Source organism: Anguilla anguilla, chromosome 13 (assembly GCF_013347855.1).
Source record: "Anguilla anguilla isolate fAngAng1 chromosome 13, fAngAng1.pri, whole genome shotgun sequence".
Lineage (NCBI taxonomy): Eukaryota > Metazoa > Chordata > Actinopteri > Anguilliformes > Anguillidae > Anguilla > Anguilla anguilla.
This window is the reverse complement of record NC_049213.1, coordinates 29,322,975-29,395,063: the sequence shown is the minus strand read 5'-3', so window position 1 is coordinate 29,395,063 and position 72,089 is coordinate 29,322,975. Positions and strand designations below refer to the sequence as shown.

Genomic DNA, 72,089 nt, shown 5'->3' with positions numbered 1-72,089 from the left:
AACAAAACATAGACACACACACACACACATATATAAGGGTACATGAATAGCACAGCATGATACAAGTTTTGGGAAGGGATGGCCTGGTTATGTAATATTTAAATTTGTGAGGGTGTGTGTGTGTGTGTGTGTGTGTGTAAATATATACATTCTTGAAAATGACCAGTGTTCCCTTGAGCAGTGTAATATTTTTCATGTTCAAGCAAGGAAAATATTCATTTGATAGTAAATGTCAGTGGTCAGAGAAAGAGTGAGAAATAAGAAAGCAGGAAATCCTGACAATATCAATTCAGGGGGAATATAAAGAAGAAAATATAAGGGTTAAAAGAAGGGATCTATAAAGACTCTCCTTATTCAGGCAACTCCTCCAAGGGGTGAGACTAGCTGGAGCATTCAAATGTCTTTATGCTCTAAGATTTAATAAAAGTGATTGTGACACTTGGTAAGTATTTTGTAGCAAAAAATGCCAGTTGTCACACTTGGTGAGTTTTGTAGCAGGCATGTAAATTATGGTCAAAAGTTTTACACCTGAAAACCTATTTATGGAATTAAACTGTGTGCAATTTATATTTCATAAGCTTGATTTACATTAAGCCATGGGCATGATTTATATCTCGTATGCATGATTTACATTAAGTTAATTTATATTTATATTTTGTGTGCACAAAGGAAAAAAAAACTCTTTCAGTGTCACCTGCTGCTCTGTACGATTGAGAAATTCCTGTAATCTTTCTTTCTTGTAAACAGTTGTTAGACTTACTCCTGGAGCATAGAATGCTGGCAGTTGAATGTAGATTCTACAACAAAATAAATATGAACAGAATTCAGCTGTTTCTGGACCTCTTGATATGATAAGCCAACATACAGTAGCTTGAGCTAACATGGCAGCCAACCTACCTTTGAAGCTGCCTATATAGCTAACAGAAGTCAGGCAAACTGGTGTGGTTAACATTAGCTAGCCATTGAAAGCTGGATCTGAAATTAAATAAAAATGAGTAAGAACAATAGTTTATGTTTTCTGGACATCTTGGCTGGGCACATTCATTTAGTTCAGCTGGTTGTTAATTTCCTGCACCATCAGAAAATCCTGTTTGATGGGGTAGGATGATCAATAATTAATGCTGTCTGATGAGATTTGCCCTGGGTGCTCTAGTGGATAAATTAAAAATTATATGATGGTGCTCTTTGGAAATTGTAACAAAAGATCAAACATCAAAAAAGGAAGAAAGCTCAAAAGTATTCTGATGCTTAAGGAGTTTATGGAGTTTAAGTTTTTTTTTCTTCTAGTAGGACAACAGCTTGGTGTCATTCACAAGCACAAAAGTTCAATGTCTAAAACATTCCTCTTCTATCTGCTATTTAAAGTGTGGAAACAACCCTAAAACAGAAGCTTAAATTGAATGAGTGCCAATATTTTTGCCAAACAGCAGAAATGACTGATACAGGCATTTTTTTAGAAGACCCAAATAAAGATTTTGGGATCACGTGTGCCCTTTTCAGTCAGGTGACAGGGTCTGAAGCCATTGTGTTGTTTTACAGGAATGCATGCATGCCCTGGGAGGGACACATAGACGAGGTATTCACCACATGGGTTTTTTTCTGGGTTATTTTGCGTGTGCCTCTGACATCTTCGGAGTTTAAACCAAAACATACCCCCCCACACCCCCACCTCCTGGCCACACCTTTGGTGCTTGATGCTTGACCCACTGAAAGGGTTAACACAAAGGAGACTTTGAGGTCTTGGAAGCCAGACGCCATGCACATTGGCTGAGGTGTGCCCTGTTCTCTACCTGTCATGTGTGACCTGGATTGGTCTGGTGCCTGTGACTCTGAATATGAAACACATATCCTTGAACCTGAGTAACCTCTAGAGAGGAGCTGATCTGCTTTGTACGTCATCAAATTTGTCACAGGCCCGTAGGAAACGAGGACGCGTCCGCAGTAGCTCATTGCTGTCTGTTTTGTATGCATTTGGTTTTTGCTGTGAGGTTGGATCTATGGGACTAAAATGGAGCTAGAATTATGAACATTCAGGCTGAAAGAACCTCTCAGCGACTGCATGGCTTCTGCTGCTGAGTGGATCTGTCAGTCTGCATGTTTATCGTTTCAGCAAATCTGGGAAGACCCACGTACATGAACTCCCCTGGACCCTCCATTCATCCCATGAGTCTGCCATTCATTGGCTGCATGTCTCTCTCTCTCTCTCTCTCTCTCTCCCCCCCATCTCTCTCTCTCTCTCTCTCTCTCTCTCTCTATCTCATATATATATTATATATACTGTATATATACTGTATACCTATATATATACTTTTAATTACTGAGCTTACTAGTGCCCTCTTTCTTCTTAATGATGCTGCCAAGTTGATTCTGGTTAGCCTATGTTGGTTATTTGGTTTGGTTTGGTTTGGTTTGGTTATTTATTTCTGTAATTTATACATGGTGAAGCCTAAATGTATTTAAAAAAAACACCCTTTAATAAATTCTGAGAATGTGCACTGCGTATGAATTATTTGATTGCAAATACAAAGTTGTAAAGTAAAAAAAAGTCTTTGTCCCAAACATTATGGAGCTCGCTGCACATAACATTAAGGGCAAATAAAACATTGAAAGGGTTAATATTTTGTTGTCTGGTCCGATCTGTTGTTCAGCTACCAGTTGATACAAAGTTTGAGTATTTACAAAAAGAGAACTTACCACTTACCTTGCACATTAAGCACATTATTAATGCTGTCCTTGGTGACAGATATTTGACCCTTCAGTAGATTCATTGGTATGTAGTTCATCCCACAAGTTTTCATTTTCATGTCAGTCACGAATGATTCTCCTGCAGAATTCTTTTTTTTTTTTTTTAACTTTCTGAAATATTAAGTGATGAGTCAGTGAAGTGTTTTGTTAGTTTATCATGCAGGGGATATAATGGGGAAGGAACTTATCTTCTAACCTGAAGGTCACAGGTTCGATTCCCGCGTAGGACACTGTCGTTGTACCCTTTTGCAAGGTACTTAACCTGCATTGCTCTGGAAAAGAGTGTCTGCTAAATGCCTGTAATTTACCAAGATGTCTTCTTATTTTTCCTCGGAAACAGAAGGCAGATATATCTTTGTAAAATCAATTCAATCAAAACAGACCTGGAACACATATTCCGTGGACCATGGATTATTATTTTGAGGCAATTTTATGCTGAGTAAATGACCTTCAACTTTGGCAATGCACCAAAGGAAAAAATACAGTCAAAATGTCAGTAATTGCAAGGCAAAGCGACACCCACATGCCTTATATAAACAGCATATCCCTTTGATACAAGAAGAGAAGTTTATAGAAATCAAATGTTCCCAAGAGCAATGCTGAACTACATTTATACTTGAGGAAATAGATTTGCTACATTAAGAATTCTTGAAGAGTACCTGTTTACCTCTCTGTTTATTTGCTCTTTTACGTTCCAAAAAGACAAGGACGGAAACACAGTTGATTAATCTGTTGATATATTAACAGTTGTAAGATGACTGTGTCTTTGGGGGCTAATATTTCTTATGACTGCCTTGAGCCTTAGATCAGAAGCACAGAAGTTTGTATGTCATTATTGCCTGCTTTATACATCTTTATGGATATGCGGTGAAGACAGAGGGACTTTGATGCACATCTTTGACAGGAAAGCTCATAATTTTGCTCCATTGCACTGAACTTTAATTACAGCCTGATATTGTTATACACCTCACTATAAATTGGATAAATTGCAAGCTTACACATGTATGGAATACACATTTCTTTTCATGGAATTTCATTTTAGACATACATACCACACATGTTGAGGAAATTGTGGAATTGATTTTGGTCATATTTCTCTCAGCTATACAGCCTCACTGTCAGTCAGTGGAGAGCAACAAATCAAAGATGAGAAAAAGAAAAGAGTACCTCAGCCAGCGTGCTCCTGTGTATTATTATCAAATGAACAGTTTAACCAGCAACTCTGTAAAATGTTAAGTGCTAAAAGATTGAGTCTTATACTCATATAAATTTTATTAGAGCTGAATTAATGCCCAAATTTTTTTCTGTAATTTGATTATATTTATTCACCTAAAAATTAAAATTAAGGCGGCATGAGTCAAGTACATAACTAAGCCATGACTCTTCATGATGAAGAGCTCAACTATCCAAAGTAGAAGAAGGGTTGTTCCTCAGTAACAAAACACATGGAAAAACATGTTTTGAAGTGTTCCTTCTAAACATGCCATCTTTGTTATGTTCCCCAGGTGTAATAAGCTAAATGATTCAAAGCCCCATTATGAGTATGGAAGATTAAGGACATAATGTTTTTCCACTGCCTGTCTTGCTAAATACTCTCCCAGAAGCAATTCCTCTCAAAGCTGTCAACAGGTTTTAGTTCAGCAAGGCTTGTTGTTATTTACCCGAAACAGGTGTAATTAGTTAATACCCTGGAAGTGGGCTCCTACACCCTGCTGTACCTCCTGTTAATCTCTCTGAAAAGAAAAGAGATGACTGTCAACACAGGCATCACTGAGAGAGTGTTCTTGGCCCTGGCAGGTAAATCTGCCATCACAGGCCCTATTTGCGTTTCAGAGATAGCCACAAGAAGCCTCTGTGACCTTCTGTGGCCAGGAATTTCTCACTCGGACAGAAGGAGAAATGCTAACATGTGCCATTCACAGAGTGAAAGCATTCACCCTTTATACTAGTTTCTCTTTTAAAAGTGATGTTCTTTTTTACATGACTTTTCCAGAAATGCATTACACACTTCAATTAAATGTTGTGAAATTTTTATGTTTATTTTCTGAAATTTGTTTTATAATTAGTAATGGGAAAAGCTTGTAAAAATCTGAATGTGTAACTGGAAAAGAATGATTTTGTTTAACATCCCTTAGTGATATATATGAAGTATTTATTTCTCAAGTGTAAAACTACATATCGTATTAATGCATTATAAAAGGATCTTCTATTTCAGAAATTTAGGATTTTGTACACAGTAGATAAAGTGAGTTGTTGAAATTTCAATGATATACTGTATTTATATGTTTCTCAAGAGGGAAAACCAGAGAAATATGATACTTTCATTCTTCTTGGTACAGGCTCATGGTGATCCCATTTTAGTGTAGTTTTTTTAATTTTATTACATTTTTTATAGCCCATTATGCTGCACGCTATTATGTGTTGAAGTTCCAAACATTGGGCTCCTGAGTTCTTGAGAATTTGTTCTTGGTGCAGTGATGTGTCCCACAGTCTTAAATCGAGTCCTGACCATGCCAGTGCTGATTGTGGCCAGGAATTCCATGGGGTGATGCATAATTGGCTGCAGAATTCCCAAGGGGGGAGGCTTCTGCTTGCCTCATTGCACATTACCAGCTCCCCTGGTTAAGTGTCTGCAGTCTGTCTGTTTGTGCAGATCTGTTGGTGGAGCCTGGATTTCGAAGAAGCAGCAGCTGGCTGCGTGAACTTTGGAGGACGTTCTAATCTGCATTCTCACAGGTGTACATTGCAGTAAAGTAATGGGATATGATTCAGATATGATTGTGGCACTGCTATGTGGCTCATCCGGTAATGGTGCTGTTCTAGAACACTTATGGACCCCATGGTGGTTTTGAATCCGGTCCATGGCAGCGTCAGCCGTGGAGTTAGTGTCTCCCAGGGAGGAGAGTGTTTTTCACTCAACCGGGGCGACATTGTGTCTCATCGCTCGCCAGTGACCCCCTGCAGTTTAATAGGGCATCAATGTTCATCTGTTGAGCTACACGTTCGGTGTCTTCCAACTCATGTGGCCAGACGTGTAAATTCCGATGCGATAAGGAGCGATGCTGGATATCATGTGCTTCAGGGCAGAGCACATGCAGGTCTGTGATCCCCAAAACCAATGGTAAGGGTTGCAGCAAGTAGTGCTATGAAATATAAATGGACATTCATAAAAAGGAGAAAAATATATCATTGAACATGTACAGGGAATAAAGTTATTAGTAAAAAAGTTAAAGTAAAAAACAAGGGATATAAAAGTTCTAAAAACTTATTACAAACTTAAAACCAAAATTCCCATCTGTAATTGCCGTGTTCAATGTTATTGCGTAATAAGTATTTCTAAACCACAATAGTAGTGTATTGACGTAGTGTTTTAAAACATCCATGTTGATAAGATCTTACAGTGGTTTCATGTGCCAGAGAGGTACTTGTTCTAACCAGCTGCCATTGAAGCCGCAGGGGAAGGATAAGTCATAATTCCCTTTTATTTCTTGCCCTTGAGGGTTACCAAGAGAGCCATGTTTGTGTTTAAAACATCTTGTGTTGAGAAGTCTGCAGATTACAGTAAGCTGGACGCAGGTGACACAGACTGTGGAGAAATCATGAGGGACCACCATACACCCATTTCCAACTGCATTTAGAAAATAAAGAAGCATTACATGGGTGGTACACATACCGCAGCATATACCACATTCCTCCATTCACCCCAAATCAACAGACCGTTAATCTCCTCCAAAGCCACCGTCAGTAAACTAGCTTCTCCATTTCTAAAAAAAAATAAAAAATATTACAAAAAAACATTTTGGGCTGATAACATACCTTTAAAGATTTCAACTATAAGAGGTGTTTGGACTAGCAGGTTGCCTCAGAAGTAGTGTTTTGCAGTATCTCAATCACTACATAATAGCTTATGTAATATCAGTAGATGATTTGATCTTACAGTAAGCATTATCTGTGTTTGATGCAGCAGAGATTGACTCTGCCTTAGCACTTTGTTTGCCAGGGGACTGACGTAAAGGAAAGCCTGACTTGTTTCCACCACTATTTATGTCTATGTTACCACTATACGTGGAGACCTGGAGACTCGATCATTGGCTTTTAGTTGAGCACTGTAGGACCTCTTGTTGTGGATTGACCTCCCATATGAAGTGAATGACCTCATGTAGGAGGTGGCTGCATGTGTGTTTTAATAGTAGTTCTTCCACAGGCACACTTTGTAATGACTACATTGAACGCTGGCGGTATTTCAGAGAGCATACTCTGCAATTTACTGCGCTGCTCTCAGGTGCTGATTGTACATGTCTCAACTAGGGAAAAGAAAATATAATTGATGGAATTATGTGTCAGGTGATTTATAGAGAGATGAAAAAACACACTTTTGTTCATCCCCTCGTTGCTCTGCCTCGTCATTATTATATATTTTTTTCTTTCTTGGCGTTTTCCATCCAGTCCTTTTGTTTTTTTGGAATAATTCTCTGCAAAGGTTTTTTTTTTGCCATTTTGCTCAATTAACTTGCTTTACAAGGTGCACCAAAGCCATCGTGCCATTATGGCTTTTCGCTTTGGTTAGCAAATGATTTTGGCATACCACCATCATGCTTTACAGACATAACTTGCACTTATGTGTGCAGCCTGGCCCTAGGACTATTCTAGTCAGTAGGATGCCACTCTTCTTCAAAAATAGTTTGTTAAAAGATGGGCATGAAGGCGATTCAAATATATCTTTTGCAAATAATATGAGAAAAACAGAGAAAAATGAACTGGGTATGAATATATGGCCACAGGAATAGTTAGCCTTAAAAACTCCTGAAAAACTGGAGAGGAATCCATGATAACCTGAACAGCGGTAGCCCTCAGAACTCCGGAAAATGTCTTTATGTATGTTCCTGTCTCCCACTCACGCTGTCGTGCCATTTCCAGGAAAGAATTATTGCTTTCTGGATGACATTATTAACTCTTATAATAAGACAGGCAGAATAATGACAGTTATTAGCTGTGTTCACCCTTGGAGGGATGATTTCTAAACGACCGAGCAAAGAACTTGGCCAGTCTTTGGGAGGCAATCATTTTGGGCCAAATGAAAAATGTCACCCACCTGCTGATCAGGAATGAGAAAGCCATCACTCCTGGTGTCCTCCTTTCCCCCTAGAAGCTCCCACAATCTAACATACTCATGAGATGAGGTCAAGCTCTGCCATTGACTTATTAATGGACAGATCATCATTTATGTGTGGGCCTTCACTGAGGAAGAAAATGGCTGCTAAACTCTGGTGGTCTGTCATCATTCATTTGAGATTAAATCTGAATTTAAATAATGTCTCAGATTTGCTTTTTCTTTACAAAGAATAAGAACAATAGAGAGACACCAGTCTGCAATAACCCACTGGTATCAGCGAAGAAACTGTTTAGCAGATACTGTACATATCACTCTTGGGTCTGATATCACACATGAAAGAAGAAGAAAAAAAACTATGTTTGAACAAGTAAATATACCTTGAGAAAGTGGCTGTGGGTGAACAGAGATTGATTTAAGCAAGGTGCCTGTCTGTGAGACAGCCTGACACTGCAGGTCACGGGCACAGATGCATGGGCATGGCTGGGGTCCAACATCGGCAGTGCGAGACAGACTGGCTGCCATAAATCAGCTGCTACTGTAGGAATCCAGGTGTGCGCAGGTGTGTGCCGAGCGGCCCATAAAGCCTCTGTTTGCAAATATGACTCAATCAGAAGCGACCGCACTTCAGACAGGCGTAGCTATCAAACGCTCAAGTCCTTTGGCGGCCAAATAGCTCTGTTTATAGCAAAACACCCCCGAAGAATTTAATTAGTGTTTCAATGATCCTTTTATGCCATTTACAGTTTCTGGCAGACAAAGCAATATCAAAGAAAACAACCATCAGCAGGCAAGCTGGGTGAGAGGGTGGGGGGCAGAGTGGTTACGGAAACCCTGCTGTGCACCTGGATGAGGATTTTAATGACACAATCTGACCCGCTGCTTTCTCAGCAGAGACTCAGTCCATACGTGGCATATGTACAGACTACAGTCTATAACACTGCCTTGGAAATGTAACATTTCCCACCATTTTGCCCATACGTGTTTCCCATAAAACGCATATGGGCATGTGTCACCTTCACTCTATCATAGGCATGCTAAACACAGCATACACATGCTTAGCAGTGAACATGAACATTAAGGATCTTATAATGTCATCCATCTCTTTGTTTTTGCTTCTTCTAAATGTTTCTTAAACGATGCCGCTTGAGCTTCGCCAGATACACAAAGTGTGACTTACAAATGAGAAACTGCGCCTAAATGAGTAACTGCTATTACACCTCCAGAAATGTTAAGTAGTGGTAAACGTCTCATTCACACAACCACGAGATAATGTCATGCAACTCTCTTTGCAACAAAACCTCAGTGTAACTTTAACCAGAGCTGTTGAGCAGCTGCCGTTTCTATGCAGACGTCTATTGATGCAAAGTAGAGGAATGTTTTGTGGTGATTATTCCAGGGGCTAAGATCTTTTCTATCACTTGGAATGAAATTCCTCTTGACATCCGCCTTTGCCATTGTAAAGGTCTTTTTCCCTTTCTCTTTTGCCTTTTTAGACAAAATAAATAGCATCCAAAAGTAATCTGGTTTTGCATAGTTAACATTTTGCTAATGGGTAGCCTGGCTTCTCTGGGAGACTGGGACATTTTCTGAGGCACAGTGGCGTTGCTGTAGCAACGCGGCCAACGAGTGAATGAAGCAGATGTCAGAGTGTCAGGCAGAGAAAAAAAAAACAATCTATCACCCGACAGCTCCCACTCCTCCTGCTGGAGCAAGTCATCGCTGTGACACCCTCTGCACCATACACATCAATTAAATCCTTCCAGCACGTTACCATTAACCCGCTACCATTAACCCTCTAACACTTCCCTCACAATGTTCTACCTTCTTCGCTTCTGCCCTCACAATTTCCTACCTTCTCAGCTTCTGGATTGTAAAATCTGTCAAACCAATTAGTCACCAAGAATTTGGCCTCTTTTCTCGATGACTTTTACTACTAAACTAATTTGTTAAATAGTTAAAACCTGAAATATACTTTTCACTTCTTTTTGTCGCTAAATTTATTGCAATGTGAATTCCCAGTCATCATCCGAAGGAGGCTGAGAAAAGAGTGTGACAGAAATGAAACTATTCCACAAAGGTAATAACCTAAATGCCAGTTTTCCTAAAGTGGTTAAAGTAGTTCAGGGCTCTTGTCTTATAGTTCAGCATTAATTAGCACAAAACGAGTTAAGGCATTTTTAATTGTCTTTGAACAGGATTTGCAAATATCTCCTATACGAACTGGTTTCAATGCAATTTCGCACAATCACACTAAAATAAAATTCCATGAACAAATCCACATAAGAATACAAAGTCACTGCATTAACTTTTGACTGTTGGGCTTACTTTTATTAACACTGTTTCAAAAGCCACTTGGTGAAATCAGACTTGTCAATCCAAGACAGGTTTTTGTCAAGTTATTAGTTGTATTCAAAGCTTCGGTGAAGTTATTTTTAAATTAGATGCAAAAAAAAAAAAAAAGATCTACTTCCAGATGTTCTTTATAAAAGACAAGTTCAATAATCATTGTTCTTTGGTCAGATCTTACCACTCCCATATATTATGGGCAAGCACTAGAAAGCATGTGTCATGGAAGTTCTTTACAGTCAGTCTCACCTCTGACAATGACAGAATATAGTCTGACAACCTGACAATGCTCGGCTTCACCTGACTGAACTCATGGCATGTTTACCACTCAAAATAGCTCAGCTTAATGACTGATGGGCAGGGGAAGCAAAATCAAATTGAATTTCTGAATGGGTTAAGTTTACATCCAGTTCATAGTAATTATACAATCATGCCACCAGACAGAGTCAATACCACTACGTACCCTGTTCTTGTATTGCATGTTCAACCATTTGGAAATGCAGTAAACAATGTTAAGATGTACACGTACATTTTCAGCTGGTGCAATGACGGCTTCATAGGGCATCATGACAAAATCAATCCCATCCTGTATATACCATGGCTTTGTGAATTTGTTAATGTTTTCAACTGTTGTTACCTTCTTAAAGATAATTACAGTTTAAAGGAGCATGGGGATGCTAGGATAATGAATTATACAAGAAGAAATATAAATAAAATATTCATATAAAAATAATCTCTTACAAAATATAATCTCTTAACCAAGATTTTCCATATAAGGGAAATTTGTCTGGATGATCAGTATTGCTTCTGGTTGTGTTTGAAATACATAGCTTTGAATTACTTTAGTCAATTCAATTAACAGAGTTAATATCGTTGCTTCTAAATCACAGCCTGTTTTGATTTTCCAGACAACTAGCAGCAAACAGAGGGGAAATAACTTTCTCAAGAGAAATACCTATAGTCACCAATCTGACCTGCAACAATACAGTATGCCCCCACAGTATATTTCAGTAGCTGAAGAAGGCATATTATGTACAGTATGTAAAGTCCAGTGTTTTGTTATTTTATACATATCTGTGTTGTTCTGTATTTTGTTTCCATCAACAAACCACAAAATACTCTACACGGAAAGCTTACTAGATCTACTCAATATAGAATAGTCCCATAACAAAAGAAAAACAAAACAAAACAAAAATCAGTAGTTTCCATATTAAATAAATTAATATTAGTTTCATACCTAAATAAAAAGTTAAATATTGCATTTACTGTTTTGTTTAATTCGTGACAAAACAGTGCAGAATGTAAGTTCACTCATGTCCCACAAGTGTGTGTGCAGAATCCTAGCAATCAGTGTATGAAGTGAGGCAGTGATCCAAGAGAGAGAGAGAGAGAGGGTGGCGGGGGTGGAGAGACATCCAGCTGGCCGCAGTTTGTACGCAAGGGCTCCAGACCGCCCTGTGGGCTTCAGTCCCTCCCAGTGGCAGACACCATGGTGCGAGGCCGAGCAGATCCCTCTGACCCCCCCCCCCCCCCCCCACCATCCAGGACAGAGTCAGGACCCCAGGACCCCCCTCCCCCCCCACCCCACAAGCAGGAAGGCTCTATCTTCCACTTGGTTTTGGCAGCACTTGGTGCTTAGTAGCAACCGGATATAATCTGCTCTTAATGAATCCTGTAAACCCTGCAACGGGACAGAGGGTTCCTCTGTCGGGTTCCATTCGGACCGGGGAGAGAGACAGCGCCACTGCACAACGCACATCTGACCGAGGCCTTGTCTTTCTTTTCCGCCTCCCTCCTCTTCCTCTCCGTCCGCAGTAGTCCGAAACAGACCCTGTCAGCAACATGATCATTACACACAGGCTCGGTGCACGCACACACACCCATAAATGTGTGTTTGTGTGAGTATGTGTGTGTGTGTGTGTATGTGTGCCTGTATGCGTCTGTGTGCTCGCGTATGCGTGTGCAATAAACGTTCTCATTTACACGTGTACACCTCTGTCCTCTCGCTGCAGGTATTGCACTTGACATAGCAGCACCAGAGAAATTTGCAGTTGCACTGCCAGACGCGGGAGTACTGGTGCGTGTTGTACCCCCGGCCGCAGCACATGAGGTCGCAGCCGTTGCTCTGCTGCGCCGTCTTGTTGCAGATGCGGCCCTGCGTGCCCACGCTGCCCGTCACCGGGTCCTCCTCGCAATAGTTGGGCGACTTCTCAATGTACACCAGGTCCGTGTCCATGGGCTTGCGGTAGGAGTAGGGCTTCTTGATCTTGAGGAAGGTGGGGCGCTTGTTGCGGCTGGCTCTCACCGGCTCCACGTGCACTGCCTGGTGGTACTTGTCCTTGAGGATGTAGCCCAGCTGGCGGAACTTGGGCAGCGTGGTCCAGCAGGTCTTGGTGGTGCAGGAGCCGGACACGCCGTGGCACTTGCACTCCAGACGCATGTTTTTCTCCAGGATCTGAAACGACAGAGGGGACCAGTGAGGAAAACCACGCCCACAAACGCCCAAAATCATCAAATCTGCGAAATGATGTCATCTCATGGCTCCACTGGAAAAATGTTCTGAAGAATAACAGATCCATTTTCAAGGCTAAATTATACATTTAATGGGTATTGTTTTTTCCCTTTTAATACCTTTATTTTTGTTCTTTCCTGCATCAAAGCATGCAGAACTACAGTTGACTAATGATGTTTTGTGATGAGAGAAAGTGATATCTGCTTTCTTTCTTACTGTTTCATAAGTCTCACAAACCTTAATTTACCCCATAAGAGCATACTGTGAATTTACTGTGAACTGAGAGGTACAGACAAAGTAGTCACCTCAAACATTTCAGGTCATGTACAAATGCAGTACAAAACGCAACGCCTTTAGCTTGTGACAATTATATTTAGGCAACAAGATTCTATTTGTAAATTTTACATTTCAAAATACTATAAGAAACTGTCAAAGGATAATCAATCACTTTCTTTTTTAATGAAATAAATCTGTATAATTTTTTGCTATGATTGCAATGATTTTTGTCCTTTGAAAGTTAAAGTAAAAAACGCAACTTAAAAAGAAATTCCTGGCCCATTTCTCATTTCTAAATATGTGAAAAGGAATTTATATGCCAGGTCTTTAAAATGTTTGTAAAAAGTGAATCATGGATAACACAGATTCTTTGTGAGTAGAGTATGCGTCTGTAAGTTAAGTGTTCCACCTCATATTTTTGAAATAGTTTTACAGGTTGAGACAAAGGTTTTAAAACATTCCATGCAAAGAATGCAAAAGTTCTTGAACTCATTGTGCCAGGATATGGTTTGCTTCACGCTTTTCGCCACAAAGGAAACGGCAAACTCTAACTAGGGGCAGAGCAATGGAAAACTCACAAACTTCCTGTTGTTGTACTGGAGAAATCGCTTTATACCTGGAGCAGTCAACACCTGCCACACAGTTTGACGCACAGCGGCGTAAAATCGGAGGCCTCTAAACACTGAAGCACTCCTCTCTCCTTTGTGAGGGCTACGATCCTTGCGGAACTGACAGAACAGATCAGAATCACAGCGGGTGTGAAAGATTATCACAGAGTGCCCAAAAACAATAGACCTGTGTACACTGTACACAGATAAAGTCAGGGGCATCATGTTTCAGGTCACCATGTGCAGTTGGAGCTGCCCCTATATCGCTCCACTCATAACTATGGGGCAAGAAATCACACGCTTACTATGAAATTCAATATCTGCCATTGCTCACAATATTGCAGTTTAACTATTTTAATGAGTTCACATATGTTGCTTTTTTATGCCATTGAATTATAATATGAATAATGAATTAAATAAACCTTCTTAATGAATTAAATAAACCTTCTTACTATAGTTAATTACTATAATTAATTAAATGCATGTGCAAAGTAAATTTTTATGTCTTTTACCTGCATTGTTTATTATCTGCATAACATTTATCTACTGTACTGCAGTTCTACGACGATTGTTGTATCCATTTTAAAAGAGGAAGAAATATGTGTTTACACACATTTTCCACAAAGAAAATAAGTTCTAAAGTTCTAAATAAGAAGAGACATTCAAATTTGATCTCAATGCTGACACCAACGGCATGTTGTTGTGGACTTATGTACATTCTTATGCACTTTTTTTTGACTAGCTTCTCATTTCTGCACTATTGCCCTTTTGCCGAAAAATATTTGGAGTATTTAGATCCGGCTTCCCCATCCATCATCAATAGCTCAGAGCTAAAAATCAGTGACAGACTTCAGTCTTCCTGCGTTGGGTCAGAGCGATGAAAAAATGGGGTGCTACTCAAAGTCCTTCATTAGATTACTGTGAATGAGGCCAAACCAACATAACCAGGGAGCACTTCTGTAACAAAGGAGACTAAATGTAGAATGGTGGACTCGGTGAGTGCAGCATGATAGCTGAGAGGCAGTTTGCATGTGCAGATAAAAGAGCATCATGGCTACTGAACGCTCCTGAAGTGCAAAGGTGATGTTCTCGCTGGAGGTGGAATGCACAGATGGAGATATGCTGGCTATGCAGGCAGTTATGTGTGGCTGTGTGCGGAATGACACCATCACAGGTGCTTCTTTACTCTTCACTGAACACTTGTGCACTGGATCAGCCTCTCCCAAGTTTTAATTATCCCTGCTTCTCTTCACCCTCTGGACTTTCCCGAGTCTTCCGAGCTTCCTCAGATTCACGCTAGATTCACGCATGACCGAGTTTAGCTGGGTCATGCTCGCACTTAGTTATCCATTATTCTCTGCTACTGTTGAAACTTCAGATATGTTCATATGGCCTTTAATATCTTAACAGAGTAAATATTGTGTGGTATGTTCTGATGCTGCATAGATTTAGTCATACCTACAATACCATGCTCAAAACCTTAAATCAGTTTACATATTGTTGACTACGTTTTCAATTCAACTGATTTATGCTCTTTTATTTTGAAATAATGAGTGAATTATGAGTTTGTAGATAGGCATGTAGTGGCCCTGCTTAAATAATTAAAAGCAAACTAAATGACAAAGTAAAATGACTAATGATATGTCCCCCCCAAACACATCATAACAACCTCACTGAAAATAAAACTGTAACACAACATTAATCATTATCAGCGACACATCTGCACTGGGCTCAGGAGTGCGATCAAACAGAGATAAAGCACGTTTAAATTTGCTTAAAAATCTAAAATGAAATGCTCTCACATTGTCTATGCAGTGAAATTGCGATCTTGTACAGCATCCAGTTACACCTTTCCAAAAGGAACAAAGAAAGCTGCAGAGTGAAGGGTTACTGGCGTGGGTGAGTAGCTTCTCCCCAACAGCATAGGGTAAGAGAGCTTTAATGCTTTATTACAGAATCATTATGTTCAGAACGCAGCGATCTGCAGTGTAATCAAAATCGGCCACTTGGCCACTTCCATTGCCTGCCCTTCTAAAAGCCCTCTGTTATTTCATTAAAGAAGACCTCTTTAATCTCCATCTGACTGCCCAGACCCATGGAAAATTGTATCAGCCTCAGAGCGTGTCGAGGATTATAAATCACAACACCAAGGCTACCATGCTTGCCTCTGCCTCCTACATATGTTAACCCGTTCCACTGACATTTGCTTTCAACAATCTTTTTTTTTTTGCTTCCTATTCTTAAACGTGTACTTGTTGACCCTGCTGATGGAAATACTGATCAGCTGAGAAAGGGGAACTGATTTGAACTTTTCTTGCTGATGTTATTAAAATGGAGCTTGTGAAGATTGCATCGGTGTGAGTTACAGTAAAATGATGAGTAGAAAGGCTTCATGGATGTTCTTTCAGAGTGGCTCTCCAGAGATCCGAACTCAGCCTGGTGTTACGCGACGTACCTTCCGTCCGGCCTCGTTGTTGTGTAGATTCATTAGTGTCCTGGCATTCTGTTTGATCTCCCGGGCATCCACAAAGACTTTGGAGAAGCCCAGGCCATAGCGGATGTCGGCCGAGCAGCCGCCCCACTTCCAGCCCTCGTCCTGGTTGTAGAAGCCCTGCTTCTCCTTGTCGCAGCCGCAGTCGCTCAGGTTGCCCTGGGTGCAGGCCGCCGTGATGGCGTGGGCTACCCCGGCCGCGATGATTGCGTAGGTGAATGCCGCCTCCTTACTGCCTGGAAGAAAGAAGTCATTTTAATCAAAATGGCTGACAACAAGATCCAGTGTTTTATGCTGTATCTAGGCCTCCTCACATACTTCACATAGCTTTCCTTTCAAATAGCCAGGCAGGAATAATATAGTGCATTAACGCTGCCAAGTCTTCCGCATTTATCATGCATGCTCTGCACAGATAAATGGCAGCTCCTATCAGATGGAAAGGGAGTTTTGGGCAACGCGCAGCACATGATTGTCTTGGTTATTGCCTTGATAACGGTCACTGAGGTTGGTGATGAAGATTAGATTGGTTTGTTCTGCAGTAAAAACAAAGCTTTAGTTACAAAAGAAATTGACATCCTGAAGCTCACCAATTTGAATACACTGATAATAACGTTTTGGTCATATCTTCCAGAGAGGAAACATTGTGTCAGAGGCTTGTCTCCTCTGTGGTTAATCCATCATGTCTAGAGTATTACAAACGGAAGGAATAATAAATCTATTTAAGCACAATGAGTGAGAGGTTATTTAAGAGACAATACAATGGAAAAGGTAGGGGTTATGTGCTTAAACCTCAGGTTGGCTGTTTCCAGCACTTATCAGAGATACACACTGGAGGTGACCATGCCGGGCCTCACTGGTCAGGCAGACAAATTTAACCCATCAGGGCTCTCCAATATTAGGCCCCATCCAGGCCAGTTGGATTATGTGCTGCTGTGTGTATGAGCTTCATCACTCTACAAGATAAGTTCTGTCAAAAGCTTAAGTATTAAAAAAACAGTACTCTGCTGCACCACTTCAACAGGTTCTGAAATATTGTCTTCACACAGTTTGAAATTAGATCTCTGCCTAAAAACATTCTGGTTGTTTTTATATCACAGACATGACAAACATTGGATTCAGCACAGAGTTGAGGCTGTTCTCCTTTGAATTGACCTGTGTATTGCTGGGCAGACATCCGGTTCCTCTGAAGCAGACTTCCCCAGAAAAGGATGACTAAGACTGTGCACCACTTGAGAGGTGGAACGAGAGAATTCTGTCACCAGTGTGAAAAGCTATTGATCCATTTCAGCAGGCCACTTTGTGAAACCCTTTGGGAAGTTAACTCCCCAGGGTTTGGGCTGACGGGTCATCACTTATTTGCTCTCCTAATGAATCATTTACATTGTTAGATACAGTGGGTCACAGTAGCGTTGGAAGAATGGCTAACTTGGGCAGCTCACTTGTAGTCATTTGAAGGCGGAGCCAGAAAGGATAAGAAAGGACCTGATACGTCACCCAACCTTAACGATGAGGGGGGGGGGGGGGGGGGGGGGGGGGGGGGGGGGGGTAGCTCTTTTGGCTACATTCCACTCTCCTTCTCTCCTTCTGCACATGATCTACAGGAAAGTAATGTAAATGTGCCCGGGTTTTCCCAGCTTTTATTCAGGCACGGCACAACAAGCAAGCCCAGAAACGCTTAGGCCCGGCAGGAGCACCCAACACTGAAAGATGCAGAAACTGCAATCTTTCTGTTCATCAGTTTTCCACATCATTTGTTTGCCTCAAAGAGGGAGCCACATGAAAATTCCAGGGATGCTACAGCGGCCCAAGAACACAGCATGCAGCGAACATGCTGAGCGTCATACAGCAGTCCTGAGAGCAGCAGAGTGGGAAGAACATTCTGGAAAGTTCTTCATGCTAATAAAATCAGTAAAACTCGCCATCTTCAATCACTATGCATATGCTTGAAACAACAGGAGAAAGAAACAGTACATTTCAGCCATAGACAAAAATCCTGAAAGGGAGTGGCAAATGGAAACTGTAATAATGGCACGATACGTCAAAAACAGAAAGAATATAATTACCACTGATAATACAGAGAACTGAATCTACACTGAGTAAGACATAATAAACACTCAAACCACAAAAGGATATCCTTATTCGTATGAGCTACTAATGAGGAATCGTTTAATTTTTACACATTTCTCCTTCACCCCATTATTGAAATACTGTAAGTTCTGGTGGGTTTATTTTTTATTCCATCATGCTTTCCAACCCTAAATTTCAAGTACTCACTAATACAGCTGTGATGGGCATTAGCATTGCTTTACAGCTGAAATACAGTCCTTACAATCCACTTTTGTGGATTTCAGGTTTTCTGGTCCATATTAGTAATTTTATCAACCGTCTCATTACAGTAAGAAGCACAATCACCAGTTGTTTCTGGTATAGATCAGTAACTAACAAAGGTGGCCTTTTAACTTGAATGAACCCAGCCTTCAGGAAAAAGAGCTGTGTACCTTTACAATGCATGTACAGTCAACTATAGCAGGGGTTTTTTGAAAATAGATTTTAATCTCAGTAGGAGTTCTTGTTTAAATAAGGTTAATAAATAATAAAATTCGGAGTAACTTTTCTTTCCTTTTTGTTAGAACAAAGCTTCTAACAAATCAAAAAATATGTGATGCTACAATGCTTTAGTGAATACACGCTTGAGCTGAAATGGTAACAGCACAGACTAACTTTAGTCATACAGCACTGTACACATCTACACTTTAACCTGTGTTACAGCATACTTTCATTTAACTTGGAGGTTTTAATTTAAGTGCACATGGTTGTGTGAAGTTTATGTGCATTACCGAGCTATCTATCCTTCAATCTCTCTTCAAAGTCTGGAACATATATTTGTTTGATTTCAACCCTTCTTTTAACCTGAAATTGCTCAACAAATATGACAGGCTTTTCAGTACTTCCACAGGAACCAAGGTATGTGCTAACCTGTTTTTGATAAACATCTTGGACCAATGCCCTTTCAATTTAAAAAAGGCAAGTTTTAAACATCAATTATATGGAGTTTTTTTCATGGATGGAATGGGCACAGTGCCAATACAGAAGGTGTGTCCCAAGAGTAGGTGAACCTCGGTAACTTTAAAATGTTGACCCTGTAAATCGTCATCAGAAAATAGAGGTAAAATACTCTGTTTCTCTGTCTGTTGGTTGGAAATCCTTGTTTATTTAAATCAAGATACTGAGAATACAAGCCCTACTGATAAAAAACCCCATAAAACTTCTTTGTTATGACAAGCATTTTCTACTTTTTCCAGAAGTATCTGAATTAGTGGCTTAGAAAGATTTTGCTTTAAAACAGTCAACACTGCAAATGTAAGAGGTTAATTTATACACCTTACACATTGTGCTTGTCTGGACATGAGGCTTTAATGCGGTTTGGGGGAAAACTATTTTATGAACAGTCAGGAGAGTGGTTAAACCAGAGAGCTACAAAAATCATACAGAGCTGGAAGCTCTTCCAGTTAAAAACAATGCAAATCCACCTTAATACTGTATGGTAGGAAGGCCAAATGAAAAATGTTTTCCGCTTTATGGACTCCCCCTCTCTGAATAGCCATCACCATTGTTTAAAAAAATTAGTTAATCATTCACGACACTCCATACATATCCCCTGCAGAAAACCAGTGGAGATCTAACTAGGTCCAATGCTTTGTAGAAGAAACAGGCAAAGATAAAACCTACGCAGTTCATTTTCCTATATGTGAATAGGCGTTTGCACACTTTTAAGACTGTGCCTATGTTATGATGTTACTGAAGACCCTTGCGACTGCACCATATGTGTCTGTCCTCTCCCAGTGGAGGATATGGGAGCCCCTCCTCACACCAGCTCGATAATAACAATGGCATTCAACTTGCAAGCTTCTGCTACTGTGTGCACAGGGGCTAATCTGACCAGTGAAACCAATCTGATTAGCACGGTTGTCCAGGCTCTGCTCCATGCTGTCTGACAGGGTCGATGGTGGTAAGAACAAGTGGCTCTGGCCCCGTCCTCCTGAAGCAGAGCCTCCTCTGTTCTCAGACTCATACCGCTCTAACGGACACAAAGCTGTGAGAAATTTCACCCTAACCACCATGGAATATGAGGACCGGTGGGTCTCCACCCCCCCACCCCCCAGTCCTCAAAAAACAGCATCAAAATAATCTCAACCATCAGCTTCTTTGATGGCTAATTATTGCAGATGTGTGGGCAATGAAAGGTACATTGTCCTTAACCATGGCTTAGCATATAACAGCCGTTGCAACATATTCTTCCAGCTCTTACACTGCCTTTCTTGTTCATTTTGGTGAACAATAAATTATGTCATAATGTTTTATCGTAAGCAAAAAGTTACATTCTATGCACCTGAAGCTAAAGATAAAATGGCAGTTTCAGCCTCACAGAAATATAGGAACTGCATCAACTGGCTAGTTTTGGAGTCACATAATATTGATGTAAAGGAAAACAGGGTACAGTATAATAAATATGAATGATGTAGATGCAGGTGATTAACAATGATTCTGCTTTCCTGACTAAAAGCAAAAATGTGAAGTAATAAAATAAGAGTTTACCCTAAACACTGCACACAAGCCAACACAAACGGTGTACCATAGCACAGTCTGCACAGAATTCAGTCTATCTGGTTTCAAAGAACACTCCCAGACAAATGGAAGAAATGCTTTTCATATGATCGCGCATTTATTTCTGAAAGAGACCGGTCATTTGAGCGTCTACATCCCTCCAGCCATCTCCAGCCACAGACAAATGTCCAATAGCCCCGCTTTCTCGTTCCCACCACCCAAAGGCTCTTTGGATCTGGGCAAATCGTGGTCTTCCACAAAGCCATTCATCAAAGTGTCGGGTGCTCAATAGCAATAGAGGAGCCCTAAACAGCCCAAAGTTTGCGTAAGGGAAACCGATAGCATTACTCTCAAAAAATAGCAACTAATTTGTTTTGTTTCTGTGATGTTTTCTTGCATTTCTTCACCCTACTGTATTTCTCCTTTTGTCTCTTTCAGCTTGTGTAACTTATACTCGTGGTAAACTCCAGCAGCCTGGATGCCACTTCTTCAGAATCTACTGATAAGCAGGAATTAAAAAAAAAAAAACCTGAACACTTGCCTCCTGAGACTCAACTCATAAAACAACCCTGAAAACAGTAGCAATGATTCTTTTACACTGAGGACTTTCTGAATCCTCTCAGGATGTGGTTATATGAGCGCACTCACTTGTGTGAGTAGCTTGTGGCAAACTGCACTGCCTCAGACAACTCAAAAACGACGTCTCCCCAAACCCTCCCCAAACAGAGGAATGTGTTAATGTGTCCTGCCAATAAAACCAATTGTCTACAACACCTGTTAACAGAGAGTTGACAGATTAACATTTCATTTATGGTTGGGTTATCGTTTGTTTTGTTCTACAATTTTAAACTCACTGCAATTAAGTGATATTGGTTGTCTAGCTCCCCTTATTACATTTTTTATTGAAATATAGAAAATTAAATACAAGAAAAAGAAAAAAAATCCCCTAGGTGTTTTTGCAATTGCTATTAAACCTTGTGTGATGTTGGGAGTATTATCTGAAAATATATTAGATTGTGCTAGACAGTGTGCTATGTGACCAACACTATGTGCAGTCTTGATGAATTAAGAGTATTATTCAAAGGCCCTTATCATTGATCTATCGGAAACTTGAGGCATGTCAGATGCCGGAAGTTTGAGACTGCCGCTTTCCTCTCGGGACGCATTTCATAATCAGAGAGGAGTGTTATGACTTTGAAACCTGTATTTCATTAAAATATAAAATTGCAAGAATTATTGTTTGGCTCAAAACCATAATGGTAATAATTGAATCAATTGTGTTGAAATGTGTCGTGAGTTGGCACATGGCTGCTAATAACAAATTTTGATCCAGCAACATCCAATTCTGTGTGTTCAGAGTGTGCCCTCAAATTTTATTTCCAACATTCAATTTGCAGATATCTGCACATGATCTCACCACTGATATCATCGATTTGAAAAATCCAAATAAAATTAAACGAAGGCCAATATTTGCCCACACTATATTTTTTTCACCCATGTGATACCCTGAACTAACGATGCCACACGTTTACATATTACACTATTACCAGGAGATCAATTTAGCTGTCTTCTGACATTACCAGTTAGTTTCACACATAGGGGATGTGAGGTCAGGGGGTGTAAGGCAAGTTGAAACAAAAATGATGGGGCACGTTGAAACTCTCTTTTAGGAAGTTAACGGTGAGTCATGCCCTTACACCTTTACATTTTTTTTTTCATTTTTGCACTTTCTTTTTAAGATAGTAGATATTTAGATATATCACGAAAATGTTTTGTAAAATCGTTTACAAAATGGATTACATTGAAACCACTGCACCGATCACTGGTACTTTAAACTAATTTATCTAATAAATATTTCGTATAGGATTCCAAAAACAGTTGCCTGACAATACAAATGTATTATTTGATTTATGCCATAGCCTAAATAAGGTAGCTAAAATATAAATGATGTGCAATAATAGTATTTTATTTAGGCTACAACGAACAGCTAAATGATGCTTCTCATAACAAGTTATGCATTCTCCATTGGGTGTTTAAACTCGCACGACTTGTCCCAGCTTGCCCCGTACAATAATATTTCGCTCATTTATTAAAATGAGACAAAAATTTAACAAAAATATCTGTGAGTCTCAAAGATCACTACTATCAATTTCTCTACGTCGGCTACTATTTGGATCACATATAACGTTCGTATCATCTCGGATATCATTTTGTATAAACCTTACCCAAATATATGTGCCTTGCGGTCAAGAATTTTTGAATGTATTTCAAATGTAGAAGGTTGAACGTGAATGATTTGTAACATACCCACTTTCAACTCTTTTCCAAAGACAGTTCTTTCTCCGAGCGCAGAGCAGTTCCATCGTCCATTTTTGAACTGAAACTGGCACTCGTTGATCCCCATTTGTGCGCCTTCTCCGATGACTATGATAGCGTCGGGTCGGCTCTGACAGATAGTCCGTTGTCGAGGAGCCAAACCAGGAATCTTGTTACAGATTATGCTCGCCCCTAGCGCAACCACTGACGAAAAGCCCCTGCAAATATCAAGAAAATCAGTTTCAAACAACACGAGGAAATGCAGTAAAGGCTATCCCAGTTTGAAAACCCAAATATTTTAGCAGCCTATTCGCAGGTGTGTCGTCTGCTTTAAATAACCTATCTGTAACCTCCATGCATTATAGGTTCCCATATCGAAGCCATATATAGTATCTTACATACAGATTATATCTATTTTCTTTTGTGTGTTATTTGTCGGCCTATTTGATTTATTCAATGTCATATTTAGCGCCTTTCGAGATTCCGTTGTGACGATCATGACCGCATCAAGACTCATGAAGGACAGGTAGCCTATTTTCGCATCGCCTAACCCAGGGTACTGTATGAAGGTTAACAAGAAAACATAAAGTGGCATATAATAAAAACACCAATGTTAGATTTTCCCATCGCATGCACCTTAATTGTTATAAAGCAGATGGCACAACTGAAACGTGGATGAAATTGCCCTGATGAGCCACATTGTCTACTTTTTAAAGTAACTTATCCAGCGAAATCTCGAATATAGCCTCACGCAACAGCAAAATGTTTAAGTTTTACGAAAACCCGTAAAAGACTGTATTTATATTAAAAAGGCAATGCAGAAATGCAGGTTCGTCAGCTGAATCGGTCAGGAATTATTTTAAACAGCAGTCTAATACATGGATACATCGACCTAAATAATTTTTTTAATTTTTAAGTTTTTTGCTATTTTTGATAAGGTAGGGCCTAATTCAAGAGGAAACGTCTCTTGTTAGAGGCATTTGTCCAGTTTAAGGCGCAACTTAAAAATCGCCAACAGCAATGTGATTATGAATTGCTAGCAATCAATCGATTTGATGCGAAATGTTTTCCGCCACCGAATGGTACATTATACTTTACATTGCTCATAAACCGTGACTTCATTAATTTGCGACGAGTAGCTTACAATGAAGAGGCGTAAGGCGTGCGTATTGGAGCCATAGACATTTTCCGTTTTATATGTGCTTCTAAATAACTAATGAATAACTATACAACATAGTTGTGTAAGGACAATCATAACATTTTTTGCACAGGTATAGCTTGCATTTTCAAACCCTATAGCCATAACGATTTTTTTTTTCTAAGCAGGAAATTTCCCCCTCAAACTTTAAGTTAAGCATTATCAGGTCTGAACATGCTGAGATTTAAGCGAGATACGTACCCAATTTTCAAATACACAATCCCCAGGCAAAGGAAAATATGAAAAATCCAGCGTCTTGTTTTCCTGCTCATGATGTCCACCGTCTTAATGTAGGCTATCAATGGTTGGTGAGAAAAAATGTGCTGTTCTTGAATGCTCTTAGATCGATAGCTAGTCACAGACGAATCAATTCCAAATCAAAGGTATACAGACAAAACAAAACTCCTCTGGGAATCCTGAAAAATCCTTTGAAATATTGCCGTAGATATATCCTTGAATTGCTCTTTGTTTTGTATTGTTTTGTTTGCCACGTTTATTTGACATTCGAGTGCGTGTCACAGGTAAAGCAAGATACTGGCACGAGCTGTGCCGCAGTGATCTCAAACTCACAGTCCCTGCCCTTCCCGCAGGTTCTTTATCTACTTAATCTATCAGGGCGTGTTCTGGAAAGACATAGAGCCCATCTCTAGAATCTCATGAATAATCCTGGACAGTGCGTTCACCTGTTTATTAATGAAAAATTCAGAGCCAGAGCATCACCAGGATCCATATGGCTAGTTAAATTAAATAAAAATTAGCAGTTTTTAAAATAATAAAAAGCAAATTGAAGAAACGACCCTTAACTTGGTAACCTGTAGGGCACATAGTTTTGCTGCTGATAAAATGATGGCTGTGCAACAGAAAGTTCCCAGTGTACACGAGAGATACTTGACGAGCCTTTTCTCTCTGCTTACTCTAAGTTTCTGCGGCTGCTTTGAATAGGCTATGCAGTGGCAAGATCAGTTCAGTGGGAGGTAAAATATCTTTAGGAAAGGAAACGCTCCTCCTTAAAATAGATTGCGCTATATGGAGTATGCACTGTCCTTTGTAGCCTGGTTTTATCTATTTTCCAGCGCCCAGACGCTCCTCCCTTCTACCAGACCACTTCTTGACTTTTAATACCATTTTTCCTTTCGCATTTGATTTATGTGACAGGATTAGCGCATTATCACACCAATAATTCTTTCAGCAGCATCTCCTGTGAGTAGAATGGCCAAATCTTTAACGACCTGCTGCAGGGAATACAATTGACTCTGTATCTACTGCACAATCAGCTCTCATACAGATTGTGATAAGGCAGCACAAAATCCACATTTTAGCAGAGGCTCATCTCTTTCTACTACTTGTCCAACAAAAAATTGCAGGTAGGATAAACGAATGAACCTATTATGCAGAACGAGCCTATGCGTAATGCGTACACTGTTGGCATTGGTTAAATTAATGAAAACATTTAAGGATAATTAGTAAATGAAAAGCATTTCGTTTTGGAAAGTATTTAACAAACGTTATTGTATTTTTGGTATATCAATGTAATTCAGCCACTTGAAATACGCGACTGGGGTAGAACAATATGGACGTATTTATGGGAAGTTCAGTGGTAATTTGATCTGACCGGTCTTAACTGCGACGGCGTAAAATACTTTTTCCTTTATTCCTGTGATAATTGTAAAACTGGTCTCGTCTTAAGTCTCAATAACCTTGCGACAGGTTATTTGTGTTTATGTCTTTTATAACTGCGCCACCTGCAGGACATTGCATGTTACTTCCGCGCCGATCAAAATAGTAATTTTAACCATTTTTCAGAAGTGGTGATAGGACTTGACTGCTGGTTCCTTGTCAACTATATACAAGTTGTTTTACAAGAATAGTTCCACGAAAACATACACGTTTTGAGAATTTAACTGAGTTGCCTACACTGTCTGAGCACGAATCCTTGCCTGCTGTCAGTGATTTTGATTCCCATTGTTTCCTTAAAAGAAAAGGGTGTTAATGGCAAATCAACCATACCTTGAAATGTAACTATGTACTTACCAAAGTTTATACAACAGAGGTTATAAGGTACTGGGAAGAGTCATGTCTTGCAGCAACAACTGAGTTAGAACCATGTTTGCCTTGAAATGCAGTGTTCATGTCCTAAAAGGATTTTCCCTTGTAATTAAACAGTATTACTACTTTATTTAGCAATTTTAAAATCCCCTAAAATTTTGGCACAAGCCTCGAAGAATGTAGGGTGATGTGTCATCAACTGATTGGGGTTTTCCTTGAAAGAATTACTCACAATCTTCTTCTCTAGGGAAAGCATGCAAGAACTGGTACTTAATTACTTTTTGGTGAAGAAAAGTATCCATTGATGTTTGATTTATTACTGTTATGGCTTTAGTAATCAAGAATAATAAAATATATTTGTTTAAATGAAGAAACTACGTCTTGCAGTATTCTTGATCAACTACCATCATGCTGCATAAGCCAAGCAACACCAACAGCTGTTTTTTTTTTTTTTTTTTTAAATAACCACTGACTTTTAAAATCCTTCGCTTCGGTACATAACTGTAAACAATCATTTTAGAGATCGTATTTTCTTGTGTTTCCAGTTCTGAAAGCATGACTAATATGTGAAGTTTGTTGTCAGTAACATATTTATGGATGCTAATGGTTGGATGCTATTGTGATTAGCTTTTTATAGTCTTTTTTGCAATGTTTTCTGTATCTCTGTGAAAACTGAAAAATAAAAACCATTCCTTTGGTTTCCCACAGCTATTGTGTTACCATCAATGCATGCAATACATTGATGGGAATCACTGCATACCCACAAACATGCACTGGTTCATTTAAACAAGGGAATAGGTGAAATTCAAAATCAATTCATTCAATTTATTTATTTGTATAGCGCTTTTTACACAAAACACAAAGACGATTTACAGAGTATCAGAAAAAAGCAAAAATCTGGCCTGAACCCCCAAATAGCAAGCACATGAGGTAAAAAAAAAAACTCCACAGAGGGGAGAACAACCCTCAAACGGTGGCCAGAAAAAGCTCCCTGATCGGAAGAAATCTTGGGAGGAACTCAGCCTTAAAGGAGGAGTTAATTCTCCACTGGCCAACCTGGTGTAAAGCAGGGGTAAAATGGATGTAACAGAAAGGTAATAAGGAGTCTATATCACAACAAATGAAATGGGTTGAGCAGGTTTTATCTTCTAGCCCACCTCCCCTTCCCTTGTGGCTTTTGTCGCTTGTCAGGCCGCCATTGTAAATAAGAATTTGTTCTTAATGACTTGCCTGGTGAAATAAAGGTGAAATAAATAAAATAAAAGGTTATCATTGTAGTAATGAACTAGCTGGAAAAATAGAAGCCCAAATGAAGGGAAGAGTAGTGCACAGTTTAGAGGGGCAGGGTGATGCATCTGGAGCCCCAGGCTGCGTCAGGGCGTGGGCATGAACCAGGGGAGAAACAGGGCTGCAGCGGTCCGTGGCCGCAGAGCGAGGGACAGGGCTGGAGAGATCCTGTGAACTCAATTTCAAATCTCACTTTAGGCTTAATTCAGTTGTTCTGTTGTCAATGAGATGCTTCCCCTTTTCCTTACATGTCGCATACCTTTGAGAATTTAAAAATTCTAACATAATGAGCTGAGCTTGCTTCGTGTTAAACGCAATGGTATAGCGAAATTCAGGACAGATCCAGCCTTTGAAATGTTGAAATGTTATTCATAAACAAAGCTTCCACGACTTTGATTATGAAAGGTATTATAAACATTATTGGTGTCTCATTGTGTAATGACACATTAATTCATTTTAGTCATGTATTGTTCTTGTCATTATATGTTTTTATGGTCTGTTTGTTTATCTGAATACTGGAGCTTAAGAAGTCTTAAGAACTAAACCTCTATTTCAAGATAAATCTCAGTTCGAGCATACCATTCCACTATCAGCAACTTCTTACAATCCAGTCATTTTTATCTGAAATCTTACCAATTATTCTCCATATTGTAACTTGTCATTATATGATACATTATCTAATAGCATTACTAGACTGCAGGTGTCCATTGCAGTACAATGACAGAGCTAGGTGATATTAAATGATCAGCCAGTTATTTGGTGAATTGTATTGTATCCTTAGGTTTGAAATCATAAATTGATATTTGCTAATTTTTCATCATTCATCATTGGAATGACTAAATTGCTGTCTGTCAAACTAATTTAATATTAGCCAGCTATTAATCAGTGCTCTTCAAATGACCACGTTCAGGTGTCAGGTCTTGCAGTCTGCAGTGTCACAGATAATAAATATTTGCAAGATTACATATAATTAATACCTTTTTGCACTTGAAACAAATACATATAATTTTTATCTTATTATGTTAACAATGCTGATTACATTGTTGTAGGTTATTCATAAATGAAAAACCATTTTATCTTTAAGCAAACCTGAGTTGAGCTAGTTTATTTTATTGTATTTGTTTTAGCGTGTGCATAATGTATAGATATATACAGTATACTGTGTAGTGTGCACCTGACTTTAAGGTGATACCCTGTGGGTTTTCATTTTCTTTTATGTAATAGACAAAATATTTTAATTTGTTCAACAAAAAAAATTGCTTGGATGTGTACCTGTTGGCCCCTGAAGGCACTTGTTTGCCAGACTCCCAAGAGTGCGTTTCTACCAGTGCAGTCTGTGTAAGGTTATCGTTCAGGGAACAACACAGCTTTTTATTTATTTATTTTTCGTGATTTGCAGCATAGGAAACCTGTCTGGGTTGTACATTATGTTGCGTGCATCCACATCTTTCCCATAATAATCTGAATGCTGTAAGGATATGCCCTTGCCTTGAATCATAATACCGTTGTGACTGTACATATAATGTAAGAATGAAAACAAGTATGATATGTAGATGTTGGGTTACAATATTTGAAGAGCTTATCTTTTAACCTATGTAGACTGCAGTCGCAGCTTGGTTTTAAAAAAATCTTTTTTAAAGGCATTTGGAGCTCTATAAACTTATGCATATGCTCAAAGATCTTCCTCATTAAGTACTCCAATAGAATGTACTCAGTATACCATATAATATGTGCTGCCTCAGCCCATGCAATTTGAAGATATTTAGTAGGAATATAGGTCCTAAAGTGCTTTTTTTTTCTCCAAAAGAGATAAAACAGCATGGATCATATTGGCTGTTCATAATGAGGCTTGTTTAGCCAGTTACATAGCTTAAGAAAGCTTAACATGGGATTTATATTTCATTATGAATTCATTAGAAATTTATTTAATTTAATCTTTGCAGGTCACATAGAAATTAAAATAATTTTGTCAAGACTAGTTTACAGTGTCGTTACAAGAAGATGTATTTTTCTTAAGAGCAATTTTGTAGCCTGTGCTTGTATTGCTGCAGTAATAGGCCTAATATTAACACTATTATTCCACTGGGGTCCAGTTTGCTTGACTTGCGCAATGTTCTCATGTTCAAGCACTAGTGTTAACTACTTCATGCGGGGACATTCATTAGTCTCTGAAATTTTTAGTGAGATTCTCAAAAATCCTTCTGTAAGCATGAGGGAGTGGTAGTTGTGGTTGCCATGGAGAATAACTCAAGAACGCACTTGATAGGTGCCTTGCTCTGTAGTTTCAAAGACTACACAGAACCAGTAATTTTGCCTTTCTGTGGTTAAATCACAGTTGTTTAATTATATTTACATGGACATTTATTTTATAATTATATATTCAAGGTGATTTGGCCACTCACTATCTTTCACTATCAGGATAAAGGCCAGTCACAAGTCATTGATTGGAGAAATATCACTAAGCATAACCTGTAATTTAAAAAAAAAGTGTTTAATAAAATGCACATTTGTTACTTAGCCTACTTTGTGCTTCTGAAAACTGTCTGAAGGGTAGACGAACACAATACTCTTCATGAGTCTTTAAATTGTCTCTTTACACAACTCACTTTAAAATGTGTGCAAGCCTGCATAATTTATAGTAGCCTATTATACTGTACATATATAGAGACACATAATGCATAACTTTTTAATGAATGTTTAATTTCATAAAAAACTTGAACAGCAAGACAAGACAGTGAAGTGAGTTTTACAGTTCTTTATTGAAAGAAAATAAGATTCTTAACCATTCTGGAATGACAAAAAATGCAAACATTAAAATGTATAAACAGACATGAGAAGTTCAAGAAACGTGCTCTGAATGAGTGTCCTAAATTAAATAAATCACTGGATGGACATCAGTTCTTTGTTACCAAAACAAACTTCTGGTTGTCATTTACAACCAATCAACTGCTGTACAGCCTAACCCACATAACAGTCTGGTCAACTGACTTCCAAAAGTGCGTTCTGAAGCTGTTGTTTGAAAATTAAAGTATGTAACCAGCAGGTCATGCTGCCTGCTCACATATGGCCAAGATGACCATATAGTCTGAATGGACATCACCCAAACATGCAGAAGTATATCATGACAAACCTTCAGAGGTCTTTCTATCCCAGCAAACCCATTTTACAATGGGTCTGAAAGCAGATAAATGCGTTCTTTATGCCTAACACTTAAATAACCATGTACACATTAATGCATTTGATAAATTACATTGACGGTGGCCCATCTCTCTGGATATTTTACTCTGAATGAGCGTGTCGTCAATGCGCTAGCGTTTCTCATGTTTCCGTTGTGGAGAGGGAGAACACAAATGTGCTGTGATTGTGAAGCCCTAAGAAAGGCAGCAGGTTGTATAGTTATCTCCACTGGGGCAAAATCCCTGCCCTACAACTATGCAATCTGCTACCTCTACCCAGGAGCCCCAAGGGTACTTTTTCTCCCAGAATGCCCTTGGTCTTGAACTGTGAAGTTCATTCAGTATGCACTTTATAATCTTGACCAGATGAACACCTATCGATAGTGACCAGTTCTATCCTGCTACGGCTACGTTTATTTCAAGGCCAAATGCTGTTCTCAACCAATTGCATTACACACCCACACACGCAGGCGCACAAAAGCGAGTACTGGCCTGAGGTCAGCCTCAATGAAGGCTGGTTTTGTGGGCTGTGAAAAAGCATGTTTACTGGACAGCTGGGTCCTGCCAAGCCAGAGGCAGCCTGGCTTTGCAAAGGGGAGGGTCACTCAGGTACAGGTTTACACAATAATCCAAACTGAATTGAAGTCATATCTGAAGCGCACACCCATCTTTTCTCATGCTCTCACTTCTTTACTGCATGCAGAAAATGTGCCTCCAGCAAACACTTAACTGATATTGACAACAGGAAAAAGGAATATTCACAAGCTTAAAAACAAGTCCGTAAAATGACACAGAAGTGGTGCTTTTCTGCTCCTCAGGGAAGGCAATAGATTGTATAGTTATCTTCCAAACAGGGTAAAAATCACTACCCCACAACTATACAATCTACTACCTCACACTGGCTGAGCATTTGGAAGTATTTCTGAAAATTCATCTGAGCAAGGAATAAATGAGTCAATGAGACATGAATCATTTATCCAAAGCATTCCCACTCATTGCATCTTGCTGATCAGTGCCAACCTTGTAGAAAAGGTCAGCTTTATCCACATGGCATTCCTAAAAATTTAATTTAAAATGTAAAATAAAAAAGTCAGTTGCACAATGTGATTCTTTGTAGGTGGTGATGATTCAGAAGAATTTGTGGCTCTTTGAGAAAGACAGTAGGTTGTATAGTTATCTCCCAGTGTGGGTGTGACCCTAAAACTATACAACCTACTACCTCATCCCACAGTGCAACTGGCTTCTCTCTACCTGTCAGGAAAAAAGTAAGCATCACATATGCTACATAACAATAGAAACACATCATTTGCAGTGTTACCCAATCAATCAGTTGTAGTGTAAATTACTACAATATGTGAACAATAAAGTTTTTAGTTATTATTATTATTATTATTATTATTAATATATCACACTATAAATATAAATACAAAAATGTTTTAAACTGTGTGAAGTTCCAGTAAGGGTTCTTTTTTAAATGACTAAGCCAAAAACCATCTGCTTCATTCATTCACAGCAACTGTGACAAACAGAAAGGGTTAACTGCAAAAGAAACGGAATACCGTCAACGGGTGTACTGACTATCCTAAACACCACTTAATTGATAATACTACGTTAAGAATGGCAATTTAAAACATTAAGACTATGTATTTAATTAGCTGCAATTTAAAAAGAAAATAAGCCGGGCAAAAGAAAACCGCTGCTTTCCGCATTCGCCTGCGGTTGGCTTTTTGGTCCAGATTGTTTCCTAGCTCCTGAAAAAGCACTGTGCAGCACGGTGAAATGGCAAGACCGGTCCTGCCGCTGGCACTCTCACTGCGCCAAGGAAGCCATGTTGTTATTGTGCCCCTGCCTTGGCAGCTCCCTGGCTCCTCAGTCAAGATTAGCCATGACTTCACAATTTGCCTCTGCTTCTCTCTATCACTTTCTTTCTTCAGCTTTAAAGGGCACAGGCGCAGTGTGCACAGGAACAAAGCTTCCGCAGAAACACTGCTCTGCCGTTGTACAGTTTAATGCTGTTTTTGACTCGGACGCCATTTTGTCTGTTTATAAACTGTCTGCTTTCAATGTGCACAGGTTTATACAGTATTGTGAATAAGTAAAGAAAGCGTTTGGCTATGAGCAGGAGCAAATACCATTCCCAGGTCATTGCTTTAGCTTTTTAGGCTTAAGTAATATGTCATCCGCACTTCATTAATTCTTAGTCACTCTCATTACAGAATCAGTACACTGCTGATAAAAAATAGGCTTTTCTATTTGAAACTGTAATCAAACAATATATTGAAAAAGTGAGCCTAACTGTACTCCTTTACAAAAGGTTTGCCCAAAAACTGGGGTGGTTGTTGTTGGGCAAAATTTGGAATCCCCTTCATCTGTTCCTGTGCAAGGAAGAAAAATAAAAAGCAGTGAGAATTTCTGCACACAATGTAACAGCCTGAAATAAGTGAACAGAATTACCTCTTAGGAAACTAACAAGATTGCTAGCTAACTGTAATACCTGCTTTGAGTGTTTTCTCTTCAGCCCTGATCTAAATCTGAGCCAGGACGAACATCTTTGCACAAAGACTTCATGAAAAGACGTGCCCTTCTGATGCATGCTAATTCCCTCACAAAATGAGCCTTTATTCAGCCACGTTAATATGCTAAAGCACACAAGTCAGTCTTTCAAATAAGGTGAGCTCAAGCCTTAAGGACCACATGGACACTTGTAAAAGAAAAACAACATGCATGCGCTCATTCACCAACTGCCCTGCTCTTTAGAGCAAATACGAAGAATGATTTTTTTTTTTTTTTTTCTTTAGCCAATCGTTCATATTCTGCCTGGGCTTGGCAGCTATCCCAGATCGGCTTCCGTGAACCCGTACTAGCAAGCGTTAGCATCGAATGGCAAACAGGGCGTTTCACCTCCGACGGGGGCATTTCGGCATCCCGCAACACAGATGGGAGCGAGCGGTTGGTCCGAAATATCCCCAAGCACAGAAAAATGAAAGGGAAACTGGCAGAGGGACAGGACCAGAGAAGCGCTGAGGCGCTGGCACTGGGCCTCCATTAGATTAGCTCAATAAAGGACCACGCAGCTCAATAAAGAATCTAACAGGGGCCCTTGGCAGAGTGCAGCCGTTCAGACGGCAGCGGCAGAAACGGCAGCCATTTCTTCCCACCATTTTTATTTCCTTTTTCTGATATCACGAGCACTCCTCTGCACATTTGGGTACTCACCACTGAAACCCGATAGTCCCTGTTTGGTAGCGTACGGACCTGCCTGTAAATGGAACCCGCTGGTGCATCCCCCATTGATTGAGTCAGACTGCGTCAGAGGATGAGCAATGTAACCACGGTGTCATAAATCTGTCCCTCCTCACACAAGCCCCCCACGGGAGACTCTCGTAAAATCAGCCAGGCTAATTCGTGGCAAGCATGAAAAGGAGCCAGACATCAACAGTGGGGGGGGAATCACTTTCACATCGTATGTTCTTTGATAACGAGTTTTATTTTAAAAGTGAGACATTAACTTTAAATTTTTCATCCTTTGTCCCATGATGTTCCTGAAACAGCTCTTGTTATATTTACAATACCAGCCTAATTTGTGAATGATGTGATATGTGCAAGTGTACTCCATAACACTTACATTAAAACAATATAATTTGCCTTCCATTTCACACTTCATCTTCAGTAGACTTGGACTAACTTGTGCCTGTAAGGTCATCTGAAGCTTGTGCTAAAGTACCATGTAAAAACACTTTCTACCATAAATACCAGTTGGTCATGCATAACCTATTATTATCATGGATATTGTTTTGACATGTCTTTGATTTATTTATTTTTTAACCGTTTATCCTTTAACTGACTAAATCAATGAAAACACTTACAGTGTTAACCTAAGGAAAAAGGTAGTTATGAAATCAAGGGATTGCACAGACTGTAATATACTGGCACTACATCAGTATTATTTAAAGTAACTTCCAGTCACACTTGATTGCAATGCAAACATGAGAGTAATAGAAATAAAACAAACGAAAATGAAACAAACCATAGACAAGACCACTGTAGGGGTCTATCTTTCGCCCTCCTTGTGTACAGCCAAGGTTAGGATCCTGGAGGATGCAGGGCATATAAATATTAAGATAATTCTGGCAACAGAAAGATTAAGCCTAAGGACATAACCCACTTCTGTGCTTGCAAGCTCAAGGCATGTAGCCTCCTTATCTTCCTTATGTGTAAGCACATTTTACATCATTACTTACCAGGTTACAGTTACAAGGCAAACCATCTCTGAAGAGAGCTAAAAATCATAACCCTCTGTAACATGGATTAAAACATCTTCCTGTAAGATACAGTAAAGAAAAACTATCCCTGTCAAAAATCCTACTGACTATAAAGTGCATATGTTGATACAGAAGTTAATGATCAATACTTAACATTACTTTTCGTAAAAGGACAAATTATTTAATCAAACACCACAAACAACACATTAAAACACTATAAAAACATAATCTAATTCGCACTGTCCAGTAATCTAACAAATTTCAGCACAAGCTTCATCAAAATCAGAATTACATTGTTCCTTGCATTACAATTCACACCTCCAACATTTTAAGGATTGTTCACAGCTGCACAAGAAAATTCAGCACAAAAACACAGTTAGTGAGGTGAAGACTGACAGGTTGTATCTCTAAAAGAGCAAGACTCAATTCTAGGCCCTGACAACTAAATGTCAAATCTTACTTCAAAATCACTGTCATATATGAATGATCAAGAAAGATCTGCACTATTTTCTGAATCTGTTCATGTAAAACTTTTTGAATACTTGTGAAACTAACAGGCCAACAGGTAATATTTTCACACCATAACATGCAATTTGGTGGAAAAAAAACTCCCACATTCCATAAAATGCTGATATGCCTTTTTTAAATTGACTATTAATACGCTGTTTCTAAAGTCAGGGTCTAATATGCCATATACAAGTGCCACGAGTATTACTTATTCTCAAACGTGAATGTGACAACCGGACATAAAAGCCATGTTTAAGCTACATGTATTAAAACGACTAGTGGCAACTGCTGAGCACTTAGATCACAGCAGCCTTCCTTCGGAGCATAGGCCATTGACTCAATTATATTCCAACTCGTTATAGCTCGTTAACAGTGGTGACCTATTATCATCAAGCTAGCTAAGTTAGCTAACGTTGCATGTCTGTATGTTCAGCGTAGCACAGTTGATGATAGGTGATATGTTCAGCGTATAAGAGCTGATGCCACGAGACAAAAGGCTACGTTGTTTCCTACCTAAGTTAGCAAGCTAGTGGTATTTCAAACAAAGGAGCAGGAACTTGTTGAGGGTAGAAGGGGTCGTGTGGTGGAAAAGGGGACGAGTATTGCGCTTCTTCGCGTTACAGACGCAAGAGGAATGCAAATTACTTGTGAGCAAGCTACTGAATCAGGACGACACTAAATACGTGCATGCACCTTGGTATCATTACTACGCACTAAATTTAGTAATTAGGTGATATGGCCTATTTTAATTTTACGTATATTATTCCCGTTAGGTGTTGCAACACAGCTAAGAATTTTGTTGTCACTACTCTTCCCTTCCCCCTCCAACACAGCCTTACAAGGCCAAGGTCTCCCACTCATACGAGCATGATGGAGGAAGTGACGCCTCAAGTATTGATTGACAGGGCCCTGTACCAAACTGGAGCGCCGAAACTATTTTTAACCAATGAGGGGGCCAAAAAGAAGGACGTTCATCCTCGTGTAGGTTGTGAAACGGCAGGATCAGTAAATGTGACTGCTCAAAAAATACAAAAAACAAAAAGAACTCGTAACGTGGGCAGCTGTGATTGTGATTCAGGGAAACGCAACAAAAATACTTTTGACATGCAGCTAGCTACGTTAGTAGTTAATAAAAATAACGGCCATAATTATTTCACAATGTAGCTTGTTAGTTTAGGTATACTATGAAGCTAGCATACGGAATAGTTACCTAGCGCACGTATAGCTAGCCACATAGTCCATGCAACAAGATTCCATCACTCACAGTGATTCCTTTAGCTACCGTACGTAATTGGAACTAAACTTAGTCCCGCTAATGTTACCTAGTTGCGAAAATGGCGTTTTGCAGCAATCAAATTATATGCAATAGAATAAAATGCTTTACTCGAACTTGTCTAACAAGCTTGAAAAAAAGAGGCGACAACAACCAGCCGGAAAATACGAGCAGCTCAAACGGATCATGCGCCAGGAACGCTGCTAGCAGCATGGCATTATATCCATGTGCAAAATATATCGAATGTTATACAAATAACCAGATATAACTTATTATAAGCACTAGTTAGTTTGCCTACCCGCTACGTTTTTAAAAGGCTTACCTAGGATGCCGATTCACAGCCAAATAATTGGCAAGCTAGAACAGTACTCTAATAGACTAAATGATAGCTATGTAACACTAGGGTAGCGCATATAGTCAACTAGATAACTAAACTAAATATTAATAGTCACATCATTAACATTTTTCAGAACATTATCTAGTCTAATTTACACCAACAAAGTAACGATAATTTACCAACTGGTTCTCATTACATAGGCATGGCAACACCTAGCTAGCTGTCTAGATTGCTAGCTAACCCTCGGCACGCGATGCATTTCCCTCCGGTTAGTACTTCTATACAAGATTGCTAGCAAGCGAATTCCATTTATTCACCATCATCGCATAATACAAAATTGCTGAAGAGCACGCAGGGAGCACATTTAAAATATCTTCTAAAGTTTCCTTCAGCAGAAAGCTAACAGTATCCCCGCTACCATATTCTGAAAAAATGGCGGTTTTCAAACCGACATGGCTAATAATTTAAATGATTAGTTAGCTACTATTAATTTGCTAGCTGAAGTATTTAACATTCCTATTCCCGTTTTTAATATGTAACGCTACCTGAATTTTGAAGCCTCGATACAGATTTCTAAGGTTGCGCTAACAAACATTTGCTATTTAACTGCGTTAAACTAGACTGGTAGCTAGCTAACTACAGTGTGGCTGTGTCTGCTTGTTTTTCGATGACTTTCGCCAAACTCTCTTCTTCCATTATAACGTCCGTAACGAACATTTATTATAATGCGGTAGAATTTAAGTTATTTTTTCTGCATATTTTCAGACATATTTGGCTCGCCCTCACTTACCTGCTGCCGCCGCTGCTGCTTCCTTTCTCTGTACTGTAGTACAGTAACCCGGAGATGGAAGTACCCGGATGAATGTATTCACTGCACATATTGTGCTCCTTTCTCAACATTTTAGAGCAAAGCCAAGGGTACATGTGCTTGCACATTCCCAATATTCTGGCTATACTGTGCTAAAATATCCATCTAACATTAACATTTGTGAAAACGGGTTAGGTTAGCTAACCATACAGATTCATTCGTCGTGAAAAATGCCAGTTTCTTTGGAATAGATAACTTATTTTAACAAACGCAGCGTGATTTGGACATGCAACAATTCTAGGAAAATTGAACTAATTTCAGCGTATGATTCATAGGTTGTTTTTTCATTGATTGTTATTTTTTTATACAAATTAGCAATTCCTTAAAAAAGCACAAAAAAAAACTTGAAGAGTAGTCCACGTGGAGTGCATTTTCAGAGTCGTGAATTTAGAATGAAAGAATGAGATTTAGCTTGGAATATCGGCATGCTTAGTACACACCAGATGGTGCTGTGCTTCCCAAAACTTCACACTGCTGCGAACCAAAAATGAATCCGACCAGCCCCCTTCATATTTTCTAAATTAAATACTAACCGCAAGCAAATAGTTTTCTATGGACTACAGTCCGGTCACAGTTACATTAGTAATATAGGCCTACTAAGATAGTCCTACCAAATGAACTTCTTAAAACTATTTTGTAGCCAATGTATTTCTATTAAACATTTAAGTGAATACCAATTAGGCCTACTGTACACACAAGGATCTCTATTTTCAAGTATTATTTGTTAAGTCGTGCAGTTTCGAGTAGCCAGAACACTTAGGGAAACAATGCTATACTAGGACTATATCTTGATCTCCCTGCTTATTTAGGCTAATTAAAGATTTGGATCATGGCGGACCTCAAAGGGAAGACTCCGGCAGCGGGCACATGTGCTTGAGTGTGTCACTTCAAATTAGCCCACACCACATTTTTTCATGACTCCCTACTTTGCCTGTTTTACATTAATTATCATTTGAACTGGTTATGCAACATAGATCAATTGTGCCCAAGTGCCACTGTGGCTACAAGATTTATTAGCCACTTTAATATGTCATAAACATCTGTGCTTATCTATGCTTGAGACTTTCTAACCTCTTGGTGTGTTTATTTAGGATCATATTAACAGTAGGCCTATTTATTTGCAAGGAAATCACAATTTGAATATTCAATACGGCATGCCTTAATGGGGTGTGAAAATACAGTAGCCTCATACATCACAAATAAATATAACATGCATGCAAAAGGAAAACGGTGAACTTACCATACTAGTTGCAGCTTAAAAACAGAAGCTTAACCTTATATATAAGTGATATAAAATTCTTCCAATATAAGGATATTTGCACCACAAACAAGAACAGGCAAGAACAAGGGACATTTGATTTCCACATCAACAACATTTAATGTATCACCAAGGAATGCAATGATGAAAAATATAATCTTTGAATGTGTGCATCTGAAAAGAAATATGTAACATAAAATGTCATCACGACATCTGAAATTCAGGCAGACAAGGGCATATAAAAAAGCCTTCGCATGATAAGTGTGAACAGTTCACTTCTGTTAATTCTTTTAGGGTTGCTGTGTGCTTTGTCTGGACCTTCACCAGATGCACACTGCAACGGTTTTCCTTCTCATCATCAAGATTGAGGTCAGCAACAGAACCCAGGGTTCTCAAAGGCTACAGTGGTCAATGATCCATAGTGCTTTCTTTATAGCCAACCCATACTTTCCAATATACATAAACATCAAGAAGATACAATCATATATTTATCTATTGATAAGTTCAGTCTAAGGGCAAAGTTCTAAACCATAGTCACACCTAAAAAAAAACATCAGTACAAAAATTTCAAAAAAGCAAAATTACTTTTTGTCTAATTTGTTATAACCGATGTGGTACGACAAAATGTAATGCTGCTTTAAGATAACATTTTTAGATAATGCTGTTAATCAGTCAACAAGTTATTTTACAAGTTTTACAGGAGTCTTGCATTTCAATCTAACTAGTACAGATCTTATAAACAGATCATGTCAAACCCTAAAGGCAAAATTTGCATTTATTTGCTTTCTCAGATGCTTTTTCTAAAGTAGTCACTTAAGTTAAAATTTCATTCAAAAACAATTCAATAAATAAAATATTTAAAATATTTGACAGGGCAGTTTTGCACAGTGAAAATATTTTTGGTTTAAATAATAGTATAGAGAAAGAGGTACTTCCTGTGTTCACTGTGATAGCCCTGCTTGTCCATGATGTTGCTCATCAAATGAGGATCCTTTCTTTTACACGTGACTGTCAATGACTTACGAACAGTAAAATATATTAAATAGAAACTGAACATATACAGTACATTAATAATACACCTAATTAGTATTGAAAACACATCAAGATGACTTTCCAAAAGACACCGTAGAAACATTTAAGGACAAATCAATTAAATTTGCGTCATGGCACAAAAACATATGGCAGTTAAAAAAAAAATACAAGTAGTTTTAAACAATAACAGCTTGATGCAGAGATCACATCACGTCTTAAGATATATTCTTTAAAACAGCAACAATATAAAAAAGGAAATACAAGTAGCAGCAGAGGAAAATAAATTGGTCTTGATCTATTCCCAAATTCTGTATTGAAACAATGTTCTGTATGAAATATAAAGTGGATATTGCAACTATTTTGCTTTATCCTCCTTTGACCCTCCAGTTGACTGATCCAGTGTGGGGGGGTGGGCGTTATGGAAGCTGTATGCAGTAACATGGTGTGTCTGGTTCCTCTATTGCTTTCCTTCTCATTTCATGTAAGACCGGTTTCAGGATCTCTTTCAGTGTCCTATACACGTCCAACTCATCTTCGGACTCTGATATGATCTGGTTAAAAAAAAAGTGAACCGTTAACTTTAGTGCCTTTCAGGTCAATGCTGTACAATGGAATAAAGTAGGAGCAAAGAAAAAGTACCTTGGTGAATGCTTTTATTGTCCGGTGAAGAAAAGCATCCTCCACCTCCTCAGGTATTGTCAGTAAATGTGCCATACAATGAAGGGTACACACCAGTGTCTGCCTGGAGCTCTGGATTATACAGAGGAGAACAGTGGACTTTGTGTTATGAACACAACATAAAATTTCCCTTGAACATATACAGGTGTTAGAGCTTCTGCCAGTATTTGCACCTCTGTGCACGCTACTTGAGCTGTTATACACAGCCATACAATATGATTTTTAAACGAGAGAAAACTGGGGTATGTGAAGGGCTATATAGTGCATTGCTTGTGAGTTTTTTGTCTCATGCACTCCGGTTCACATGAACACAGTTAGTGTAAAGGGATGCATGAACAATAAATTGCTAACCACCAGTTGGTCATAAAGCCCCAGGAAAGCATATATATTTGAAGTGAGTGTCCAGCACAATCAGACCAGAAAGTTAGAAGAAAACCCAATCAGATTAATGAAGGCAGGATGATCAAAGAGAACCACAACTCTGTGTGCGTGTTATCATTACATTATGTATTTGCTTAATAGATGCATTTATCTGGGGTAACTTGAATAACCCATTTAGATACCTGGGGTAGCTTTAGATACCAGCATCGCACCTGGGGAGCACACTAACAGCCTCTGGGTTGCATGCTTACCTTAGCCATTCATACTTAGTATTCATGTGTTTCATAAACAAACATACAAAACAATATAAACAACACACTAACAGAAGTACAAGAATAGCTTTAGTTTGTGAACCCTAGCTTACCTTGTCTATTGAGTTAAGGGCTGGCTGCTGGGTTTGTCGACTGCTATCCAGGGCCTGGATGTCCTCCTTGGTGATAACAGGTTCTCTCAGCTGCTCCAGCCAGGACCACATCAGCCCAGCCAGCACACGGGGGTCTTTCTCCGTGCATAGTCTCTCCCAGGTTCCTTCTCTGGAGTTCAGCTCTGTCTGGAAGAGCAGGCATGGTGTCTATCCCACTTCATATACTCTAAAACTAGATTATCCCAGCAGCTTATCTGTACCTGAGGACCCACACTGGAGAAGCCATCTAGCACACCCTATGTGGCTAATAGTGGGGTAACCTGTATACTGTGTTACTCTCTATGATTTGCAGTATGATTTTACTCAGACCTCATTCCATTATAGTTGCATTATTTTCATGTCAATACACTGGTGTTTCAGATGGACCTACTTTGTCACAGAAAGATGTAAATTGTACAAGGCAACAATCTTGTGCAGTTGGAGCAATCTGAAAATGAAAGCCTGAAGCAAAGCTTTATGGAGGCATCTTTTACCTGAGTATTTCTATGGAGAGCCATACCTGCCAGTTTGCGACCTTGTGTTTGTACTCCTCCCCATACTTGTCCAAATCCACTGTTAGAGCTTGAGCCACCAGCAGCCTTCGGGCATCCAGGGGGAGCTCTGCCGGCAGAATGATAGAGGGCAGGGTGGGCTCACTTTCGCCGGTGTTCCTGGTCTCTGAGGAGCCCAGAGATAGGCTGCGCTGGCCATGCCTCAGGGGCCTTCTCCTGCTGAGCAGAGGTGACCCCGATTTCTTCTGCTCCCAGATGGGGCTGGCCAAGTCGGAGGGCGAGGGAGGGACAGGTGACCTGGAGGCTTGGTGGGCCTCTGGCAGGTTCTCCTGAGACAGGTACTGGTTGCCCAGTGCGTTGGCAAAGGGCTCGCCCTTCCCAAGGGCCAGGCCCTGCCCCGCCCCCAGGCGTAGTAGGTCAGATTCGCTGTAGCTGAGGCTCTTCCAGAGACGCGGTCGAGGGTTCACAGACCCGGCATTTTGCCTGTTCCACAGAGGGTCCAGGTCATGATCGCTAGAGAGCACTGCATCATGGGCGTCATGGGCTGGCATCGAGGGTACTTTCTGCAGGCAGGGCGGCTGCGGAGAGGGCACGGTGATGCCCTTCCCCATCATCTCTTTGCCCAGCTGCTGGAGAGCTTGCTGAGAGACGGTTTTCTCCACCTCTGCTGTGAGGTCGGGTATCTCCAGGATCTCATCCTCAACGACCAGCCGGTCCTCCGCTATGTCCAGCAGCAGCTTGCAGACGAGGTGCACGATCTTTGGCACGTTTTTCAGCTGCCGTGCCTCGTACCCGTGCAGCAGGTGGCGCTGGCGGGTCAGGTACTGCGCCAAGGTGACGGGGTTGGCTTTGGGCTCGCTGCAGGAGAACACATTTTGCAGGGGGACCAGGAACTGTGCAAACTCCCTCACACACAGCAGCTGCCCTCTGGTCTGGATCGAGTTTGGCCTTTTCGCTCGCACAAATAATATGGCCTGGTCAGCACTCATCCTTGTAGTAAACACTAAATAACAGGCCAGTAACACACCTGCACAAAACATAAAAAAGAAAAACAATTATCAAATATTATCAAATTGATATTTCTTAAGAAAATGGCAATGCTGATTTTACACTGTACATCATAAAATAAATTATCAAAAAAACAGATTAATAGGGTTATGAAATTAATGCATGAAGCTTCGTATCAAAGCACTTGTATTATCAGTGTTTCATAACCTGTCCTTCCAAGCCCAGCATGGCAGTGTACGGCCATCTTTCCTTCCTGGATTGCAAATGACATCACCTTCACCATGTCCAGGATTGTTGTGAGAGAAGCCACGCCGTAGTCCTTCCAACCAAAATTGTAAAAATAAACTGAGAGAAAAATGGCTGAATTAGACCTCGATCTGCTTTTAAAAACAGAACAGGAGGAATGTGCACACGCACATATGGCCACTGATAGGGAGCACAACTGAGGGATTTTAAACCGAGAGCAAGGAATGTAATTTACAGTTATGCACAAGGTCCCGATCAAGTAGAGCTGCGTTAAGAGACCCCTTACGCAATCTTTTTGACCGTTCGCTGGTGGAAAACAATTACCTTCCACTCTAGGGAATCCATTAGAGCCCAGCTAATAATTAGTATGGAGGAACAGTGAGGAAGGATGTGACTCACTGCCTGCCTCCATGAAGGTCTCTGGTCGGTATGTGAAGCCGCTCTCCTGCTCCAGGGGGTTGCCACAGCTGGCATGCTCTCCTGGGCGCTGCAGGTTAATTACTGTCCTCAGGCCGCACCTGTGCAGAGGCACTGTCACCATCAGTTTATCATCGCCACTCCTGCATCCACACAAGCCTCTCCCCTTCTCAGAGCCGTCTGCCACAGTGCCAGACTCTTCCGCTAGCCTCCCTCACCCCGGCCGGTTAATACTGTGTGCTGCTGGACAGGTCACACATTTCTGCGTTTCAATTACTCTAGCAAACAAGAATTATTTTTAAAAATGTATTTACTGGATCATCAGGCAGTGCAATTATTTTCTTGCTACAAATCAAATATGAAGTGAAAAATTATATGGTATTTTTACCTTTGAAACTGGTCGATTATGTTGTATTTTTCAATGATTTCTGTAGAAGGCCTTGCCATAGCCAGCAAGTTGTCTGTAATCCTGAAATGAACAGTGTTAGGATGGGTAAATATCATATCACTTATGGACAGTCGAAAACTTGACTAATGTGTTTATTTACTCAGTTATTATAGTCTGAAATCAATACACATAAAAATATACCCTACTAAAATATACTACTTGGATATTTTTCTGCATGGGAACCAATGAAAATAAACTACCAAGCCCTAATCTGTTCACAGAAGCGAGATCAAACATGTGCAGGCTCTGTTTGCTCGTCAATTGGAAATTCATAATCCAGCAGTTTTTTAAGGTAAGCCAGTATTAACGTGAAATAAATAAGTAAATAAATAAATAACTCAAGCAAGCCCTGACAGAGGCTAGCTATTTCGTGACAGTGTGGTAGCTCCTTACCAGGAAGAGTACAGGCCCTTGACAGCTTGCTCCTCGCTGCTCCACCGGGACGGGTTCTCGTACTTGCAGGCTCTGCCTCCACACGCCATGGAGCACTGCATGTGGCCGGGGATGACGTGCCTCAGAGTCTCCCCGACCTTGGTGTACTTGGCAGTGGGGACCCTGCTGCTCACTGCAGGCGGGAGGAGGGCGGAGGAAATCAGAAGCATGCAAAAATGTACAAGAACACACAATGCCCCATTGCTACACCTCCCACCCCCACTCTGCCCTTTCAAGTCCCATCCACATTTCTTTCCCGTCCACACAATTTTGGGTAAGTTCCCGTGCCCTTGTGTCCTAGCAACAGCACGCCTGCAGTGGTATATGACCATCTCTCGACCTTCGTATTCGATGACTCATAATTTTTCACAGACAGCAACCTTTAAACTTATGCAATCAATCTGCAGCACAGGATCATGAGGGCCAAGCCATTTATTTTGCCAGGGCCACAGAACCAGCACCAAACAAAAGATTTTCACAGCAGCATTTACATTTCCTTCCTCTTCCGTCTATGTGGGCTTCCACCATACTGACAGCAACCATAACCCTCTGAGTCGAGGAGGAGAGAATCTCCACCGCGGAGCTGCGCCTCCTCTGGAGGACTTTGAGGAGGACGTCCGAGGCGGAGTGGCGACGCATTTTCGTGAAACCGCTCAGGATCTCTCCGGCCAGGGACCTTCGACCGCGGCGCTGCATCTCGCGAGGAGAGCGCCTGCTGTTCCGTCAGCGCTGCCTACCGAGTCTGAGGTGCACACTGAATGACTCTCCACAAACAGTGAATCATCCAAGTACAATAGCCCGGTGGTACAAAAGTGCTACGAGGGACCAATGCAATCCATTGGTTTATCAGTTGCGCTTGAAATATCTCCATGGCAACCAGCTCCAAAGCCACCAGTGGGAGGCTGTGTGGTGTCTCTTTCTGAACACACTCGAGTGAGCTGAGATCATCTACCTTTTTTTGAAAAAAAACACAATATTATCTACTGTGTAATCTGCCCTCCCTGAATGACGTACGTATTTTCACAACACTAACATACTGCATAATCTGAGAATCAAAATTAATTGTATTTTCTAATCCATTTCTCCAAAACAGCTGTGCACACACAGGAATGAAACACACTTGCTTTTTGCTACATCTATCGTTTCACACCTGAGCTACATTTCACCCTGTGCAGACATTAATTTGTAACCACTTGCAAGTGTTCAACTGATATTGGTCTTCATGCAACATTAAAAAGAAACTTGTAAGACTTAACAGTCCAAGATGTAGGAATGTATAAACATTCTTGGTGTAACCCATACAGGATGAATTACATTTGAAGTACACTCCGGAATACCTAAACCACAGCCTTTCTTAATGCCAGTAAGTTGAAGATAAGGATTTTTGATCATTTTTGGAAATATTCATGATATCAGACACATGGAATTTGATTCTCTCTGACCAAAAAAGCTAATTGTAAATAGTCTTCAAGCTGATTTATGTGGGAGATAACATAATTGCATTTTGTTATCACTTCGTCTTTCCTAGAACCCTTCCAATTAAAGGCACCTATTCCACTGCAGAAAAAATTACATCAAAAATACTTTTGTATGAATTATTTATCAGGTATTATAGTTTAGTGGCATCAATCAATATTAGGATGTCTGTGCTTTATTGAAAGCTGTGAATTTGTAATATATGAAACCTCTGTTACCCTGTACTGTCAGCAATATAAGCATTATTAAAGGGTTTTTATTGTGTTTTTGCATCATGTATCTATTTTTCATGTTTTTCTTTTTCATCTAAACGCCTTTGATTTCAGCAATTATGATAACATACACAGATGTTAACTAATGTGTCCCCGTGCCATATGGTCACCTTTCAATAGCCCACAGTGTCCTTCAGCTGCCCTTAATAGACAGCCTTAAAGTCAGTCTAGGAAGAGGACCACTGTTCCCAACAGAGTAACACCCTACCTGGGGCATCCATGTCCATGTCTGCGCTGTATTCCCCACTGCTGGCTCCAGTGGTGGAGTGAGGCGGGTCACTCAGCAGACTCACACCCGCCGCCATGGCACAGCCTGCCAATCGAGAGCAAACATCATGCAGAGACAGGAGTCACAAGGGGAGCCGAGACAAAACTGAGCCCCCAGGCTAAAATAAACAGCAGGCGGAGCAGAGGGAGGTGTCCGTTGCCCGGCACGGAACCCCTGGGAGACAGAAAGGTAGAAAGTGAATTGCCGTGTCACAGGCTGCCGTATTAATCCCGCAGCCTGGCCAATCAATTGTCAGGCAATGGGCGTGGCCTCCTTACTGCTGCAGAAAATGATGAGCTGTTATTTTTTAAACGGTACAGTGTTTTGCGTGGTTCAAGAAAACTAGCAAATGCACACACAATTTGTACACACCCACAAAACAAATGCAGAATTACAGCAAAAATGTAGTTTACGAATATAAAAATGTATTATGTGGTTAAGGAATTGTTGTAGTAACCGAGTAGCAAATTTACACACAAATGCACACACACACACCAACAAATTGGTAAATTTCAGCAAGTGTTATAATAGCAGTGTGGTACTCACAGAGTAATTCCTAAGCTGAACAGGATAACTATGCAAGTGATCACGTCACGTTTCCCCACTGGAAGATGCTACCGTTCCGCTGCTTCTTCAATTATTCACACGACCACCTAATCCCCTGTCCTGTCCATTGTACTAATGTTAAGCAACATATCTTCATTTAAAAACACGATTCATATGTGTTGTGAGAGTAGGTTACACAGTGCTTTGCATGTGCCAGTTCAACACTGGGGATGCCTGCATACCAAGGACCAACTGTTAACATCTCATATTACTGGTAAACACTACAACGGTCATCAAGCGGTGACTGTCATTACACAGGTCAAAAACTGAAACTCTGCTCCTGGATTCTTTCCTTTGTTGCACATGCTGTGTTAATAAGGATTGTGCACGGCTTTAAAAAAAATTATAAAGAAAGAATACTGCCCTATATCATCAATTCATGAACAGCAAGAATGATACCTTACCCATTAATTTGCTCTTCTAGTTCTCTCTTCTTCTGGTTGGTGTGAATTAGTATAAGTAGCCTATATGAACATCCTTGCTTAGGCAGAACAGATAATAAACATATTTGATAATACCTTAGTTTGGCTGTTTTCAATATAGTAAAATACAATTTTTTAAAGTACTGCAATGACCTTAGTAAGATACTGGTAGGTAAGTAAATTGTTTTGAGTCAAAATTAACATTCCTTAGAGAAGACATGTTTAATTCATAGAGTAAGGTTAGAATGCTGTGACTGCAGGGACAGTATTTTCAGACTCATTTACATTGTAAGGTAATGTTACACTTCTTACAAACTGATACTGCAGTAACACCGTGTTCACAACAGCCAAACACATCTGAAACCTTCCATTCACTCTGGATTTTGCACTCACTGAGAACTGGGAATTGAAACGGAGTCATTCGGCACCTGCTGTATGTTCATGCATTATCGTAAAAAGCCTGATCTCTGACCTTTGTTTCATAACCAGCAATGTGTGATAGAGAAGCCTTTAATTAAAGCAGTTATTTGTTTCTACTTAAGGAATTGACTGCTACCCAGTGGAACACTATTTTAAGACCAAATCATTGTGTATCTGACCATATGTGAGCAGTGTGTTCAATAGTTCCATGTCTTTTCAAAAAAATGTTTGTGTAGCCATTTTTTTAAATACTAATGTGAGCATCCCACTATGTCTGTATGTGTGTGTGTATGTGAGAGAGAGAGAGAGAGAGAGTGAGAGAGAGAGGGAGGGAGGGAGGGAGAAAGGAGGAGAGAGGGAGGGAGAGAGAGAGAGAGAGAGAGAGAGAATGGCTTAATCGGAGAGTAGAATGTAAGCATCACCCACTGGGCTTGTGAATAAATGAGCATGGATATGGCTGCCATTGTTCACACATTGCTTACTCTATTAGTTTGCTGTGTCTAGAGTATTCACTAAATGCACCATCCATGTATTTTACCTGTGACCTTGTGACCTACACATGAATCTTGCCACAAGGCACCAGTTACACACAAATCCATTCTTATCATAAGCCTTTTCAAGTACCTGTCATCAAGAATGCTCTCCATGAATTCAGCCTTTGAATTTGTTCTACAGTATACAGTGCTACATTTCCCTTTATAAAAGCTGACTAACTATTTATGCAGGGAAATATTTTAGATTTTTTACACAAAAAATGAACTTACCAATAACAGCCTGAAGAAACTACCCATCATTATCTTCTTCACAATCCAACATGAAACCATATCCAAGTCACGTGGGGAGGAATTAAATGTGCAGAATAATTAAATTATCTTAGCTAAATTAAAATGAGCTAAGACCTTATGGACCCACACACTCTCCATACCTATTGTCTTGTGTTGCATTAAGCAAGCACAGTTTCTATCTTTTTGGTTCTGTTATCTATTCCACCATAGACCCACCAGGCGAGTGACAAGGTTGTTGTTCTGCTACCTGCACTGAGAGTGTTGTGTGCTGAGGGAAGGGGTGGAGAGAGCAGAGCACACAGATGACTCCCCCTTTACTCTCTGCTGGTCTTAAGTGGTACACATGTGGCCTGGGAACAAGAAATTACACAGCTATTTCTGACTCCTCCAGGATTACCCAGTTAATCCAATTACTCCAGAATTACATCTGAACGGACCATCAGTAAAAAGTGAAGATTACTAATTTTACAACACGTAAATGGATGATATCTGCACCAAGCACTTATTTGTTTCATCACTAAAATAAAGCTCCACAGTCTTTTAGAACCACACAAATTTGTTTTTTTATGTTAGCAATCATGGCATATTATGCATGTGCCACAGTATAATACCAACTAAAATCCACTATTTCAAATATATTGCATAATACTGCATACATTCAGTATAGGTGGTTAGCTATTATATGCTAAATATGCAGTTAAGTGCAAAAGTATTGGGGCATTGACACAAGTTTTATTGTTTTGGCTTTGTACTTCAGCACATTTCATTTTAAATAAAACAGTGAATATTGGGTTAAAGTGCAAACTGTTCGCTTTAATTTAAGGGTATTTGCATCTACATCAGATGATCCATGTAGGAGTTACAGTCATTTTTATACAGAAAGTATTTATACAAAAGTAATTGGCTGCTATTAATTGATCGGTTGTGTATTTCTGCATCATTAGTTCATTCAAAATAAAGCTACCAAAGGGTCTAGAGTTGATTCTAGGTATTGAAATTGCATTTGGAGTCTGATGCTGTTGTCTCTCAACATGAGAAGAGTCAATGCCAGTAAAACTATTTATTGCAGTTCCATACACATTATTTCTGTAAGAGCACAGTTCACAGCAACTTCTAAATTTGTCAACATATTGTGGCATAGCATCCCTTCAGATGAGTTCTGCCATGCTGAATATACTAGTCAGATGATCAGGAAGAGGTCAGTGTGAAAAGGTCTAACATACTTGACAACCTGTAATAATGTAGCTACAACCATACCACTGTATATAACTGAACAATAAAGAACAGCAGTGTTCCTTGCCTTGCTGATCTATTTATTCAAGTATGTTCATTTGTGTTTATTATACAGTCTAAAAGGATGCAGGCAGTCTTTTCAACATACTGTAACATTGAGCTGAACTTAAATATTTGAATTTCACTTATTCCCTATACCTCCAGCACATAAGTGCCTGTGTTCTATAATATTGCATCGTGGGTGTGATGCTACCAATTAATTTTCAAAAAACAAGCTTAGTGGTAGGATCTTAAATTCTCATTAACAGATTACAAGTAAATTAATTCAGCTCTGGTGAAGATGACAGCTGGCTAGTTAAGACCTGTTAAATGATGTCAGCTATGTGCTTGTTAATGAGAGCAATGTTTGCATGCAGTAGGCCTAAATATCACTCGTCAGCCTTTCCTTGGGAAAATGCTGCTTGTGTTGCCAAGATACTCTTCTCTACGGTGCCTTACCTTTTAAAGCATTAGAGTTTAAGATAATACCACTTGACCACTGAATGTACAGCATCAAAATAATTACACGTAAAAAGTATTTTTCACGCCATACGGTAATCATGTAATCCATAAACAACGAGAGAGCAGCTAAACCTTTTGAAAGTGAAAAAGACATGGTGAGTCAGGCAGTTATTGTACAATCACAGAGATCTCAAACCCTTAGAGAATACCCCTGGGTTGTTTATCTGTAGGTCACCAATTGATTGAATATATACATATTGGTAATACTTCTCAAAGTACTGTACAGTTCAGTCAAAAGTTCAGAGGGTAAACCGGCTTCATCAATAAAGGTCAATATGGAAAACCTAAATCCTCGTACTTACTGAACCGAGTTGAGTTTATAGGCCCTAGATAAAATGCCATAGCTACCTATACCTTAGGGGGGAAAGGAGTCACATTAGCATAGGTGTGTTCTCCCAAATGGATTTAATTTACAAGCTCCGAGCAGTCCATTGAGATGGTGCGTATCCAGTATACAGCTCTGTTTGCTTTACCACAATTCAATATTGACATTTAGGCCTAATTTTGAACACATTTTTCATACCACACGGCAGAATTAAACAAATCAATTTATAATGCAATACATAAAGAGAACTTTCAACTTCCAGTGGCATCATCCAGGGTAACTGCATTGTCTATGAAGTGATATTTTGTAACTGAATTGTCTATGAAGTGATATTTTGTAACTGCATTGTCTATTATGTGATATGTTGTGGCAGTTGTTTCAGTATGACAGGATAGCTATAGCTAAGTAATCTAAACTTGGTTGACTCAAAAGATTCAGTTTCCTGGTGTAATTTTGTAACATGCAGCCCCACCAAGCCATAACTTGGTGGGATGACATACCTGCCATCCCAATATTTTGTGCTTCTTGTACATTTATGCAGGTAATTTGTTATTTTGTGTGCTTGTGTTGCGAATTGGGATTTACAGAAACAACCCTAAATAGCTTGTAAGGCGTAACAGTATTACAAACGCTTGTTTAACATTCGTTCTGCTTACTGATACTGAGTAGCTGCTCTTGGACTTAAAATAAGCTCTCATCTCTAAATAGGGTTAAAAACGTCTTTCATGTCTGATGTTCAAACACCCATCGCATCAAAGAGGTTGATACAGCACACACCGAGCGAGTGCACACAGTCACGCAGGCTTTTCGATAACGTGAAAATAGTATTCGTATTTGATGTTATTTATTACTTAATGTACCAATAATCTAGATTAGTACCCAAAAAAGAAAATACATATACGGCCAACAGTTTTTATTCTATACAGTATAATGGATAGGCTATTAGCAATTGTGTATAATGTACGTTTAGTAAGCGTGTCGACAACAATATTAATAGCGCACTACCGCTGACTTACAGTTACAGTAGCATATAAAGCAGAATAGCTACAAAATAGAATATCTGATCCTAGGTAGGCACAATGCTCGGCAGCAGCGTACTATAGATGCATGCCATAACGGTCTGTTAGTTTGTCGATATCGATTAGCGTTGCCCAGATTTAAAACAATAAAATACCACAGGGAATAGGCAGTCGGTGAAAACAAGTTGTAAATTGCATCAAGTTAGCTTACGTTATCTATATGATTGATTATCCAGCTAAATGTCATACTGTAGCTATCATAACCTCAAGTGTCCATCTATTTTAGGATGTCAAATCAGGTACAGTAAGGATATCAAGCGTGCAGTGTTTTGTAACCTCGCGGACCAAAAGGTTGGTTACCCGTCTGTCACTGTGCAATAAACTGTAATACCTCTGGAAAGATAAGGAGCAAACAAGAATTCATGTCTCTTTCGAAAAATAATAGGCTTGCCATGCTAGTTAGCTAGTTGGCTAGCCGTAATAATTTCGTACCTGGTTCTTCACTTCCGTTCCTAATGCATTGGTCAGGGTGTTCCATATCATAGTGGCTTAAAATAAAAACCATCGCGCTACAATAAACCCATTTGACCCGGTTCCATGGTAATTTCATTCAATATTGCACTTGTCACACAGCTCCTAGCTAGTATCCCGTATAGTGACATGTTGCTGAAGACTACGGCTCCCATTCGCCGGACTAGTAGCATGTGACCACGCGCAGACTGCAGAAGACTTGCTTCCATGCGCGCGCACGGGAAATTACGTTCTTCGGGTGGCCTGTTTTCTCTCTTTTTGCATAGCGATACCATTGCAAGAAATGACTAAAAGCTTTGTTCAATCGAGTCATAGCCTACTCTTTGGTCAGTATTGAAAAACCATACGTCATTGCTTAGCTACAGTGAAAGCTGTATTCTTATTTTTAGAGGCAAAATTCAGGAAAGTAAAGATGGTAAAAACAAGCATTCATAAATTAAAGCAACAAACACAAATTCCTCAGCCTTTCACCCAATGTAGCCTACATGAAACCCGCATGTTTGGTCGGGGAAAAAAGTAACGCACCATTAGTTTGTTCTAGTCTAAGAAGAGAAAAAGTGGGAAATAAGGTGACATATTATTTTGGGGAAAAGTGTGATATTCTTTCTAGGTGTGGATCAAAATAATTTGTTATTCAAAGTGAATGATGAAAGTTTTTTTTTTTTTTTGGGGGGGGGTTATTAAATAAATAAACAAATACGGCTAATCACATCAGTATGTGATTCCTTTGAGTATCAAGGTTAAATGGTTATTAGTATTATTATTTTAAACATTTGCCAGTTTGTACTGAAATTAACAGCACAGCCTACATTTTTATAGGCTGCTCCATTTCCAGCCGGTTCCCTGAGCAACATTACATTTGTGATGGAAAGGATGGGTGCTAATATTAATGTGGAACAAAAGCTAGTGTCCAAAGGCACAGCAGGTGGCAGTCTTGTTTTTATGTCATCTCTTCCTCCTCATAGCATTGAAAACAGCGGGTGCCACAGTTCAATTTCTTTAGGGTTTTTAGGGCTCCCCCTCCGCTAAAGGACGTGGTAAAAACACCAGCTGAAGAGATGCTGACAGCAGGAAATGACATCATTTTTGTGGCACCACTTTTCAAACATGCATATCCTGGAAATCTTGCCCTTGCACCCCTCCCATCTGGAATGACATTGTGTGAGCTGGTAGACAATTCTGAATTTTCACTTCTTCTGTTATTTTGTGTAGATGAAACCACAATATTTTCCTGTACATATAGACAGTTTTCAGCTGTACACCGGCTTATTCTCGCTATTTGTCCTATTTCCTCATTATGCAGATAAAAAGTGCTCTCTGTTAATCTGACTTATTCCCTTGCATTCAGGCACATGTGATGGAGTGAGAGAACACTGGTGCAGTTTATATTCACTGATTAAACAACCATGGTCACGGAAATTCCCTGTATTCTTTATTTTACCAATACTTAACTATTCCCTCCTCCTTTCTGTCCCTGGCACTAAGGTGTCAGCTGGATTGAATGTGATGTACTTATGGAATTCTTGTGCAGGAGTCATGTACTGTACTGGGACTACTCAATATGTGTGATAACCATATAGGCTTTGATAATGTGTGATGTCACTGTTCCCTCCGAATTACAGAGCTGCCTTCATTTACTGAATATCCAATACAGGTATATAATAAATTAGAGGTTGTACTTCCTGATTTCCCTGTTCAAATGCCCTAAAGGAATTTTTCTGTCAGTGGCAAGTAAGCCGTCTCCAATTACAACCATATGCAGTGTGTATTGGACACAGTACAAACCGGGTGATGCCTGCCACCCACATACCTGTACAATGCTGCATTTGAGAGCTCTTAACTTATGCACAAGCCGTAGCTGCTCCAAAAATGATGGGAGGTTTCTGCTTTTGCTTGCATATGCAGCCCATTAGCCTTCATGTAATGGCTTTTGACAGACTTCTGCACACACACTCAACCAGACATGGAAACATTTATTATATTCCGTATAATAACGAGGGCCTAATTTCCTGATCACACTGGAATCTGACTAAGTAAAAAGCACATTTTGGATAGCTTTAAAAAAGATAATAACATGTTGTAGCATGTAATCATGGGCCAGATAAGGGGCCCTGATGTTGCTTCATTTTAGTAGGCTTGCATTTGGCTACAACTCAGTTGAATACAGATTTGCATGTAAATTATATACTTACAGCTGGAAAGCTGCACTGGGTGCTATTTCTGAAAAGGCTAGTGGAGCTATAATTTTGATCTTGACTCAGACTAAAAAGCAAGCAGAATCACAGTGGAAGACGTTTATAGCTGTAGTTTTAATGACAGCATATATCAACTCCTTAAGAATGTAATACAATTGTAGAACATACTTATATACATTTTCCCAACTCAGGACTGAATGCAATGTAGCTGTATGTTTTACCTTTGATGAAAAAATAAAATCTTACATAGTAATCACTGTTCATTTCTCATACCAGTGAACTCCTAATGGATTGTTAATAATTATGTTATATAATTATGACACGAGCAAAACTTTCTCATTCCAAGTTTTCAAACAACCACAGTGTGGCTATAATTAATCTGCCCAGTTTACTAATTAGTTTATACAAAATGAAAATTGTTTAACTATTCTAAATTAAATATTTAAATGTTTAGTACCCTTTTATAGATCAGTTATTAGATAGCCATACTGAGACATGTGCAATTCCAGTGTTTTAAAACTGCAGTGTCTTCCAATTTATCTTCATACTCAAGTCTGAACAACTCAGAAAATGTCAGTTATTCAAATATTTTGTGTCACTCGCCTGTATTTTGATGCATTTATTTTCTTATTGTGTATACTCTTTAACAAGTTACAAAACTGGCCAACAATTTCATTGTGTAAGGTAGGACTGTACTTAACTCCTCCTAGGGGGACCTTGCTTTTGGCTATACCAAGTGGCTAATCTTCTTCAGGAATGTAAAACTGCAGTACTGGACAGCTGCCGTGTGTCGGTGGTTTCAGTGTGTTTCAGCAAAAGTTATTAATTGAAGTCATTGATTGGCTAAAGAGTCCACAGATCTTCTTCCCAAGGCCTTAACTGGCTGGCCTTCCAGGACCAGAGTTTGACGCCACTGATTTTATTAGTCGACTCATTTACATGATCTGACATTTAGCTAAATTTTGTAATTGCCAGTTAATGACTGCTCTTGTGTCTCTGTGTAAGACGTTTTACTGTGATAAAAATGTTTAAGTGCACACTTAAGGTGTTGGATACGGCTAAGTGAATCAATGTAATTCAGTGGTAACCAACCCTGTTCCTGGAGATCTACCATCCTGTATGTTTTCATTTCAACCCTAATTTGGCAAACCTGACTCTACTAATTAGCAGCTCAACAAGATATCTAGCTGTTGAATAAGGTTTGCTTTGTATGGGTTAGAATGAAAACCTACAGGGTGGTAGATCTCCAGGAACAGGGTTGGTTACCACTGGTGTAATTGGTTGAAACAAAACCCTTCATACATACTGGCCCTTCAGAAGTAGATTTCCCCACTATTCAACAAAGTCCTATGCCTCTTGAAAGTATGCTTGTTTAGTTCATGTTACGTTCTGCAGTGCAAGTAACCATGCTCAAACCTGAGAAATCAGAGCCAAAATGTATGCTCATGATGTATTTACCTTTAATTTAATTTTATCTGCTAGACGATTGCTACAATAACGTATTGGGAATTTGAATTATGATCATACAGCTATTTTTGTAAATATGACTTCTACTGGTTCCAGGGGAAAGAGAGCCTCCCAGTGGCCACATCAGCAACGAACGCCAAATATTTACCAAGCGGCATTACATAGGGATTTATAGGCTTCCTGTCCAAACGGCCGCGCACAGCCATATTTCGGTCTTAAATCTGTACAGAAGGTACGACTGCTGGTTCTTAATAAAACGTATTCTAAGGAACACGAAAATAAATGCACCGGGTTGTGCATTTAAGGCCTTTAATTAATTTCTCACAAACACGTATTTTGATCGGGAAACGTATCCAACAGAATGAAAACGTGGACAATGGACAGGCCTATGTATTGTAATAGCATATCTCCATCCCCACAATTCAGGAGGTTTTTACGCACTTGTCATTACTAATTAATTGAATTATTAAAACGTTCGACAGCAGCATAGTACTATGGGTAGAAGACAGCATACTACATAGCAGGGGTAGGCAATTCCGATCATGGAGGGCCAGTGTGTATGCAGGCTTTTGTTTCCACCAATTGGCTAAATGAGCTATTTCTCACCTAAACTTGGTCACACGTAAATTAGATCACAGTAAAGCGTTTCATATTGGCACACAAGAACAATGTTCGGCTGTCATTCATGCACTTATCAAGAAATGTCGCCAAAATGTCAGATTGCATTAATGTTAGTGCTAATTAAATAAACCAGAAGTTGGCAGAAAATTTTGAAACAGGTATGGCGCTAGCTGTTTCAAATTGACTAATATATTACTACTTGTGGACGTGTGGTGCGTGTTTTTGCGCAGGGATTCCAAAGCATATATGATTTAAAAAATAAAATAAAATTAAAAAAACACTACACAACACAAAATAATGCACACTTGTTGGAAAGTGATACATCATAGGCCTATCGTAAGTAAAATTGAAATAGGCCTAAATAATTATGCCTGATATTAGCCTACTGTCCTGACCGCTTAAAAAAAACAATCGACTTTGCTGGTTATCGTGGCTAACATAATATGCCATATTCAATAGGCATTTCAATTAAGTAATAAAATTCAATTGTACATGAAATTTAAGAATTGAACCTTTATATTCTATGTATGGGACTGTTTTAAGGGCATAGCTGTTTGGTTTAGAGATGTCGTATACGAACACACTGGCATGCCGTGTCGTGTTGTATCATGCGCTGAAGTTGCCTGGATATCATCGGCCGTGCGCACTTCCAAATACTCTGATAAACTTTTATTTTAAACTGATTTTTGTTTTACCAAAGAGTACATGTACGCATTTCACTGTAGTGACTCCATATGTCTTTAAATGGGCGATAAAAAATAAAACAAATTAATTGCCGAATTTGTTTTGTAGCGTAAAATCAAATGCCTTGGTGAACTGTAACTACGTATGCGTAAATTGTAGGAGGAGCATCCTGCACGAGGCCTCGTATAAACCAAGGACATTCATAGTGAACACATAGGTAAGGCCATATTGGTTAAGAACAGTAATAGGCTGTTTTAGTCTCAACTGGGCGGAGATTAGACTTTCTCATCGAGTCATTTGGACGGAGTTGTATATTTCTGTGTACTACTTCAGCGAAGGACATATCTACTGTAAGGCAGCAAACCCATAAGAAGAGACCTCGTGATCGGATACAAACACTCGGATTTTACTAGTTACTTTTCCAGTAACTATTTTCTTTATCCCGTTTGAGGATGTTTTCCTTCGGCCACCCAAAAAGGATGAGACGCACGTTTTGAAAACTGTGAATGGCACAACGCGTCTTTAAGTCCAGTTATTACTGTCAGATGCTGAGTGGTCTCAAGAACTAAGAGTTCGTTGCATTTCTTGTTTGGATTCTGTTGTTCATATTGGTAAAATAATGCAGCATCCACTGGAGATTGGAGCCCATTACTATCCGCCAGATGTTCATCAGGACAACCGATCACACCGATACAGGAGTTTCATGATCGAGGAGATTCTGACTGACCACCCAGACCCCAAGGTGTCTACCCCGGCAGGGGAGCTACTCAAGTTTGGAGTACAAGCTCTTTTATCGGCACGGCCCTACCACAATCATTTAGGTAAGATGGACCCAAAATGATTTGCAGTGGGTAGGCTATTTGTCAGGTAGCGAACAGCTGTGAAATTGTGCACTCCGGTGTATACTGCCAAAAGTTCAAGTGTTATCGTTCTTATCGTGGCTTGAAAACAGGTTGACAAAATTAGCACAATAAATAAAGTCAATATTAGATTTAGAATAGTTTTTTTCTTGTTGCATTAAACTCCTTCGGCAGCGGATTTTAACTCCCTGCTCCTCAAAAGACCCAACTGCTCCGCTGATCCGTGGTGCAGTTTTATCATAAATCACGCTTGCTTTAATAAACCTCGATTTTAATATGCTTGCAAATAGGCGTTTTACTGCGATATTAATGTGTTGATAATGAAAAGCAGTAGCCTATACGAAGAAAAGTTTTGTAATCGCGTATAATTCACCCAGGTCACCTAACACATTTTCGTGTGCATGAATAGGGCCACTGTTATTTCGATAACAGATGTAAAACATTTTCTTCCCCTTACCCATTTTTTTCAATAACAACCTTTGTTCCTAAGTGCCGAAGGAGGCACGAATATCTGGCAATTGTGGTGCAATACATATCGCATAGGCTATTTCATGCATAAATATATACTTCATAGCCTACTCGCACTTACCTTCCATTTTATCAATATTTTCAGCTAAATGTAAGATGCAAACAATCACAATTCTATTTTCTAGAAATGTACTCTGCTCATTTAACGATGAATAAACTGAAAGTTAAGAACTGGGACCTTCTATCCCTGTTGCGGGCTAGCTGGTTGCAACTTCGGGCCTGTGTTGAAATGAAAAATACTGCATGTGATCTATGAAAGGACTTCTTAATTCTGCCGTTTCAAGTTTTCAGCTTTTAGAAAGTTTTCATCAATTGAATCCGTTATTAAATGCGTTATTTGTGCTCCGAAATTGGCTGCCAAACTGCTTTCGGGTAATATGCCTGGAGTTATCTGTTGCACAAATATTAGCACTCAATTAATTATATATTAATAAAAACACATTAATGAATACTGTGGTCTGGCAGATAATTTAGTGTTTCCGGAGGGAAAAACGTTAATGGTAAAAGACGAACTTTGTATATGAGCGTTTTCGTGACATATCTAATAAATGGTTAAGTTGACAGGATAAGAATTTCCATGTTTTCATGTAGGGTTTCAATTGCGTTTCTGTTTCTCCGAAATTGCAGTTGATAGGCTACGTTATAGGCTACATGAAATCGTAATTAAGTTCATTAAGCTTTTATAAATAAACGCTTTAACATTGGACTTTAACTCAATCGCAATACGGTTTTCAAAGAACTTTGGATTTATTGTAAATTATTTACTTCCAGTATGAGCTATAGCTACTTAATTGTGTAAAAAAAACACACACAAAAAAAAACATTATCTTCACATTCATTGTGATTATTTGAAAACTAATTTTATATATCATTATTTTCAGTCTTGAAGGCCGATCAGACAAGTATCCTTAAGTTTCCAATGTCACCACTGTCATGTTCACTCGGCGCGCCTTTGGGTTCTGCTCTCCTATCCGGGGCGTCGGGTCTGCAAGTCGGCTCCGCTTCTCATCACCTGCCGCTGGACCTCCACCTTCGCAGTAAACTGGACCCCGGGGGAGACGGAGGGAACAAATCAAAGAAGGGCAGGAGAAGCCGAACTGTCTTTACTGAATTGCAGCTCATGGGCCTGGAGAAAAGATTTGAGAAGCAAAAGTACCTGTCAACGCCTGACAGGTATTGCGTAGGCTCTATCTGGCAATTTTGCTTTTTGATGACACAAGAAATGTAGGCTACCTTAGGTCATATCCTTTTAGTTGTAATGAACTTAGTAACGAAATAAATTTGCTCTTAATGAGATATTTACGACGCGTTGTTACGCGTTGTTACGCATTGGCACGTAACATTGAAAATAAATAATTTGTTTTTCTCCCTACAGAATAGACCTCGCAGAATCACTGGGCCTTAGTCAACTGCAAGTAAAAACATGGTATCAGAACAGAAGAATGAAGTGGAAAAAAATTGTAAGTATTTTTCCACATCCATTCTTAAATGTATCGATAATCGTTCATACAAATTATACCCAACCTATGCAGCGATCTTCAATGACCCAGTTAATGGTGAAGAAGGTGCAGCTATAAACATATAATCACGGGGTATGCATGTGGATATATGATACAGGCCGTGGGGTTCGGGAACGTTTTACTTCAACTATTTCATATTGGGTACAATAGTGGGATTTTGGTTTTCTGACTACGTATAACACTTTAAATTTTCAGGTCTTACAAGGTGGCGGACTGGAGTCGCCAACAAAACCTAAAGGGCGACCGAAGAAAAATTCAATTCCCACAAGCGAGCAGCTCTCAGAACAGGAAAGGTCACGAGACACCGACCGTCAGTCAGATGGCTCCTCCTCATCCCATTCTGATGTCAATCAAGAGGAATAGATGTGGTGCACATCCGTTTTCCCCAATGCGAACTGACTATTGCCTCTAGGATGTATCAAAGTATTTTTGGATGGGTATATCCATGAAAGTCAGCAGTTTGGCACTAAAGACTATTATAGGCCTACCATATGTGGTAGAATGTGTTATACATTATATCACTTTTTTTTCTTCAAAGTCAGTTCCACACAACCAAGGGTTCCTACAGCTTGGCGCGATGAACTGGTTTTCCCCTAACCATTTTGAAAGGAGGGGACAGAAACACTGGTCAGTAGGTCAACTCTTTCTTTCCATTCAAGGATGCTATTGACTTCCATTTAAACACGCTTTGTTCCTAGTCTCTTTCTATGTCTTTTTGAAGAAATGATTGAATATTATTAAATATGTTTTCATTAACAGATATTTGTTCTTTTATTTTCTATAATGTTATTTGCCATAAATGAACAACACCCTGGACTGTTTAGAGGAATGGTGCAGTATATTTAATTAAACATGGGTGACTTCTTTCATTTAACCCTTTGAAGAGTAGGTTTTGAATTTTAAAAAAATTCTAAGTCAGTTTTCTAATAGACTCATTGCTTACAGTTACCAGTAGTGACTGTAACATCAGCATTAGAATGTTCAGTTAAGAACATTGTAATCATATATTTATGATATCACACCTTAAAGGGTTAAGTAATTTGTCATGCCTTTATGCTTTAATATGTTGAGGTCACAACCAGGGTTTTAACGATTTTTCTATTTTTCCTGTATGCTCTTTATACTCTCTTAAATTATAAAACGTTTATTAGTAGAATAACTGATAGAGCTGATGAGCCAGAACTTACCTTTTTCATCAGCAATAAAAATATAGTAATATTCAATTAAAGAGACCACGTTTTTTCCTGTTAAAATGTACGTATATACTTAAAATGTTCGAAAGCAACAAAACAGGTTTATGTAGTGTCGACAGGAGAACAATGTCTTTCTTCTGTCTGAATATAATTTGTCACACTTTTCACTGTATTGCAATGTAAGTCAAAAGTGTAGATGTCCACGATTAACTTAGTGGATCGTAGGCCTGTCCCTTTACTTGGTAACATAAAATCGTCAGATCACTTTTCGGGGCACTTGTTAAATGCTACCAAAAATATACCCCATGCGCTAAATATAGACAGAGGAACAACAGAACCAGCACAGCTGGCCGACCATACCATTAAAATGAATGCAGCCAGTGCCAAGTGTAGGCCCAGCCTGTATTTTCCACGAACTGGCCATTGCAAATTAAAAATCCATGCAAAATACAAAACGGTTGAAATGATGATACCTATACGCTGTTTTTGGGCACGCGATTTTGCAAGCTATATATAGAAAACCTCGTGGAACACACATTTCTCACCGAATTATAAAAACGACAAAGCAGATAAACCAGACTGCCCATTGTATTTTACACTGTAAACTTGTCTGGCACAAGTATTTCAGCATTTGGCTGAAGAAAATAGATCAGTTGGTGCCTTTTTCCTAAGTCATTGCATATAGGCCTACTTCCATAAACTAAAAACTAAAACAGTTAATTTTGTTTTATTTAAACAAGACCAGGTCAAAACCTAGTATATGGCTGGACCGAACCGGCTGACCAATGGTGTAATATCATCACTCAGTCACAGACATGCGCGGTGTAACTTCATCACTCAGTCAGTCACAGACATTCGCGTTTATAGGGCTGGCCCCATGTTGCGGTCCAGCCAAAAAGTTGAAGACATACCGACTGGCATTAGCCTACTAATTAAGTCCAGTGGACGGTAGTTATAGGCTATATTTTTTTTCTTGGAAGATCATTTTGAAAATTGCGTGCTGTTTGAAGTAGCAACTACTTGTGGAATAGTAATTAAGATATTTAAATCGTGTTTTCCCACCACATTCATGTCAAAACACGTTCACCCATAACTACAGTTTAAACAGACTATAGTATTTGCAGGCTATATCTGCAGGAACTAAACGATATTACCATCATTACCTCACCATATCGTCACTATATTCGTCCTATCCATTTAATTGGTTATTTCCTGAAGAGATACCTGCCGCCATAATTTCATAAATAGGCCTACGCTGTAGCATGTTATAAATTGAAGCATGTCTGTTATCTGTTTTCAAGAGCCCCGTTTAGAAAGAATAATGATGAAAAGGTCAGTTGATTCATATCGAGCACGTGCTTCGGTATGGTAGCGTTGTTGAGGATGAACCAGTGAGACCTGCAACTACGTGCCACAGGAAGAATACTGGAGCCAAACCCGTACAGTTTTGGTCGACGATTCCATTATAAAACTGTTCTGTTCTAAACTTTATTGACACTTTCGAACAAGTATTTATTTTTTGTTGTTATTTATGCAACCTTTTGTCTTACCATCTAATCTATCTAATCATTTTTTGCGACGGCAAAAACGGAAATGCGATTGTACCAGTGTTTCTTGATTTTCTCAAGTGGCTTCCCAATGGGTTTTCAATTAAATACTTTTTTCACAATCACATTTAGGAGACGTACTCCCAATTCCTAGTTTACAGGTAGGCCTATAGCCAAGTTTCTATTACTTACTATTCCAATTCCTATCCTTACCTGTTTATTCGTGCAAAGCGTTAGTAAAATATGATTTTGGCTTGGTCTACACTGACTTTCTTCGCGTATATTTTGATTCAAAACTTTGCAATTCTTTGTCATTGATTTGCATTGCTAGGCCTGACATCAGAGTGCGAGCAAGAACTCAGCCATGTTCTTATTGTGATTCTAAAAATATATATAGGTCAAAGCTGTAGCTATAATTTTCAGCCACATGAGATGAAATAGTTTTTTAAGATCTTTAATTTCAGGGAGAAGTGTTTCGAATTAGAGTTAACTACTTGGCTACGGGAGATCCTGCAACTACGCCAATTTTCATTAAATCTTGAATTCAGAGAGAGAGCATGTTTACTCTGTAGTGTAAATATGTGGCATGTGCCATTGAATAACACAATATTTTTTAGAACTTTGAACAAAGTTATTTATTCTAGACGAAATATTTACAGAAATCTTTTTAATCATAGAACTTGGCCTCATCCCTAGGGTTTTTATGTATTTGCATAAATGAGAGATTCCAGGGCCATGCAGGGATTTACCAAATGCTTACCGACTGGACTCCCAACAGCACTTTCCTGTGAAGGCATTTTGGAGTAGCGGGAGACATTGTTCCAGAAAATATGCCTTTGGATCTTCCAAGAAGAGGTGAGAAAAGTGCATTGCATAGTCAGTCTTTTGCGAGCTATAACTCAGTGTCTTTTGAACATATGTTTTCTTAATTCGTTTGTACAAAACTTGCATTATAATAACCAGCTTGTACAGCGCACAGGGGATACGAATATGGCCATTGTTTATAAAATTAGGCCTACAGTTTGCAAATCAGGTCCAAATCAAATCCCAAATTTGCTAGAGACCTTTTCAATTATATACATTCTACTTGTTACAAATGGAAAAACATAAATGGGCATATAGTTTTTTTTTTTTTGTTGCTCAGGCTCAACTCTAATTCAGTAATTGTTAAGTGGAAGTAAAGCATACAAATTAAATCTATGTTAATTTACAGGGATTTTTCCTTTTAGATATTGGATCACTCGGCAGGTGTAGGCATTTATGTAGGCCGCAGTCAACTGTGTTAACTTTGTGGGGTCGGCACTTGTTCATCACGTGAGGGCTAACAGAATGAATGCTTAAAAAACTAAAACTAGTCGTTTAACAACTAATTTGATGCAGTACAATGTATTATCATTATTTTGATGCGTGCATCTTAAATGTTCTAGAAAATATCAACGTCACGTATCAAATGCCTTGAGCTCTGCAATTACCTAATTGGCTTCTGTTTTCATTTTGGAAATGGCGCAATCATAGGCGTTCCAGACTAAAATTAGATCTTTTGAATCTGATTTCTATTTCACTCTAAACCATTAATTCTTTATTGCTTCACGTTTTGAAGGAGGAATAGGTACCCTGATTTAAATTCTTCCCAGTTACAATTAAACAGAAGTTTGCAAATGAGCTAAGTTTATGCTATATATGAATTTAACGAATTGTCAAGTCATTAAAGCCATCTGGAGTTGCCATTTGTCATTTTCACGAGCTTTATATGTTTACGTTCTTATTTTATTATCCTTGCTTGGCATAATTTTACACTTTTTATTTGAAAGCGCAAATACAATCTGGATTTACGCAGCAGTGAATCCACGCGATCATTCTCTTCATAGAAACGTTAGAAATCAAATCTTGAGACATATCACTACACGTCTGAACTAATCTTGGAAAGAAAGAAACTGTTCGCATTTTCTAGAATACGTCGGTATTCAGTGGTATTACTGAAAAATAAATAAATAAATAATATATATATATATATATATATATAAATTCAGTAATACCACTGCGATTCATGTGTGCGATTCACACAATGCAAAGTGTTCTGTGATTAAGAAGTACGGTGCGATTAATATGTCTGCATTATACGGGGGTAGAGGCATACAAATAGTAGGCTTATATAAACTAATTTGAGAATAGCTTTCTAGATATGCCATAAGTGCTATGGGGGTACTCTTTCGTACTGCTGATTAACAGAGTTAATTGGCACGCTAACCAGATAGATTCGCCCATATTACTCGCGCGCCCATCCTATCCACATAAAATGAAATATAGTACTATGTAATAGTATCCATAAAACACATTGTTTTATTATGTATTAGCGCAGGCTTATATATTGCTTGGGAGTTTGAAAACGTGACCCAGCTGCTTAAATATGCTTTCCAACACAGAAATGACTAAGTCGAACGATCCAGTTTCATTTCATTGTCTTGAAATCTACAGAAATATAACCGAGTGGATAATGGACCATTGTACTATAATGTATGTACCTTCATAATTATCAAGGAATTGCAAGTCGTGTTGCTGATCAGGCACATTGATCAGTTCCTGGTGGGAAAAAGTAATTCATTAAGTGCATTCCAGGTTTCAATTAAGGCGTTTATTGTCCAAAACCACTATCCTTATTATCCTTATTAGCGCATGTGAAACATGGGTCAAATATAGGACATTATTGGTATTTTAAAGCAAAACAGAAATAAAAATGTATGTAAAAATACACAATATGTATTTTTTTCATCTCAAAAAAATAAATATATTGTGTATTCCAAATAACACCAACAATATGTATGGTTATTCGTTGTCAGTTTCTCTATTATATCATATTTAACAATCAACGTTGAATTCATTTGTGATAGCAGTGATTTATATTTATTTTTAAAATCTAGTATAATGAAGGCATGAATCGTTTGCATGTGATATCTTCATCTGTGAATAAAAAAGAAAGGGTTTTCACGCAGTAGAAAAGCACCTTTGTCTTATTATATTCAAAGAAACCATAGGCAATATGACAAAACAAATACAGATGATGCACAACAAATAGCAACACAAAACAAAAACCGCATTTGCACTGGTTAAGTAACTCAAAAGAGTCAGTCCTCTTTTATTAAAAGTTTAAAACGGGTGAGTTTCACTTTAACCAAACACAAGGCTTGCATAATCAATTTTGCCTTCTTCTATGAAGACGTTTTGCATTGTAGAGCAAGGCAAAGGAATAACTCCACCGTTACTTTTTTCAGTTTGTCTTAATAACAGCCACTAGGGTTCTGCTATCACTCCTACAGTTGCTTCTTCTGTTACTCCAAGTCTGCCCACAGTACCAATACCAGGCCTCTGCAAATTCTATCGCAAGATCCAACAATCCTAATTACCACTAATTACAGCTACTAATGCTACAACAATAACAACAGCTAAGACTACAGGTAATAATGATATGCAATAATGTGAATTTTGCATCAATTGAAACATAATTCTAAATAGCCCAACCACGCAGCAGGCTTCTCAGCGTTCAATCAACAAGAGTTTAATGTGAATCCAGAAGGGAATTTACGGGACGTACTCTATCAAAGATTAAAAATAAATAAAAATAAAAACTCTGCACGGTTCATTTCACTCTTAATATTTTGCTGTGCATGTGTATCTTTCCGTGCCCTTTATTACATTTTTGATTCAAGTGTAATGTCAAACGCCTTTTTGGATTGTTTTACACATTATACTGAGAATAAAGTAATTAACACATTTGTTTTAATTACGCTCCGATCTTTTAAGATTTTTAGAGCACGGTGAAGGTATATGCAGTAGGTCATGCCGGTATAGGCCTGAGTATGGGTACAGCCCTAATTCTAATATAGCATTCCAAATCCACATAGAATCAGGAAGGCGGCGACATAACGATGGTGGGCGACTATATGGTACAATTTTGAAGTAAAATATATTAATCAAGCTTTCCCTGCTTAAGAATACTAATTAAATTACTGAAAAAATAAATGGGTTGCCAATCAGTAAGAGCAGTCCCAGACCATGTGCCCACGTTTATGCAGAGGGAATGAGAAGGTTAAATGGCTAATTAACCTTTTCATGTCATTACAGGGTTCGGTTTTCTTTCCCCAAATTAGCATTTTATTAATACGGTTTGAATACGAATTAAATATTGATTGCACTATATGTATACGTACATAAATACATACACACATACACATACGCACACGCGCACATACATACAAACAAAAGCATTGCAAAGTATCAGTGTCATTAGTATGGACATTGAAGAGTTTTTTGGATATATATATATATATATATATATATATATATACATACATACATACATATATATATATATATATATATATATATATCGCGTTATTGCCTTGTTGCAGCACAGCATGACAAGGTTTTCGGACTTTCATAGCATATTAAAACGTCTAGAAAAGGAGAACATTGTGGTCTTAGGGAAGAAGACATTGATTGATCTTCGTCTGCCTGTGTCTGTATGCGGATTAATACTACATTGCGGATCACATAGCAAATTATTGTTTCGTATTGACTTTGTTCTTTGGATTTATTCATTCTTTACCTGTATTCTGTTTTGTTCTGAATGAGTGCATGGACTCGATCACTGTTGAGAATAGTTGCCTGATAGGCTACTTGAGATGAAATGTTATTTGGTATTTTCCATTCGTGGTATTGATCTTGTCCGCAGATTCATCTCTTTCAACTACGGGCTGCGCAGTAAATGATCAGTGTTAAATCAGTTACAGTACATATGCTTCAGTGCTATTGTGGTTATTGCAATAGTCTATAAACAAACTCATGTTGTGAACTCATGACTGCATAACGTTTTCAGAATGTTTAATTTATTATTTGCTTCTTTTTATTTTGCTTGATGAATAATGAATACTTCTATAGTAACCTAATCACCATTGCATTTAAGTTTTTATACAAATATTATCATGAAATTCTAGTTAATGGTATCTCCTTTATTGCCCATTACAATGGTAGGCCCATTAACCAGGCTTTTAAATATGGTATCACTGATGGCTTTGCGTTAAATATTTGCCTGGTATATTCGGTGTAACCATATTTTCTCGATTTGTTTTGAACAGAAACATGTTACAACCTTGTTAAGTCATGAAAAGCTTAGTCAAATAAGCATGCAAATGTAATGATTTTTACCTTTCTCGTCACGGTTTAATGTGAAGATTTGTTATTTACCTTTATTATTTTTCAAGCCTTTCACAAGCAGCCAACAGGTTGATACAAACAATATCATGAATTTACTGTCAGTGTATGTGTATGGAGATGACAAGTAAATTGACCATTAAATTACTGTTGGCTGTAAAAGGGAGCTTTGATGATCAAAAGGCCTATCTGTCTTTGAGGAAAAAGTATATGTAGCCTATATATATATATATATATTTTTTAAACCATCTACAAGGCCTCTGCTGAAGTGCTACCAGGTTAATGAGGTTGCTTACCTGTCATTTTTGTCAATGCGTAAGACAGAATAAACAACTTCAGGGAACTGCATGTGGACACTTGTTTTGGAGCGGTGTTGGAGCTTAATTTTATTGAAAAGAAACCTCACCCTAAAACTAATACGCTGATCCCGAGAAAAGTTGAATGTGCAATAGCTATTTAAATAGAAAACCGATGATAGAAATTTAACATTTGGTGCTAAGGTTTTCTCTACACGTGTTTTAAGTCAAGAAAACCGATTTGGTGTTCTTCTGAATGGAATATAGGCCTAATTTTTCCAGTTCATTCGTATCATAGCATTTGTTTTTCCTTGTCCTTTGTCGTGGTTTATGGAATAAAAAAATCTGTGACTCTGGTTTGGCAGAAGTGTAGATTTGATGCGTATCCAGTACCTTAATCCAGTACCTTAAGCTACTACAATATGTCATTTTGTTAAAAAAAAAAAAAAAGTGCTTTGAGTGAATTTTGCTACTATAATTCAGTGGAGTTGAGGCACACAACAATGGGGTTGAAATTCCGAAAATGGTCAGTTAATTTTCCTGGCCTATAAGAAATGCTTGGCTATAATGTATAGTTAACTGCTATTCCAGCGTACTTTGCATTCAGTTTCACGGTTGCGGTGTAGAATTTTCAAAAGCTTATCTTTGGCCTAATTGTCCACACATTGTCCACGTGAATTTTTATTTTTTATGTTTCAATATGAATGACTCCTAATATCGTCATTATGTGTTTGAATTACACCACAAACAAAAACAAGAGCAACAACTAGAGTAGTCAAAACGCTCCCTTTTTGAATAATAATAATAATAATAATAATAATAATAATAATAATAATAATAATAATGGAAAGGAGAGCGCTTTGATTAGTTTACTTCCCTGAACCACCTGTCGACAGTTTATTTCACAAATAAAACCGTAGACAACGGCAGTAGGTTATAATTTGATTTTAAAAACAAAATTCTGTTCTAGAAATCCATTCAGTGATCCATCCATTTTTATCAGAAATGCGATTTAGAGTAAGATTCTAATTAAAACACAATCTCGGGTTAGATCCACGTTCCCCATAGTTATATTCTTGTATCACTTTATGCTAAATCCCTTCTTACTTTTGACCTCCCTTCTAGAATATATGTCTGGTTAACTCAAACTGAAATTTGGTGTTGCTTTTGGCATCTGACCGATGAATCCAAAAGAGTTTCTGCTCCTTGGAGCCAAGGCCTAATATGGAATAATTCTTTTTAATGAGATTTCAGAGAAATGGCTCTCATGTTTGAACACTGACTTCATAAAATCTTTTTGGGAAAAGTATGTTTTTCTATGGGGGAAAAAATAGTGCGACTTTGATTGCCCTAACAATCATCTTCTTTTTTCTGTTTAACAACAAAAAGTAATTAAACAATTATTAACCATCTGGCATCTACAACTTTAGCAGTAGCTATAATATGGCCATGTAGCTCAAAGTTTTTTGTTCATTATTTGTTCTTGCAGCCAGGCTTAGGATGCGAACAGTATATAAAACCTCATAGGGTGATATAAATAGCATTCAGAATCTTAAGATCATTTTGTTTGCGGCAAACTGTTATCATGAAACCTACAATGTGAGAGAAAAGACAGGAATAAGCCGCCGCGTCATATGTCCCATGTCAGTAGCCTATGAATCAAACAAGTACGAATAATTACAACTTAGTGTAACAGTGCAAGTCTGGGTAACTGCAATGCATATGGAAATAAATACATAGCAATTATTTCACACTATACTGGTGTAACAATTTCATTATGAGAGTTTTTGTGCATGTATTTTAGTGTGCATAAGTTTTGTTTAGAGTTGTATTGCGTGCTTTGAAACTTCACACTCATGGTATTTTAGTCTGCAGCATTTATCAAGCATTCTGTTTTCCTATATTGTGGTATGGTCTCCTCAGAATGAACTACTATTTAAGTAATTTATCTATCAGTGTTTTTATACATCCATCTTTTAAAGTGTATTAATCTTCTGGTGAAAATTCAGAGCTCAAATTCAGGGACATGAGAACTACAGATATCAGGATTAATTATAGCTAAAAATAATCAACAGTGTAAGTAATTAATAAGAACAGTCTTTTGTGATCATTTGTTTTTAATCCTATGCCCAGTGCCATGATCGGAAACCTAACATGGTGAAGTGAAGGACTCTTCCACAAAATAATTTGGCCTCAAACCAGATACTGTTAACACAATAGTACATCAAACAATTAACAAGCTCATCTGAGACCTTTCATCTCTTCTCATGATCTTTTTTTCATAGTCAGTATATGTTGTCATGAGCCAAAGTCTCTCTATATCATTCACATGACAGCATGTGGTACATTTCACTTATGTACTTGGAGCTGAACAAGGTATAATATTGTTTAATTACTTCCTCCTGTTAATTCATTGGCTGGCTCAATACTCAGAGGTAAAACAAAACAAAACAAAACAGAAATCTAAAGTGTAAATTTCCCCAGAGGGGTGGTTGATTTTTAAAATTAGTTAAAAAAAAAAATTTATTTATTTTTTAGCTTTGCAAAACATACACATTCTTCTAGTATAAACAGGAAAATGGTAATTGACAAGAACATAGTTATTATTGTAAAACTAAATTGTCACCTTGGTGGGAATCCAATCCCCTAAAACCAGTGACTTTCACCATTTTTCCTTTACCGTACTGACACTGTAATTGCATCAGACTGCTCTTTTCCAGAGGAAAAAGGAGATGAATTGCACATGCATATCTAACATACATTTCTAAAAATGTTTATACTGTGGACTATTAATGGAGGGACAAAATCTTTTGTAAAAACATGGGACATACATGTTAGAGGAAACATTTAATCCTTAATTCTCATTATCATTTCCTAAGAATAACAAGTACATTGAAACAAAAAAGAATATACTATCATCAGTATTGTCAGTGTTATTTAATATAGAGAGTAGTAAGGTCAGTGTGACTAGTGAGATGTATATGTAGCAGTAATAATTCAAGTGAAGTTAAAGTAGATTACATTATTGAGCTTAATTAAGCAGTTCTGAAAAGTAAAATGTAATACGTCCAGATAAGGTGAAAAGCATAAAAGCACCCTAGTGCATGTGATTTTGGTTCACAGAAAGTTTTGGCTGGGATTCAATAAACATTTGGCATTAACTTTTTTTTTAAACAATTAAAAGCAATATTTTTTTCTTTACAATGACAGTTTGGCAAGTTCAGCCATTACTAAAACTAACCTGCCAAACTAGGTTTGTGAAGAAAGCATG

At 38.8% G+C, this 72,089-nt stretch overlaps 3 protein-coding genes and 1 long non-coding RNA gene across 4 annotated transcripts; 1 reads left to right on the top strand and 3 right to left on the bottom strand.

Annotated features, from left to right (window-relative positions):
* Nucleotides 1-11,793: 11,793 nt before the first annotated feature.
* On the bottom strand, nucleotides 11,794-25,227 carry wnt7aa (wingless-type MMTV integration site family, member 7Aa). The gene is made up of 4 exons (XM_035387182.1): nucleotides 24,412-25,227; nucleotides 23,004-23,230; nucleotides 16,056-16,327; nucleotides 11,794-12,659 (listed from the first exon to the last, which is right to left on the bottom strand). Exons 1-4 carry the CDS (start codon nucleotides 24,480-24,482, stop codon nucleotides 12,180-12,182), a joined length of 1,050 nt encoding a protein of 349 aa, XP_035243073.1. The 5' UTR covers nucleotides 24,483-25,227; the 3' UTR covers nucleotides 11,794-12,179.
* A 5,056-nt stretch (nucleotides 25,228-30,283) lies between these two features.
* On the bottom strand, nucleotides 30,284-37,882 carry LOC118210648. The gene is made up of 2 exons (XR_004761890.1): nucleotides 33,214-37,882; nucleotides 30,284-33,094 (listed from the first exon to the last, which is right to left on the bottom strand). It is a non-coding gene; the product is annotated as an uncharacterized LOC118210648 (long non-coding RNA).
* A 1,437-nt stretch (nucleotides 37,883-39,319) lies between these two features.
* On the bottom strand, nucleotides 39,320-52,878 carry ptpdc1a (protein tyrosine phosphatase domain containing 1a). Its single transcript, XM_035389453.1, has 10 exons — nucleotides 52,661-52,878; nucleotides 46,738-46,842; nucleotides 44,743-44,914; nucleotides 44,290-44,370; nucleotides 43,884-44,002; nucleotides 43,446-43,583; nucleotides 42,239-43,257; nucleotides 41,680-41,865; nucleotides 40,896-41,006; nucleotides 39,320-40,807 (listed from the first exon to the last, which is right to left on the bottom strand). The coding sequence occupies exons 1-10, from the start codon at nucleotides 52,776-52,778 to the stop codon at nucleotides 40,673-40,675; spliced, it is 2,184 nt and encodes a 727-aa protein (XP_035245344.1). The 5' UTR covers nucleotides 52,779-52,878; the 3' UTR covers nucleotides 39,320-40,672.
* Nucleotides 52,879-57,899: 5,021 nt separating this feature from the next.
* barx1 (BARX homeobox 1) lies at nucleotides 57,900-61,323 on the top strand. Its single transcript, XM_035389056.1, has 4 exons — nucleotides 57,900-58,487; nucleotides 59,936-60,227; nucleotides 60,430-60,514; nucleotides 60,770-61,323. Exons 1-4 carry the CDS (start codon nucleotides 58,286-58,288, stop codon nucleotides 60,935-60,937), a joined length of 747 nt encoding a protein of 248 aa, XP_035244947.1. The 5' UTR covers nucleotides 57,900-58,285; the 3' UTR covers nucleotides 60,938-61,323.
* The last annotated feature ends 10,766 nt before the right edge of the window (nucleotides 61,324-72,089 follow it).

What these genes read in the sequence shown, in the direction of transcription:
- wnt7aa (XM_035387182.1), bottom strand. Translation starts at nt 24,482, where the DNA reads ATGAGCAGGAAAACAAGACGCTGGATTTTTCATATTTTCCTTTGCCTG. An exon ending in TGGAAAAGAGTTGAAAGTGG is followed by an intron (nt 16,328 to 23,003) that starts GTATGTTACAAA and finishes TCTTTCTTCCAG; the next exon opens with GCAGTAAGGAGGCGGCATTC. An exon ending in ACAACGAGGCCGGACGGAAG is followed by an intron (nt 12,660 to 16,055) that starts GTACGTCGCGTA and finishes CTGTCGTTTCAG; the next exon opens with ATCCTGGAGAAAAACATGCG.
- ptpdc1a (XM_035389453.1), bottom strand. Translation starts at nt 52,778, where the DNA reads ATGAAATTACCATGGAACCGGGTCAAATGGGTTTATTGTAGCGCGATG. An exon ending in GAACGGAAGTGAAGAACCAG is followed by an intron (nt 46,843 to 52,660) that starts GTACGAAATTAT and finishes CTCGATTGGCAG; the next exon opens with GCTGTGCCATGGCGGCGGGT. An exon ending in ATAATCGACCAGTTTCAAAG is followed by an intron (nt 44,003 to 44,289) that starts GTAAAAATACCA and finishes GCCTCTGCACAG; the next exon opens with GTGCGGCCTGAGGACAGTAA.
- barx1 (XM_035389056.1), top strand. Translation starts at nt 58,286, where the DNA reads ATGCAGCATCCACTGGAGATTGGAGCCCATTACTATCCGCCAGATGTT. An exon ending in GCCCTACCACAATCATTTAG is followed by an intron (nt 58,488 to 59,935) that starts GTAAGATGGACC and finishes CATTATTTTCAG; the next exon opens with TCTTGAAGGCCGATCAGACA. An exon ending in TACCTGTCAACGCCTGACAG is followed by an intron (nt 60,228 to 60,429) that starts GTATTGCGTAGG and finishes TTCTCCCTACAG; the next exon opens with AATAGACCTCGCAGAATCAC.